Source organism: Juglans regia, chromosome 1 (assembly GCF_001411555.2).
Source record: "Juglans regia cultivar Chandler chromosome 1, Walnut 2.0, whole genome shotgun sequence".
NCBI classification, from domain to species: domain Eukaryota; kingdom Viridiplantae; phylum Streptophyta; class Magnoliopsida; order Fagales; family Juglandaceae; genus Juglans; species Juglans regia.
In genome coordinates this window covers 14485344-14557432 of record NC_049901.1, presented here as the reverse complement: position 1 = coordinate 14557432, position 72089 = coordinate 14485344, and the positions used below count along the sequence as shown (strand labels likewise).

The 72089-nt window shown below is 33.6% G+C and overlaps 3 protein-coding genes and 1 non-coding gene across 5 annotated transcripts; 2 read left to right on the top strand and 2 right to left on the bottom strand.

Annotated features, from left to right (window-relative positions):
- Positions 1-7417: 7417 nt before the first annotated feature.
- Positions 7418-8922, top strand: LOC109013247 (FCS-Like Zinc finger 6-like). The gene is made up of 2 exons (XM_035686994.1): positions 7418-7861; positions 8507-8922. The coding sequence occupies exons 1-2, from the start codon at positions 7518-7520 to the stop codon at positions 8664-8666; spliced, it is 504 nt and encodes a 167-aa protein (XP_035542887.1). The 5' UTR covers positions 7418-7517; the 3' UTR covers positions 8667-8922.
- An 8721-nt stretch (positions 8923-17643) lies between these two features.
- TRNAA-AGC lies at positions 17644-17716 on the bottom strand. The gene has a single exon. It is a non-coding gene; the product is annotated as a tRNA-Ala (tRNA).
- A 1239-nt stretch (positions 17717-18955) lies between these two features.
- LOC109013248 (inositol-3-phosphate synthase) lies at positions 18956-22329 on the bottom strand. 2 transcript variants are annotated; one of them, XM_018995277.2, is made up of 11 exons: positions 21995-22329; positions 21740-21808; positions 21420-21555; positions 21086-21333; positions 20765-20991; positions 20544-20659; positions 20205-20381; positions 19917-20105; positions 19716-19778; positions 19217-19349; positions 18956-19072 (listed from the first exon to the last, which is right to left on the bottom strand). In XM_018995277.2, exons 1-10 carry the CDS (start codon positions 22180-22182, stop codon positions 19230-19232), a joined length of 1533 nt encoding a protein of 510 aa, XP_018850822.1. In that variant the 5' UTR covers positions 22183-22329; the 3' UTR covers positions 18956-19072; positions 19217-19229. The 2 variants fall into 2 exon arrangements, with proteins under 2 accessions (XP_018850822.1, XP_018850821.1); XM_018995276.1 differs by having other exon boundaries at positions 18959-19349.
- A 24489-nt stretch (positions 22330-46818) lies between these two features.
- Positions 46819-47585, top strand: LOC109013292 (chaperone protein dnaJ 20, chloroplastic-like). The gene has a single exon (XM_018995331.2). The coding sequence runs from the start codon at positions 46904-46906 to the stop codon at positions 47420-47422; it is 519 nt and encodes a 172-aa protein (XP_018850876.1). The 5' UTR covers positions 46819-46903; the 3' UTR covers positions 47423-47585.
- The last annotated feature ends 24504 nt before the right edge of the window (positions 47586-72089 follow it).

Here is a 72089-nt window from a genome sequence, read left to right as displayed (position 1 = left end):
GCTATATATGGTTTCTCCCTCTACCAAAACCAATATTTTAAATTTAGATTTAAATTTAGAAGAATTATTGGCATATTATAAAGTTAAAATTAAGAACGAGAAGAAAAATGAAAGCTATAATATAATGTCCACTAACATATATATATATATTAAAAAAATCAGTTGAAGCATGGAAAATATGAGGTTGTATAACAGTGAAGTAGGAAAGACTACCAGAATCAGAATCAGAAGATATGATCTTAAATCTAAGAAAGCATTTGTGAAATGAAATTCATTATAATTTTAAAAAATTCAAAGCACCAATTATTTTTTAACAAAACTATGTGAAAGGCCTCGACATCACAGTGTGAATCACAGTTTTGATCTTGTACATAATAATATTTTTAGAAGGCAAATTAAAATCAACAAGATCCTATACATGGGTTTTGATAGAACTTTGAAATTAAAACCGACTAGATCCTATAACTGCAAATAACACAAGCGAAAGATCTTTTTTTATTTTGGTGTAGCTTTCCTAGAGAAAAGCAAAAAGGGTATACATATTGAGAGAGATAATTGGTGAAGCAGTCCATGCTTTGCCTCCCCAATGATGCGGCTGATGAGTGCCATCTACCTTTAGCTTGCTGCCCATAATCTGTAGTGGACTACTCAATGGCATGAGGGACTGTGTCCTTTATGCGACCATCATGGCCCCCCTCCGCTCGTCTCTCCATCCTTGCTTTTAAGGTGGTAGGAAACATCAATTATTGCTGCTCACTAAGATCAAATACCTTCTTGCTCTACAACCATACACCTGTCGAGCTTTTTGCGCCGAGTGTTGGGTACATTTTTATTGGGTATTTGATATTTCTCAGAGCAACTACAAAGGGGGATGCCGTTGCATTTGCATGCTTTCCCATGATCTCATCCTTTTACTCGCACTTTCTTTTTCAACTGTGCGCAGGTTATATGACATCAACATGATATGTTGTGGATCTGAACGTGGCCGACCTCAGGTCTTCTCAGATTTTAAAGAGGTAATTAAAATATTACAAGATATTTATATATATATATATAAATATATTCTGACATTTTTTTATATATTATGATCTAAAGTTTTTTTTATATGATTTTTTTAAAGAGAATGAAAGGGATTAAATTTATTTATTATTAATAAGATTACCTAATGAAAATGATAGCTAAGGCCAAACCTTTATCAAAGAAAAGAAAAACAAAACCCAAAAAGGCATAAACTAAACAATTGTAGGGCAGAATGGAGATGGGAACTTAAAAGCGGGAGAGGAAATATGGCACCTGCAAGTATGAATGGATCTTGATGTTGGTGGGTCCATTTCATGACGCTCCTACCTGCCCTGATTGGTTTGGTTTATCATATCAAACCCAATATATGATTTTTTTTCTTCATATACTATTATTTTGAATTATTATGAAACTATAGAAGATGGGTCCAAGAGACCCATTAATTGACAAAGTGCGCATAATTGTTGCTAAGACGTTTTTTTCCCCCTTTATTAATCAAGGTTGATTTAATGTAAAACTAGGGACGAAAAAAAAAAAGAAAGGGTGGCACCAACAAAATAAGGATGAGATTACAAATGGCGATTTTTGGAGTATTTCTAAGTATAAGTCGGTGGAAAGAACACACTCTTTATACTGTTGATATGATATGATTTAATTTGTAAGAGATTTTAATCATCAACTTTTTTCACAAATCAAATTTTATCACAGCAACAAATACATGAAACAATTAATAGAAATTTTCGTTCCCAATCCTCTAGTCCCTTAGGTTTAAAAGTAAGAATGGCTGTATGCTTTATGCTCGATTTCCTTTTACAATATTTGATGTCAAAGTTATTTTAATTAATGAAGTTTTAAGTGGGTTGTAATTAATTAGCACTTCTCTCAAATTGTATGTATTTGAGCTTCGTTTTCAAGCTATAGCCGAATAATAAAATTATCAAATTTTCTTCTTTGTTTCTTTTGCAATTGGATGTTAACATTATATCACATAATAGCACGTTGACCAGCAATCAAAAATTAAAAAAAAAAGTCGCAAAAAGTAGGGAGATATATATATATATATATATATAGTCTTTCATTTTCACACGTACGGTAACCTATGACCACTAATCCAGGAATCAAATCCTTCTCTCTGGCAAAAAAACAAACAAAAAAGAACAGGAACAAGATATCAATCATGTAGCTCATATTTATTTTTACAAAAATTATATTGAGGAAGCTTGCATGAGGGACATGAATTCCTTCACTTTCACGAGCTAATTATGGCCTCATTTGTTTTTAAAAAATATCTAATCTCATTTCATCTATTTTTTTTAATTATTATAATTTTTTTAATTTTTAATATAAAATAAAATAAATAATTTAATTTTTTCAATTTTTAAAATAAAAATAATATTAAAAAATATATTTTAACAATATTTTATTCAACTATTTAACTTTAATCTCAACTCATTTTATCTCATTATAAAAACAAACGAACTCTAGAGTTAGCATGAACAAATTAATTTTGTAACTAACTTTATTTATATCATAAGTTTATAGCAACGAAACTTGCGTCGCATTCATAATGCTATATCTAATATTATTCAGTAATTTTATAAAAAATTTATCAGGTTAGGAGTTCAAATATTATTTTTGTAAAAGAAAAATAATTAAAAATAATTAAAGGTTATATTTGTCAACCCAAAAAATAAAAATATCTTTCTTATTTGTTATCTACCAAAATAATTATATGGTAGATTTTTTTTGTAATGGTGGGGCAGTCCATTTTTTTTCCGCCCATTCCATAAAAGTGCCCCGAGAGTTTGGAACACAACATCATGAATAGAAGAGAGAGAGTGACATATACCTCTAATGATGTAATCTAATCCAATAGGCGTGGCGTGCCTGTCCGTCCAACCAGGCTGTCCTCTCAAAATTACAGTCCCCAATGTGTCTGTCTGTGCCTGTGTGTGTCGTCGTCGTGTCCACGTTCAACCCACCCTTTGAATCTTGATGCCTTCACCTTCCACTCTTCGACCCTCTTTGATCACGTACACCATCTTTCTACTTTCGCTCCATTTTTTTAACTTGCTTCCACCTATTCTTTTATTTGGAGGATGCATGTCATCACTCATTAATAAGACAAAGAGGTAAAAGTACAAACAAGTAAACGACACCTAAGATTCATAAAAATGAATATATAAAGGATTGAGGTAAGGGTGTAAATTCAAATCAAAAAATTGATTTAGATTAGATTAGACTGGATCGATTTTATTCATTTTGAATCGGTCCGATATGGAACCGATTTTTAAAATATAAAAATTGATCGGTTTCGGTTTTAAAATTTTACAGACAAGATCGGTTGATAAAAATTATATATAAAAAATAATATTTGTATTATTGTATATATAAATTTTATATAAAATATTATATATATATATATTAATATATATAAGTTTTATATATTATGTATAATTATAAATTTTATGTGAAATTTTTATATATAATTATATATATTCATATATAAAATAATTTCTTATCATAATTTATAAATTATTACATAAAATGTTAATAATAAATCACTAAAAGTTTATAACTAATATTAATAGTCTAATATAGACTAATGACTATAGTTATACTTATAATTAATACTACAAGTTTTTATTAAAATTTTATAACTGATACTAATATTAAATATATAGTTTATAATTAATATTAATATATAACTTATAACTATACTAATAGTCTAATATTAATACTATTATATAGTCTAATATATTAATAAAAGTATAAAACAATTTTTTTAAATCAATTTTTTTTATAAACAAATTTTAAATGACAAATTGTGAAACTTACATTTTAAAAAAATTGAAAAATCGGATAGGACCGGAAACCGGTAAAATCGGTTTAGGAGGGTAACCGGTGTGTAATCGGTTTTGAAAAATACAAAACCGTTACATACCTGTTCGGTCCTAAATTTTATTCAAAATCGGACTGAATCGGACCGGTTACACCCCTAGTTGGGGGTGGTAAAACTACAATTTTATTCATAAGCAAAAAAAAAAAAAAATTATAAACCATACGACATAGGCCAAGTGTACATTCTAGCCTATAATAATAAGAGAAATAATTATAGTTATAATTGTGTGTATACAAACATTACGCAATCATTTAAAAAAAGTGAATAAATAAAATATCTACATAAAAATAATAATTTTTTAATAGTAGATCATTTTTTCAAAACGATTGTATAACACTTGCGCACTCAACAACTGTATGTAGCATTACTCAAATAATAAACATATAAATATGAGTGAATGTTAGGATCAATGCCCAAATGTATAAGTATTATGCAAGCACTTTATAAACAAGTGGGTTTCATTATAAAAAGTGAATTGTTCACACTTTTTTAAGGTGTGTTCTATTTTTTTTATAAAAGGTTCTACGTAGACTTGTATATTTTAAACTTATAAAATTAATTTTTTTAATAATAGATCTTTTTTTCAAATCGACTGCATGATGCTTGTGCACTCAACAACTATATAGTATTACTCAAATAATAAACATATAAATATGAGTGATGTTAGGAACAATGCCTAAATGTATAAGTATTGTGCAAGTACTTTATAAAAAAAGTGGATTTCATTATAAAATGTGAATTGTTCACACTTTTTTAAAGTGAGATCTATTTTTTTATAAAAGTTTTTAAGTAGATTTGTATATTTTAAATTTATAAAATTAATTTTTTAATAGTAGATTTTTTTTTTAAATTGACTGTATAACACTTACACACTCAACAATTATATGTAACATTACTCGAATAATAAACATATAAATATGAGTGATATTAGAAACAATGTCCAAACGTATAAGTATTATGCAAGCACTTTATAAAAAAAGTGGATTTCATTATAAAAAGTGAATTGTTTACACTTTTTAAAGGTGAAATTTATATATTTATATTTTTATAAAAGGTTCTATGCAAACTTATACATTTTAAACTTATATATATCATTATTTTATAAATATTAGTTTCTAGATATTTTTTTTTAAAAGTCTGTTTTATCTTCCAACACACGCTAGACCATTCACCATATCGGTCGGCCTGTTGATTATTGGACATGATTCTCATCAACTTGCTTTGCTTAAAATTTCTCAAATAATGTTAATATGTATATAATTTGGACTTGGACTTCGAAAACCACCGCCTAATTGTGGGTTCAATTCTGTATATTAATAATGTTGATTTGATGTTATTAGCATTCATTTCTCAAATTTAGATGAATTATTAATCAATTAAAGAGACATGAACAAATATGACCTAAAATTGGTGAGGGTGGTGAATGAGTTTTCAATATAAACACCATGGAGTAATTATTTACTAATTTGCAAAATCAACAAAGCCAAATATCCAAGTCCTCGCCTATAAATTCATGACTATATAAGTAATCTCACTACAAGAAAAATGATCTTATGCGACCAATTATTTCTAGTGAAGTGATTATTTTTAATTAAAATGAATTTGTTTTCGTTGTAAATAGTCATTTTCAGCGCAAAATAATAGTCACAAATATCTATTTTTCTTGTAGTGTCTTATAAATCAGTTTTTGACATGTATTATCTATGAGTGACCTACTTGATTTATGCAACGAGACAGCTTATATATTAACTCATACCCTTTTGATAGCAATGCCCACAAATGAACTCATCTTCACCATTGAAACTTCAACATACCGATGGAACCCACATATAGGAATCCTTATATTGGTATGACTCAAAACAAACTCACATTGTTTTTCAAAAAAACAGTTCATTCGACTGTGTGTCCTACACGCATTCATAAGAGTTAAAATTCACCTCTTGCAACCAAACATATATCCAAAGAGATGTTTAGTGAAATCTTTGTGCAAAGTCTTGGAAGCTAGACTCATGTGTGCCTTACGAGAGCCTAGCAAAATCACCTTGAATCAGGTTTCTTACCCAATTTATTACTATTTATAAATTATTTATTAGAATAATGCAACTTTTCTTGACAAATGAGTCCCGACATGGGTCCTGAATTTTTTATTTTATTTTATTTAATAATTAAGAAAATATTTTTAAATGATATAGGAAATTGTTTATGTGTAAAGGTATAAATAAATAAATAAATAAAGACTAAATGAATTAAGGTTTCGTTTATTTTCGTAGATGAGATGGGATGAATTGAGATCAAAATTAAAAAGTTGAATAAAATATTGTTCGAATATATTTTTAATATTATTTTTATTTTAAAATTTAAAAAAGTTAAATTATTTATTTTATTTTATATTAAAAGTTAAAAAAATTTTAATGATTAAATAAGATAAGATAAAATTAAATTAAATATTTTTTAAAAATAAAAGAGAATAATGACTATCGAAATACATCCTCGAACTATATACTCAATAGATGTAGCACGATTCTATTTATTATTATTTACTATTGTCTGACTGTTATTTACAGATGTACTAAAGGACAATGCTACGTACTCCCACAAAGGGAGACCACCGAAACAGCACCGAAATAGGCAAAAGAAATTTTTATTTTTTTGTTTTTATTTTTTGAACATATTTTTAAATTCATTAAATATTTAAAATAAAATAAGAAATTAATTTTAAAATTCTAACTTAACAATTGAGTAAAAAAAAAAATCAATCGCTGGCACGCTGAAGATAGCAATGGTATCCAAGACAGTACTAGCTAGCATCCCAACGCAAGTAAGTACCTTTGCTTGCTTAAATGAAAGACACTTCCAGTTCCGGTACAGTACTTGATTGTGTGTACTCGATGTCTCCTCCTTGTACCTCAAAAAACAAACAACATTTTTATATCTTTTCTTCTAAATTCATTGAACTGGTACTGAACTTTACAAACATTTTAATTTATAATATTTTTTATTTTTCCTTTTTTAAAATTTAAATTATTCTTTTACTATTTACAAATTATATTATTATTTATAAAATTTTCGGATCATCTAACTCTAAAAAAAAAAAGAAAAAAAGAAATCGCTACAAGCTTGAAGTCAGATCACTAAAGAATACATGACAAATTAAGAAGGAAAGTCAACTGATTGAACCTCACTCAATAAAAAAAATAAAAAAATTATTCTCATGGTAATTTATAGAATATACGTGGTTAACATAATTTAATTTAAAAAATAAATAATGCGGATCGCGTGATATATTCACAGGATAATAACAAAATAACTCGAAAAATAAGATAAGTGAAGCCAGCGGAGAAAAAAGAAAGGAAAACAAAAAAACAAAAAAGAGAGAAGAAGACAAGGAGAGCATTAAAAAGGAAGGGAAACGTGACGTGGACTTCTTGTACTTGGTGCCTCCAAGCAACGGCCCAGATCCGCTCTTAGCTCCTCGCATCCCGTTTATCTTCACGCCCACCTTCCATTCTTACTCCCCCGCCCAAATCCCTCTCTCTCCCTCGCCTCCTCTCTGTGCTCTGTGTGCACTTCTTGTTTCTCCATAGCAGAGGAGACGATGTTGCTGGGGAAGCGTCCACGCCCTCCGATAAGGAGAACAACAAGCATGAACGGGATCAACGTGGATCCTAGCGTCTTTGAACCTCCAGAACCCTCTGATCTCGAAAACCCCATCGTTAATCCGCATGAAACAGCGGTGGGAAATGGGCCAGTGCCCCCCAACATGAACTTCGTTCCAAATGGAGGATACGACCAAGCTTTCTTGGCCATGGTGTCTCCCAGATCAACCCATATCAGAACCAACTCTGGTACTGATCCTTTCATGGAGACAGCCCACTTTCTGCACACCTGTGGCCTCTGTAAACGACGCCTGGCACCTGGCCGAGACATCTACATGTATAGGTACTACCTCTAACTCTCTCTGCATGTCTCTCACCGTTTCAGTACTTGATAAATGACTTAATCTTTTTCTTTAGCATTTTTGTTATTGGGTTCTGATCTGTAGTAGGTCTGAGTTTATTATTTTTCGTTTTCTGGTAGTTTTTTAACAAGAAACCTTCTGAGTTGTGGTTGGGATCTTATTGAAGAGTTTCTGTGTTTCGGGTCGTGATGTTTAATGTTCCCTTAACAAGCCCTCAGATCAATTCTCTGCGTTTGTTCAAGATTTTCATCTGATATGGGATACATGCAAATTAAGTATACAGCTCTGTAGGAGAATCTTGTGGAATTGGTTTGTGAAAATAATACCGTGAACTTGGGAAAACCCATTTGTTGTATTATACAATATATATTTTCGTATATATTAATTGCTCTAGAACCTTTATTATATATATACAAGATCCGAAACCAGCCAAAATAATTATGAACCCCGTACTACAATCACCTGTTGCTGTCATGTTTCTCGAATATTCAACTTTTGTTTTTCCTATGCGCTCCCTCTCTCTCCCTCTCTCTCTGAGGATGAGTTCTCAATTCTATGCCAGAGTTCATTATTACGTTTCGTGTTATAAGGTGCATTAAATTAATGGTGGACTGTCTGGGTTTCAGGGGGGATACAGCGTTTTGTAGTTTAGAGTGCAGGGAGCAACAGATGAATCAAGACGAGAGGAAAGAGAAGTACTGCACCGTGGCATCAAAGAAAGAAGGTCGCCACGCGTCGCCATCCACCAAGGCGTCGAGTAAAAGTGAGACTGTGGCTGCTGCATAGAAAAATGGCTTTGGAGAGACCGATCATGATGAGAAAGTTATACACAGAAAGAGAGAGGGAGAGGGATATTGGGATCTGGCCTCAATTTTCTCTTAATTAATTATCTTGGTCATGTTAACACGTTAATAATGCCAAAGGATAGTATCATGTTTAAGATTGTACAAAAAGGCTTTTAAGTGCTGCTCTGCTGTACGTACGTACGTGTTGTGTGGTGGATGCTAAATGGAAAGAAATTGGCGAGGCTTCGACGTACTGATGATCTGGTTCTTTCAAATGGTTCTGACTTCTGACATAGACGATTAAACTAACAATCTTTCTAATTCCTTCCATTTCCTTGGGATATGAATGATTGCGCATCTTATATATTTTGTATGTGGGAAGTCTAGGCACCACACCTAGCCAACCCCGGTCGAGCGATTAATACATTTCGTCCTTTGATCGAGTTCAACATGAATCATAATAATAAACGTCGAGTACTACAGACAATAATATTGTTCGAGTACTATAAAACAAAGTTCTATACAGATACTTCAATATATATATATATATATATGTATGTATATAAATCTATGGTATCCGGAGTACTTGGTACCCTATATACGTACCAGAGTGATCATGTCTTAAAGATATTCCAATTTGACTTTCTGATCAATTCTCAATTATTGTCTTGGATACCATTGCTATCTTCAACGTACGAACTCCCTTTTGTTCTTTCCCTTAACTCATGAGCAATGAAGAAAAAGAGGCTTCTTGGAGTTCTAAAATTATAAAATATTTATTCAGATTTTACTTACTAACTATATATTCAATCGATTCTTATTTATAATTATTCAGCTCCCGATGATCAATTTAATATTATCATATTGCAACGTCCGCTTGGAAGTTCCTAAACCTTGCCAAAATGTATGAAACAACCAAGGAAAAATTTTCAGATCACATCAATTCACCTGTATATATATATATATATATTATATATATATATATAAAACTTTATTTGCTGATTCCTGTCCCCTACAACTTTCTCCTTTCGACCTGAAAATGCCATTAACTTATTATATATGACTCTGAATTCTGAAATGGGGAATGGTCCCTTCTACTCCTCAGAACCCACACATTTTCATTCTTACGGCGGCGATGCAAGTCCCATAGAATTCAGTACCACCCAACATACATAATATATATATTTATATATATATATAGAAATAACTTAGTAGATGCTTTAAACTATAGAAGGTCCACATTTAATGACTGTACACCGTGCCCTTTAAAGCCGAGGACAAAAAACCGTGCTTGTAGGCCAAAATACAGAGGGGATCGGATCTGTTGGCCCCATTTTTAACACTTATTCTTTCACTAGATCTATAGTTTGCTATCTTAGAAACTTGTTCATAGTAATGCAAAATCTAGAGACAGCTGCTTGTGGTCTTAATAAAAATAAATACTCAATGACGGCCAATATCTCCATTTTTCCCACTTTTGTTTCGTTCTTATTTTTGGTTTTTAAGATTTTCCCTTCTTTCAACGTAGAGCAGGAATAAATTAAGAAGAGGTGGGGGGAATCTATGGCAAATGGCAGTATCAGGTTGGCATGGTGTTTCCAATTAAAATTGAAAGAGATTCATAATTTGGAGTTTTATGTTAATTGATTGATGGGATTATGATGAGTTGGTGTAGTAGTAGTAGCAGCAGCTGATGGGACCCTTGGCATGCACATATATAAAGTAACAATCCTTTTTGTCACCAAGGGACCGCCCATAATTTAGACCTCAGATCTACCTCTATTGGGAATTTTTGGAAAGAACTTTAATATAAGTAGATTGATGTAAGGTTTTGCGGGATTTAAGGAACTTTATTTTTAAGTCACATGTAAACATTAATATTAGGAAAACCACATAATTAAAGAGGATTAAAATTGGAACCTAACTGTCTCTTCTCATATGTAGTCTTGGATGATGCTAATTACCACAAAGGTCCAAAATAAAAACCCAATTTTGTTTTTTTTTTTTTTTAAATCAAAGTTTTTTTTTTTTTTTTTTGAAAAAAAGCAGTAGTACTGAAGATATATTCTGCATTTTAAAAGAAAAAAAGTGTGAAATCTAGCTACAATTCAGAGATGACATGATCAGTTATTTAATAAACCCATAAATTAGAAGCATTTTGATCCATAAAGTAAGCCGTTACCAGCTGATCAGCATGTCTTAATTATTTATGAAGATCATTGATTTTTTCGCTTTCTAACTGTATAAAATGCTTTAGATCGATAGTACTTTTACACATAAGCATATATATATATATATATATATTTATAGCCCAATAAAATAGCAAAGACATTTAGTGGATTAATGATGGTGGCCACTCTTCTTTGATGATAGAGATAATAACATTGCCGGGTATTTTGAGTGCAGAACAGCTCCAAGCCTCCATGATATGTGTGTGTGTGTGTATATATATATATATATATATATGTATGTATGCCAATGGTTAATAATTCATATCTACTGCAGTCCTAATTTGTTATTATTGCTTCAACATCAGGTGTCTGTGCTTATATATAAAACAAACAGAAGAAAACAGTGCAAAGTCATTTGAAGCTATAAAAAATATGATCAAGTCCAGTCCATTGGATTCAGTCAATTTCCCAAGATAGCTGTGAGGTCATTACTCGATTTCCGGAGATTAGAAACCAGTATCAGACCATTTCTATCTGCTATGTTTTTAAAATGCAACCGAATCTTTAACATCACAGCTGCAAAGATTTTTTCTGAATTTTCTGATGGAGTCAATGGCCCTCCACTTGGCCCACCAACTGGGCCAATAATCCGCTCTAATCTCTCTCTCTCTCTCTAGTTTACAGACAGATATGAATTAAGTATTAATCTATATATGGCAAAATAGGTGCCTAGATTGTTTGATCTTTTCCCAAGGGTGGGAGTCGAGCTTTTTTGTTTTATGGGTTGCTTTCCAAAGTATAAAGGCCTCAATGTTGGGGTTTGGGGGGTCAGCACCTTCCCGTGCTTCCTGCCGAGTAAAGGGCCACTTATGGATTATCTTCAATCAACATGTACTGCAAGTATCTTTTGAATATACATCTTGACTTACTTTCTCGCAACCATTCATGCCATTTTATTTTGTATGCAGCTCAGTGAGTGTCTATGCGTGTGTGTATATATATATATATATTTATCATGCACAAAAATCTTCGTCCGCTTAATCTGATCAAAAGCTAGAAGTCCTGTTGATCTAATAACTTCATTAATTATACACGATTGACTGGTTACAAAGACCAGCAAATTCTCTCCTTAAATGGGTGACTGACTTTTATTATGCCTCTTGTTTTCCTTTCGCAAACCTTTAATTGGAACCTTCGATCGTAAAAAACAAAAAAAGCCCACCATGGAAAAGATAATTATGCCTGGAATTAGTCTATTCTCTCTTTCACTGCACATGTTCGCATTGCATGGTCCTGATCTTGAGCCGGAATTTGTAACCCTGATTTGAGACCAAGAGTGCAGATGCCTACATGGCTACGTAGGCTTGATAATTTTACAAACAGTGATGTGATCGTAGTTGAAATCAATACAGGCTCCAATATTTTCTGGAATTTAGGGTATGTTTGGTCGAGTACTCTTACTACTATTCTTTACTTTATTATTACTTTTTACTTATTGTTTTACTACTCATTACTTTTCACCTATTTTTTACTACTATTCAATATTTTATTATTACTTTTTCATTATTTTTTTACTACTATTCACAAACATTCTCAACACTTCTCACTATCTAAACGTACTTAGACTTTGGGATTCATATGTGAAAGAGAGAGGAAGGAGTCAAGGACGGCCCGATATATAATTCTCCTAACTTATCTCAATTCATCTTATTAATTATTATAATTTTTTCAAATTCTCATATAAAATATAATAAATAATCCAACATTTTCAAATTTTAAAACAATAATAATATTAAAAAAATATTATTCTAATAATATTTTACTCAATTTTTAATTTTCATCTCACCTCAACTTACTAACTAAAACTCCCCTAAACATTCCATCTGTATGCAACAGCTCCTCTGAATCATAAATAACTCCCTATATATACATATATATATATATATATATATATATCAAGTTCATGGCCAAGAGATTATGATGATAGATTTGAGAAACTTTAATAAAATAGTTATTAAAACAAGTCTCCTCTATGGTCTCTAGGCAACTCTAAAGGTGGTGTTTGAGTTGAAACCGATAGTGTGTTCTGTGAAGGGTGTAGATTGTGAGTGTTATAGATGATATTGAAAATAAGTGAAGTCAATTGCGATATTTGGAGGAGGAAGTGGTTTTGGATATCACTTACGGGGAGAATGAGGAAGTGAAGAAGAAAGGGGAAATGAGTCTCATTGGGAAAATCTGTATGGATTGAGTAGTAGGAAAGGAGAATGTCACAAATACTATGGCAAAAATCTGATGGATCAGCAAGTGTGTTGAGTTTTAGGAAGTGATGAAGAATGCTTTTGTTATGACTTTTGCTACTCATGCTAATAAATAGAGAATTCTTGACGAACAACTGTGGCTTTTCGACAATGCTTTGTTCCCTCTATTGCCTTATGATGGTGTTATGCAGCGTGGTCAGATTAAGTTCGAATTTGAAGTTTTCTGGTTATAAAAACACAATTTACCATTGGGACAAATGATGAGGGATTGTGGAATGCAAATAGGGGCTTCGGTGAGAAGAGTGCTAAAGGTGGATGTGGCGGAGGATGGAGTAGGGTGGGGGAAGTATCTGAGGGTAAAGGTTGAATTACCTCTTCAGAATTCTATTGTTAGGGGTAGATTCATTAATTCGTATGGAAGGAAATTGTGGGTGCAATTTAAATATCAGAAGCTGCCAAAAATCTGCTTCAAATGTGGTTGGTTGGTGCATGAAGCTTTTGGTTGCACAAAAGATAGAATAGGAGTGGAGAAGAAGGAGGAGAACTCAGTCATGTGCAGTTTGGTGCATGGTTACGTGCTGAGAATGGTTTATGGCGTAAGTCATCTCCTACGTCTACTGTTGTGAGCTTTGGAGAGACGGAGGCATGCAATACATCATTCTGTCAAGTGGTGGAATCACAGTGGCCAGTTAAAGGTGGCGAAGATGAAAGCATTACAGAATACAAATGGTTGTGGTAGTTATGGCAATAGTGGAAATGTTGGGATTAATTTAGATTCGGTTGGAAAAGGTGGATCTGTTATGGAATTTGAAGGAGGGGATAGAGTGGAGGATTTAGTGCGAGATAACAGGGGGTGTTGTGAGAGAATTTCGGTGAATCCAGTTATGAAAGATTCTGCTACAGATGTTTTGAGTATAGTCGTTATAAATGGTGGGTGGGATAAGGGGGTGCTGGTGGACTCTATTGGCTTGAGCTTATAACTTAGTTTGCTATAAGACCTGTTATCCATGAAGGGTCCAGTGTGTAGCCTTATATGGTAACTGAGGTCTTAACGGCTAAGCAGTTGAATTTGGCTCCTAACTAGAAGAATGAGCAAGCAAATGTGTAGGCAATATCTCAGAAAACTCAGAAAGGAGAAGGTAAATGGAAGAGGAGGGCACAATCTCAAAGTAAGCATGTCTCTGATTTGGGTCCTTTATCTGGTCAAAAAAGGCTGATTGATGAGAAGGAAGAGCTATTATCTGATTTGGTGTGTTTTAAGAAATGAAAGAGTGAGGTCCATCAGAGTGGTGATGATCATAATAAGGTATTGGTGGTGGCTGGGTGACAGCCCCACAAAGCATTATAAAAATATTAAGCTAGAACTGTCAGGGCTTGGAAACTCTCGAATAGTTCAAAACCTTTGCTTCCAAGTAAAGGCCAAAGTGCCCGAGGTGGTTTTCATTATGAAAACTAAGGCTGCACGCATTTGAATGTTGAGCTGAGTTGAATTGAGTTGAGTTTTTTTATGAATAGTAGTAAGTTGAGACGGTTGAGTGAGTTTTGTGGGGTTCACTTAAGATGAGTTTAGATATATTTGGATGTTAAGATGAGTTTAGATATATTTATAGGAAGTTGTAAAACAAATGGGTCCCATCATTAAATTCAACTGTTCATCTAACATACCAAAAATAAAGTGTCGGTGTCAAATCTTACAAAGGGCAAAAAAATCTCTCCAAGCTGCACTTGCAGCTATCCACCTCAAGTCAAGTAAGGGCAAAATGGACAAAACATGACCTTTTTTTTTCCAACCTTCGATTTGCAAGGCATTATGATGCCACTGTAGAATCTCTGCCACAAGTCAGAACCGGTTACATCAATGTACAGTACAGACCCAATGAACTTATTTACAATGCAGTTCAAGTTGGTGTTTGAGTGATAGAAGATGCTTAAAAATAAACTGCACTGAACTTCAGTTGAGGAACCAAACAAGGCCTAAGTTGTCTTTTAATCTTGCTAAGTTGGTTGCTAGAAAAGCCAAATATGAAGGATGTATTGTGGTGGATGCTATTGGTAGGGGTGGAGGTTTAATGCTTATGTGGAAGCAGTATATCAAATTAGAACTGGTGAATTATTCTCAAAGACATGTTAATGCAGTTATAACTGATGAGCTATGTGGGACATGATGGCTTCTTACATGTTTCTATGGTCACCTAGAAGTAAGTTAGAGGAAGGTTGTTTGGGATATGTTACAATCCTTTAAGCCTATTGATAAGAGATGGTGTGTTATTGGGAATTTTAACGAGATATTGTCTAATGATGAGAAGATGGGGGGTAAAATGAAGAGTGAGGGCCAGATGGGTCTGTTTAGGCAGGTTTTGGAGAAGGGTAACTTGTTTGACTTGAGGTGGAGAGGGGAAAAATTTACCTGGAGTAATCGACATGAGGATGCTACTTTCACCAAAGAGAGATTAGACAGAGTTTTGACAGCATTTTTCCAAGGTGTTTCTTTCAACTTACCATTCGAGGGAGAACATTAATCAGTGTTTAAGTGGAGTGGAACCAAAGATTTCAGAGGATATGAGACTAAGTTTCGAAAGGGAATTTACAAAAGAAGATGTTGTGATAGCTTTGAAGCAGATGTCCCATTTTAAAGCTCTTGGACCTGATGGTTTTAGTGTTGGGTTATATCAAGATCATTGGGAGACTGTTGGCAAGTAATGTTTCTCAAGTAGTGTTGGATTTTATAAGAAGTGGGAGCATTCCTAGAGGTCTTAATCATACTCACATTACATTCGTACCTAATGTTAATTCTCCAACTTCTATGCATGAGTTTAGACTTATTAGCTTATGCAATGTGTTGTATAAGTTAATATCCAAAGTTTTGGCTAATAGAATGAAGGTGGTGTTGTCTAAGGTTATTTCTTGGAATCAAAGTGCTTTTATTCTTGGTAGGTTAATAACTAACAATTTTATGGTTGCCTATGAACTTTTACATACTATGCAATCGAGGCAAAAAAGTAGGGTGGGAAGTATGGCCATTAAATTGGATGTCTAAAGCATATGATAGGGTGAAATGGGATTACTTAATGGCAATGATGCTTATGTTGGGGTTTGGTGAAAGATGGACTAGTTTGATCATGGCTTGTGTCAGATTTGTTAATTATTCAGTTAAGGTAAATTAGATACCAGGGGAAACCATTTTTCCTTCAAGAGGCTTAAGACGAGGCGATCCATTATCAACATATTTATTTTTCCTTTGTGCTGAGGGGTTAACCTCTTTATTTCAACAAGCTGAGAGAAATGAGATCATTAAAGGAGTGGAAGTTTCGAGAGGCAGACAGAGAATAAATCATCTTTTATTTCTTGATAATTGTGTCATTTTCTGTATAGCTAAGTAAGAAAAGTGGTTCAATGTGGAACAAATTTTTTGGAAGTATGAATGTGTCTCTGGTCAGACTATGAATAAACAGAAAACTTTCATTCTATTTAGCTCAAATACAAACTCAACTGCTAGAGATTTAATTACTCAGTCCACTAATAGAGTGCTTTGTGGTATTTATCAAATGCACAAAAATCTTCATCCGCTTAATCTGATCAAAGCTAGAAGTCCTGTTGATCTAAAAACTTCATTAATTATACACGATTGACTTGTTACAATGACCAGCAAATTCTCTCCTTAACTGGTGACTGAATTTTATTATGCCTCTTGTTTTCCTTTCGCAAACCTTTAGGAAGCTTCGATCGTAGGGATAGTAAAAAACAAAAAAAGCCTACCGTGGAAAAGATAAATTATACTTGTAATTAGTCTATTCTCTCTTTCACTGCACATGTTCGCATTGCATGGTCCTGATCTTGAGCCGGAATTTGTAACCCTGATTTGAGACCAAGAGTGCAGATGCCTACATGGCTACGTAGGCTTGATAATTTTACAAACAGTGATGTGATCGTAGTGGCTAATATGTGAAATGAATTAGACTTTGAGATTTTAGAGAGAGAGAGAGAGAAAGGACGGGTTTGGATTCATTAATCTTTCAATTTATTTTAATTTATCTTATCTAATTATTATAATTTTTTTAAATTATCATACAAAATAAAATAAACAATTCAACTTTTTCAAATCTCAAAATAATAATAAGATTAAAAAATAATATTTTAACAATATTTTATTCAACTTTCATCTCAACTCAACTTACTATCCAAACCTCTCCTAAACATTCCATTTGTATGCAACGGCTCCTTTGAATCATAAGAGTAATGCTCGGCTGCCGCCCAGCCTGGACGTGCTGCTTAGAACAAATTCATCTTGTTCTTTTTTTTTTTTAATTTTTTATTCATATTTTTTTTATCATTTTTAAAAAATATATAAAAAATATCAATATACTAATAATTACTTTCTTAACTAATTAAAACAAAAAAACAAAATATAAGAAGTGTTCAAAGTAGCGTTTCTTGAATCATAAACAACTCCCTATATTTAGTTATTTTCTTCCGAGGCAAAACTCCCTTTCCACCGAAGTTTCTGTCAAGAAAATAACTAAAAACCAACGAAAAAGGGTTAGAAATGTGGAGATGCGGGGTATCGATCCCCGTACCTCTCGCATGCTAAGCGAGCGCTCTACCATCTGAGCTACATCCCCGGATGAGAGATGTTGTCCTCATATTTTTTTAATAACTCTTATACTCATATTAAATGTTAGGGTGATCTTTTCTAAAATCATTCGTCGATTTTTTTTTTTTTAAAAAAAAAAGAAGAAATCATAATTATGAGAAAATAAACAAACTAATATATATACATATATATATATATATATATATATATATCATAAAGTCACTAAACATGGAAGCATATTGCATGTGAAGGCTATACCAATTATGGGTTCCAAAGGGGGACATGTTGTCCTCCCATGGCAGGACGAGTTCTTGATAGATCACTGTAAAAGCCCCCTGTTTTGGGCAATCCGCCTTTAGTCATTCCAAACAGCTTCAAAGAAGATAATTCACTTGTTCCCTACTTTAAATTTTATGGCCTATTTTGTTCATTATATTTTGTCTGCACCTACTCACAATTTGGGAGAATCATGCTCTGTTGTTGGGTATCCTATCTTTACGAGTGAGTGAGACTCTACTAAAAATAACTAAAGATTAAAAAAATAATAATAATAATTTTTATTTATAGTCAAGCATGCTTTTTAATATATGATATGTAACTAACATTGAAGTGGTTAGTATATGAATCACTTCAAATTTGTCATATCAATAAGAATAATTTATTTAAAATGAAAAATAACTCAGCCACCCCATATGATAGGTCCAACAAATTGATGTAGGGCAAAGGCCCAGGCGAGAGATGGGAAAGAAAAATCCCAACAGGCCCACACAAAAACGTTTTGGAAAATCTCCGGTAAAAAGAAATACTCTGTTGGTAGCGAAAAGATATTTACAATCGTAAATTATATAATTATTTTAATAAAAATAATAAAATATAAAATTTATATAAAAATAATAATTTTTAATAATAAATCTCATTTTTCTTTTAAAATAATTATATAATATTTAGACAATCTTTATTTTTGTGGTAAAAGTTAAAACTGAAGTCACTCAATGCCGGAGAGGGTAAAAAACCATACTGCCCAACGATGAAAGTTGGAACATAAACCTCCAGTACTATTCCTGCATTCTCAGCTCTCAACCACCGGTTTGGCACTTTGGTTGGAATGTTCCAGTTAATTATAGAGATCTCCGGCCACAAATTATTCAGTATATTTGTGAACCTTATACTTTTATGCAGAGCCACAAAGTGAAACCATACTTCCTTTCGTTTATCGCCAACAAGTTGATTGCTTTAAGTTATATAACAAAGAAAACCGCACAAGACAACGTTGTAACTACTAGATCTTTTAAATATATATATATATATCTATTTCGAACACAAAATAGTTGCTCGCTCCAGAATGAGCTTTTAAAGCAACAGGGGCCACAGTTGAGAGAGCCTTCTGCAAAAGATAAAATTAGAAACTTCGAACATACAAATAATGCTACAACCAACATTTTCACACCAACATTAACACCACGCAGAGACAGATTCTAAGGAGGATGATTCGTGAAGTTTTAAGAACACATCTCCCCTCAATCCTTACATGTTGTTGTAATTCACTTGTACTCCAAAATCATGTTGTTCTCTGGAGCAAGTCCAACGCAAGCCCTCAGTATGTTCTCAAGCATAGCCCGCTGCTTTGACAGTGCATTCACCACTGGTGTGCCCGGTGGAACCTGTTATCACCAGCCCAACGTCATTAATAAGGCAAAATACTCCAATGACAAAAGCGATTAATTACTCGTTCCCACTTAATTTTGCAAATTAAAGTTAGTTTTACAATAAAAATAACTTTATTACATCAAGTATTTGTTTCATTTTTTCTGTTCTTTTATCAAGGCAAACGAGGAGGGGTCGGGACCTCAAGGACAACAGTTATATTCCTCGAATATACTGGTAATGACTAGGAAGAGGGACTGACAAATCGTCAAGAGATGGATAAGAAATATAAGGTGTTAAAAACTTGGGCTTAGAACTCTTATATAGTACAAGCATATGCAGAGCAAATAAAAACATTGAAATTGAACAGAATTTAGACGTACAAGAGGGGCCTTGGTGAGGTAACTGAGAATCGTGGCCACAGGGTGGAATGAGTGAAACTTTCCCTGCAATTAAAAAAAAAAAAAAAAAAAAAACAGTTTAGATTTCATTATCACATATCTGCGGGTGCATGTGTGTGGTAGCCAAGTTAGGGTGCTAATGACTGATGTTTGATTGAAATTAAAAAAAAAAAAACACCAGACCTCGTCTTCAGCTTTGAGCTGGATACGAGTACTGAGCTCAGCAAGAAGCACCAAATCTAGAATGATGGGAGCAGCCAACAGGGAGTCCTCGCACGTGTTGTGCAGAACTATGGTGTTTTTCCCACCCATGAATATTTCTGAGGTGTACTCATCCATGGCTCTCTTGCTATCCCCCACGTACGGTACATACTAAAACGAAATTCCCATACCACGCCAGAAGTGTTAGATCAAAGCAAAGGAAAGCTAGACAGACAGAAAGAACTAAAGTATAAACTGCAAGTAAATTACCTTAATCACCACGACATGGTCAGGATGCTCGCCAGGCTCATAGAGAATGGCGTTGCTGGAGACCATGTCATCAACGACGTTGCTCTTGGAGATCTCTTTGGAGCGGAAGGTTTGTGGGGCTGAGAGATTCATGCCGTCATTGTTTCCCAGATGGTTGTAGCTCACTATAGACGTTGGCTGCCACCATTTATGAGCACCACATGTAACAGTTTAGATTTGCACACAGCCAATTTTAGTTTTCTTAATCAAGAAATTCTAGAGGTTGCAATGCAAATTTGTAACACCTCGCCAAAAAGATTTACAGAGAGTAAGATAAAAAGAAGAGATTTGCTAATGTACCTTAATACCAGCCCCAACAAGGAAATCGACCAACACAGATTTCATCTTGGTCTGACCACTCTTGAAGTCATCTCCACCAATCAAACTGTTCCTCTTAATAGCCAAATCAATCAATCCTGAAAATATCATAAGCAAAGTCGCAACCTCAGTTACAATCAAACGCTTGACAACCATATATGGGCTAAATTAAGGGGAAAAAAGTTCTTTTTAAGCACTAGAACCTGGGACAAAAGTGTTCTGAGGGCTTCCATTGATGAAAGGAATATTTTCAAGAATACAGGCCAAAGCATACAAGGTGGAAGGAGATATCTCAGCTTCGTTCTTGTCCAAAGAAGCGAAAAGGTTGTCCACGGTGTCGTTTAGCCCCACAGTCACATTACTGTACCTCTCTGTGTTTGCGGTCCACAGCACGACTACCTTGTCCACCTTATTTGCCTCCTTGAACTCCCTAATCAGGACATAAAAGTAGCAATAAGCACCAAACTAACTTTTTACCCTCAATTGACGCTTCTCTAATGATTGAAAAATAGCACTTGAATTACCTGATATCTTTAATGATTTGTTGGACTTGTTCTTTCTTGGTCCCTTTGATCACGTTGTTGGCACGTGAACCTTGGTTTGCAGCAATAAAATCAGGGTCGTAGATTCCAGGGAGTGGGACCATGGATTCCATGTAGGGCCTCAATTGTTTCTGCAGATCAATGTCCAGGACCTTGCCCCTAGCCATAGCATCTGCTAGGTTCATGTCACTGATATCCCAACCCCCAAACACAATGTCATCCGGGTTCACCTGGTATTCAACATCGAATGGCAAGACTTAATAAAGCATGTGGGGCTTCTTATTTTACAGCATCCAAACAGAGAAGTTTTGGGTACCATTGGGAGCAGGCTCTTGAACGGAGCATAGATCTCCTCTCCATTGAAAGACCCAACTCGAATTGTTGACGCTTGGGTTAGGGAGCCAAAATAATTGGCTTGTTGCACTTTGTCCTTGGTTGCCCAGGAGATGCCTCTGAGAATATTCAATACCAGATCTGGAGTTAATTTAATACTATTCTACTAAAAACATGTCTGAATAAAAAATCGTTTTAAGAACATTATCATGTCAAAAACAAAATTTTAAGCACAAATAACAGGAATTCGAATTTAGTCTGCTGCAGTATGATACCCAGTAAGAGTAAGATTAAGAAACCCACTCTCGGTTGGCAATAACACCAGCAGTGAGGGTTGAACCGTTGTTTCCTCCCCATCCCACAAGCATAACCCTAACAAAAAGGATAGAACTTGTGAATTAAAATGAAGAGATGAATGAAAATCAAAGTTTTAAAAATGACCCAGGAAAAAAGGCAATAAATCTTATTCTTGAAATTAAAATGGCCTTTTTTTTTCTTTTTTTTTTTGTCCTTTTTTTTTCCTGGAGAACCAAAGGGGAGAGGATTTGGGTGACAAACCCTAGTTTAGGAACATGGGTCTCAGTCTTGAATTCATATTTGACAGTCTTAGGCTTGACAACCCACTGATAGGTGCCATTTCTGCTCTCATGAACAAGCTCAGTGGTCTCGTAGTTGTACACAGAATGAATCTCATTCTCTGTGTACTTGACGTTCGGACTCTCTACCTTAAAGCTCTCAATGAACATTTTCTCCCCAAGAAAAAATGGGATTGATAAAATTTAGAAGAAACGGACTAAATTAGATCCTATAAACAAGAAGCAGAAGCAGAAGAAGAAGAAGAATCGTATGCAATGTATTCCTCCTCTTCCCTCAACCTTAACGCCTCGTGCTCCTTCCCACCGCTCCACTGAATTGTATATATAGAGGAAAAATACGACTCTCTAGCTACACGTGGCTGAGTTTGAATGGGTAGGGGGCCCCCCGGTATAAGCATGGCCATGCATAGGAAACAAGTGGCATAGCAGTGCTAGACCGCACGTAGAGATGACACGTAGGGATATGTGGACGACTGTTACGCGTGGCGAAATCTGGCGACGACATTATCTGAGATCGGCGTGGGGTCCACGGTTTTGGAAGGTACTCGAAGGATAGGAGATTAGGAGCGGAGACGGTGACTGGTTAGCGGACCGGCTCGTAATGCTGGAAGCCTGGAACTCTAATGCGCACGCGCCGGGCCTCGCGTTCTGGAGAGCCCAAAAAGCTGTTATTAAGATGAGTTTTATTATATTCACATATTATATTATTTTTTTATTTTATTTTTTTCAATTAATTCATTTATTTTATCTATTATCTATATATCACATATTTGATATAAAAAATAAAAAATAAAAAAAATAAAAGATTATATGTGATATATACGGTAAGAATGATAAGTAGAGTTTTTGATACACTTTGTGCGCAAATAAATTTTATAAGACTAAACTCCTTGTTTTACGTTAATGTTAAATTTATTTTAAAATAAAAATAATTATATAATTTTACATATCATATCAAATCATATACATTAATTTATAAATTTATTTTTATAATATTTATTTATAACTAAATCATTTTTCTTATAAATTATTTGGAATTTTATTTGTTAAAAGAAATCTTAAAATTAATTTTATTAGAAATCAAATATTTTTATTAATATAAAAAGTATATTCTATGCATCAACTTATAAGATAAAAAATTATATACATATATAAGAATAATGTAAGATATAATTTTAGAGTGTATAGGTTGGCATATTTAAAAATAAATAAATTATTAAAAATAATTTTTTATTTAGATTCTAAATTTATTTTTTTTTTTAAATATGTTAAAGTTATCTATGTTAAAACTATGTAAATCATTTTGTAACGTTTGATGAGACAATGACAAGGACATGTACACTTACAATTTTTTAACATATATATATATATATATATATATATATATATACACATACACACACTAGCAGTTATATAACGTGCAAAACACGTTTGCTCATTTTTCTAATTGAAAATGATGTGTCCAAAAAAATAATATGATGTGTAAAAATAATATGTTTTTTTAAAGAAAATTAATTAGTTAATAATTTAATACACATGAGCAAGAAAATAAATTTTAACAAATATCATAATGATAACAAAACATTACAGTAATATGAAAATTAAAAGATCTTGGATATTTTAACACTAGTTTTTTTAGCAAAATATATGAATTGTGTAGAATTCAACCATAATACTCAATGACTCAAGGAGTACTGGAAAAATACAGAATCTTTTATTTCTATATTGCTCTCACACTTTTTTATCATTAAAGTAAGTCTCTTCTATTTTAAAAACTTCAAAAATATTATAATGGTAGAAAATCATTTTATATAAATAATTTTAGTTAATTAAAAATATTATGAGATTTAAATTATATTAAAAATTCTAATTATTTATATGATTTTACTCTCTTAAAAATATTTAACAAAACTCTATCATTTATTTAATGATAAAATATTAGTATTTTATAAATTAAAGTTAAATTTATATTTTAATTATCTATTTTAAGTTAATTTAACTTTGGATCAAATCTGGAGATTGAAAATGAAGGGTTGAGATTTAAAATCTCAAACCCAAACTTTTCCTCTCATTTTTCCCTCCTTCTCTCTCCTGCCTCCCTCCAGCTGCACGCCCCTCTCTCTCTCGATCTTTCTTCTCCTCAACTCCTCCCAGCTCCACCTATTGCCGCTATTGCGCCACCACCAAGCCCAGTCATCGGTAACCTTCTCCACGCCGATCTCGTCCCGACAGACCTTTCTCTCTCCTCCCGCAACAGGTCGAAGCCCGTAACCCTCTCTTCCTCTACACAGATGGGTTTCTTCCCATAGTGCCTCCATTAGCCACCCTTACGGTACCGCACCACCACCAGCAACCCACCAATCTCGTCCCTACAGACCTCTCTCTCCCCCCGCAATAGGGCGAAGCCCGTAGCCCTCTCTCTTCCTCTACACGCACGTGTTTCTCCCCGTGTGTGGTAATTTTGTGATTTGTGTGGTGAATTTGTGATTTGTGATTTGTGATTTGTGTGGTGATTTTGTGATGATTTGTGTAGTGATTTGTGTGGTAATTTTATTGTAAGAATATAAAGAGAGATGCAGATGTATGTAGCATTGTTTATTATTTTAATATTGTTAATTACTGTTCACATTTATAGACATTTTACACACAAATACACATCCACCTTTGACCGTTTTAACTGTTCGTACTGTCTCTGGTGAATTGCCTTTTGTTTTTTTGCCTATTTTGTTTTCTACTGAGAATTTACTGGAAACTCTGTTGACTTTTAAAAGCCCAACCCCAATACAACAAAGCTACTGAAAGAAAAACAGAACTGTTGGCTTTAAGGCCACAACCCCATCAGGTACTCAATGAGACTTTTGTCACCTAGAATCTCACTCTTTCTGTGTTCTTAAAGAATAAATTAAATAGATATACATATATATATATATATCTTACAAATTACATAATTCACCTAGCTAGCAAACAATACCAATGGATCAGTTGACAATTAGTGTATTTCTTTTCAATTTTTAGCTATAAATTATTACTTACAGCACTTATCAAGAGTCATCTTTATCAATTATAATTAAAACATAAGGTACATATATATCTCAGCGTACGTCTTGCAGTTGATATTCGACATATATGATCAATATCATTAATGCTCTATTTATTATATATATATATAGAGAATTGTATATGATAAGTCATGTAAATATATGTTTACATGAGTCTCATGATTTGATATTGTAAAATATATAAGAAATAACCGAAGGAAAGAACGCATGCAGGCTTGTTATATTAGCGTATATATGTAGTACGTACTGAGTCTTGTCTTGAGATCTATCTTGACAGTTGACTAGTAGCATTATGATGATGATCTGCAGATGATTGTGATTTCGTATGCTCCATGCAGCTAGTTAGCTAGTTACCCTTCATATGAATTATTGGCTGGACTATTGAAGGCTGAGCTGTCAGCTGAGTTGGCACATGAAACAGTAAAAAAAGAGCTGTATTTCCAAATTCTGTGTGGAGATTTGAAACACATCGGTACTGATGTGGAAGATATATATAAAGATATGCCACATCAACTAATAAATTGAGTTTTCGATCTTTCATTTTTTACTTTAATTGGAGTCAAATTGGAAACATACATGCATGCATGCTGCGGGGGACGTAGTAAAAATGGTGTACGTACAAACTCACTCTATTTTGTCAAAAATAAAATTCATGAATATATATATATATAGTACGTACGTTGTTGAACAGTAATTTAAATTATTATCCTCCTTTATTTTAAGGGGTCTTGTCCTTTTCGAGAAACTCCAAGTACGTCCCCTCTCCGGGGGACGGGGGATGATCATAGATGTCTATATTTCGTTTTTCATCCTCCTGTAAATTATCATAGTGGTATGTACTATCAGTACTGTACTATATATGGTAGGTCAGGGAATGCTGCATGTCTTGAACATGCATGCATGGATATAAATGGGCGAAAAAAGAATGCATAAAATAAAACTTAGTGCAAACGTCGTTACGCAGGACGGAGAGATAAAGATTAAAGGAAATGAATTTGGAAGATACCTCGATGTGTCCTATATCTCTTTATATATATAAAGTTTCTACAGGATAACAGTCGGAAATTCTTGTTTTAACATTTTCTTTTTAATTTTTTTTGTTGTTAAAGTTAACAGCAACAATCTCGCCTTTTGCTCCTCTCTCTCTCCAATTTTTTGTGTGTCCCGCCTTTTGTTCCGCTTTCTCTCTCTCTCCAACTTTTTGTACGTGTGTGCACATAATGGCCTTGCAGGGAAAGAATAAAAGATAATATAAAAAAATATAACTTTATAAAAAAAAAATAATTCCAAGATTTTTAATACCGTTTTGAAGATCGTTTGGTTAAAGCACTTCAATAAAATATTTTGATATCAATATTATTTTGACATAGCTTATATATAAATAAATAAATTATATATGTATAAATTATATTTCAAAATAACGTCAATGCAAGTCTTGAAAAATTAAAACACATATTTATAAAACTCAATAATACTTCTAAGTTCTCAATCTAATTATTAAAAAAAATAATTACTTATTTTCATCACGAAAATGGGAGTAGGGTTTAATTTTTAATTCTCGAGAAAATAGAATTAAAAAAAGTTAAGAAAATAGTCTTAAGATGTGAGAAATAGAGTGAAAATTATGAAAATACACTAAAAATACAAAATTTTGACTAGTACATCGAAAACTAGCCGGTATTGACCGAAATGCATCGAAATGATTGATATTTAATCCAGTATGAAACATCTATCTTTCTCGCACCGATTACTATTTTAGCACAATACATACCGGCCGGTTTGGCACGGTATTCAAAACCTTGATATTTGTTGTTAAAAGTTACGAGCTGCAACATGGATTGACCTGTATTTTCAAGAAGAAATTGTCAATTTAAAAATGATGAGTTGTCAGATTCTTAGAAGATGGTCTAAAATTAATACCTTGATAATATTTAGAAGTATCTTTAGAACTACGCATATGTGCCTTGTAATTGTACATCCGACTAATTTAAAAATTAATGTCTTTTCAAGCAAGTATGTCGTGATCTTTGTTTCGAGCCTTAAATTAAGGTCTCCTCTTTCAAATCTGAAATTTAAATTGTTTTTTGACCTCTTCAGCACAATATATCTTATATTATTTGGGTAGTGACTTAAAACCTGATATTATTTAATAATTAAATTTTTTCTTTTTTGGCAATATTTTCATAGTAAAAATTTTCATTTTTAATGTGGAGTAGTTAGGCCTGATTTGGATAGTGAGATAAGATGAGATGATCTGTAAATAGTAGTAAATTGATTTGCGAATTGTAATAAAATGGTTTGAGAGTTAAGATGTTTATAGAAATTTGAAAAATGAGAGAAAAAAATTGAATAAAAATATTATAGAGTTAAAATATTGTTAAAATATAATTTTTGTTTTGGTATTTAAAAAAACTTAATTAGTTTTTTGTGTTTTATTTGAAAGTTTGATAAAGTTGTAATGATTAAATAATGATTAGATGAAAAAATTAAAAATTTGAAATTAAAAACTGTTTACATTTAGATATTAAGATAAAACGAGATGAAATTATTTGAGTGTATAACTATCCAAATAATAAATTTCACAACTTAGTAATAATGAGTACCAGAATTTTATAAATAGAACCACAAAAGTGAAATATCCTCAACGACGTTAATATACAGTTATCCAGCAAAATATAATACAGAGTCAAAATATATAAGAAAAAGGAGAAATAAATCTTATTTGGTCCAAAACATGTCATTAAATACCATCATCTTGATAATGCAAACTCAATCATCTTGTTAAAGAACTGATTGTAGTAGTTAATTTGTTTGTTAAAATTCATTTGTAATATTCTATTAATTATATTACTTGTATAAAAGTTGAAGCAATGTCTTCTAAGCTATATATGTCATCAACTATTTTTACAAATTTTATAAAAAAATATATTATTTTTGTAAAACAATTGTTTAATTTAACTAGACAAACGTGTTTTGCACATTATTTTGACCTAGTATATATATATATATATATATATATATATAAATATGTATGTATGAACGTACTTACGTGTGTGTCCCTAACGAGATCCCTACATGCATGGACGTCCTAAATCTGATTTAGTACTATTTTATTCATTATTCGAGACCTGTAAGCCCCTCGAAATTAATGGGATTAGCCAAAAAGGCAAGCAAATTAACGATCATCATCATGTGTATAGTTGTCGCTTTTATTAGTGAATTAATGGCGAATGGCTAAAAAGGGATTTTCTTAAGCAAGTCATTAGTCATGAATAGAAAAGAAATGTATGAGCTTTTATAAGGGGCAGCGCAATTAAGTAGAGAAAATAACGTTATTCGATCATAAATATAAATATGCGCAGAAGTACCAAGTGCATTGAACAGTACTGAAAGTGTCAGAATCATGTGAAATCCAGAGGACGAGAGTCCCTCAAATGGAGAGCCAGCAACCACGAGATGGATTAGTGGTTACGTGAGCCCCATGGACGCATCATTGAGATTGAGTGGCCATCCTCCTCCGCTGGCCTATTACTACTGAAATGAAAAAGGTCCAAAACCCTTTAATTGCCCCAACCCAATCCCCATGCATGCAAATTGTAAATAGCAAATAAGTAGAAGGTCATTTTATGGAAGGGAAGTGTCCTATACATATATATATATATATATATATATATATATATATGTATAGTATGGGAGTCCCCACGCCATTTTCTTCCTCGCTTGCACTAAACCAAATCAACTTCTCCAGTATAGGGACCCTACGTACCTTTTGTTTGGTAGCTCAGAGATGGAGACGCGAGCTGATGACTGATGAGCAGATAACAAAATAAATTATATACATGCCTAGGAAGGAGAGGAGAGGAGAGGAGAGGAGAGGAGATCAAGATCATCATTCCTTAAATTATTTTATCTAAATAGTTTATAGTACAATTTGACGAAATTTACAGCAGATGCATCCTATTGTATAATCGTGTATGTATAGTAATTGAGGTTCATCGTATAGTAATCTATTTCTATTAAGTTTTTGAAAAAGTTGTGATTTTACATTATATCAGAATAAAAACTTTGAGTTCAAATTTGACTATACATTTTAATTTATTTAATTAAATATTTTACATGTTGAACAAAAAAGTAAATCTTTCAAAAAATTTTTAATTATAAGATACATTATAAGAAAATTTTTTATTTGCCGCTAGTTATTTTTTATAAAAATGATTATTTTATATTAAAATAAATCTATTTTCATTGTAAATAGTCATTTTTATCGTAAATAATTCGTCACAAATATTTATTTTTTTTGCAGTGATAGTGCGAGATTGAGATTTGATGTTTGAACTGATCATAAGTAATGCATGGTAATCTTTGATCACTTGTTAGGGCCAAATTAACTCATGCTTAATTTCCCCTTTCTTTACTGATCTCTAGCTCGTTCCATTCAAGCTAGCTAGCATAAGCACAGAAAGTAATTCACTATTTTGTTTCATCGAGGAAAAAATTCGAATGGTCCCTACGTACCTAGCTAGCTGCAGTCACTTTCATCTTGATCGGGGCCACCTCGATCGATCGTTAAATGGCACGTAGCGTTGAAAGCAGGGTCATGTCACATGAAAGCTGGTTCTTCCGCTTTTACCTAATTTCATGTGCAATGAATAATTTACATCTATATATATACATGTGTTTAATTTCGTTATTGATATTCTGGATATTCAATCAAAGTGTAGTCCCTCCTTTTTTCTTTTGATCTTTTGTTTCTTTTCTGGTCTTTAACCTGATGATATTGTCTGATCCCTATCTCCTTTTTCTCAGACAATAATGGCCCGATGGTTCAAGAAAACGCTAAAAGTCCTGTCTCTAGAGTTCTCTAGTTCTCCATATTTATACCATATTCTGAAATTATAAAAGAAAAGAAAACAATAAGTACACAAATTTAATGATTCCTTGTTTGTAGCAATGTAGAAAAAGGTCGAGTTACTGTGCATGAAGATCACATGGTCGGTCTGATAAAAAAAGAAAAACAAAAGAAACTTAGGAGTGACGGAAGGATATATATATATATAGTACATTCTCAATCCATAATGTCATACTATCGATAAGAGTTAATTATTAATTTGATTGCTAGCATGGCCAGTGTTCTATCTTTAATTAATTGGTTGAATTAATGATTCATGTGTATGCAATATTGTTTTTTTTTGGCAATGACTTGCTACTTATATATATATGGCTGGTTTTGATTTTCCAGAACTCGATCATGAATCATGGCAACAATAAAAGAAGAAAGAGAACTAAAATCGGTAGAAATATAAAAAGAATAATTATGAAATAGGTGACAATTATTCTTCAATTATCATGGATTGCATGTGAGTTCACACCCATTCGTCTAATATATATGTGCGGTTGAACAAGAAAGGAATCTTGATATTATTTAATTCATGTTTCCTTGAACTGTAATTAGTCTACTAATGAGTATGGTACTGGCCGGTGCCGATCACAAAACAAAACAAAAACAAATTAAATCATTGAAAAAGCAGGAATGGATACTTGAACATAATATAATGTATGGGCCCCAGTGTTATTTAATTAAGTCAAAAATTGAATTATTTTTTCAACAATTTAGGTTTTTGGGATAATCTTTACTTTAATGATGATCTTCTAATAAGACTGATTCAATTTAGCGCGTAATATATTGAATTGGCAATATTTTAGTTACAAAAATGATATATAAAAATAATTTCACAAATTGATATGATTTTATATGGTTTGTCAGATTATAAAATTATTTTTATTATAAAATATATATAACATACATCAGTTATATATAAGATTATTTTGATTATGGTCGACAGTACTAGGGTACTTATCAAATGTGCGCATCAAATGTGTATATTAGTACAAATGAATTTTTTTATTTTTTTAAGTAATTTTTAAACATTTTTAATTATTAAAAAAATAAAAAAATATATATAAATTTATTAATAATCACTTATTTAATTATTAAAAAAATAAAAATATATGAGTGAAGATATTTAATAAACATAATAGACATATTATCATTTTTCTTTTTCTTTTGAATAATTTCTTTACTGATAAAGCAGTACTATGACATGAAAACATCACTAGAGAGGGTTAGTACTGGGTTAGGGCTGAAGTTGGAGACGAGAAAATTCTAATCAATATTCAGAGAACATTATAACGAGCTATAGATTCCATGCAGGTCAGTCACGTCCGTAGTCGTTCTCTGTCTGCAGCTCATGACCTCAACCTGTCACTTAAACTTTGAGAAGGCGACATCTTTGATCAGCAATAAAACTTTTCAAAAAGTGCCCTGGAAGTTTATATTTGTGTGGTTGGACAAGGCAACTGAAAAGAAAAAGGTAGGGGATGGATGCTGCTAGCTAGCTTGTACCTGTTATGACATGCTTCAACAAACTTCCCCCCTTACTTTGGTTTGGTGAGGAAGAGTCCCGTGAATCTATCATGTCTTCTTTGTTTTAGACTACAGTGAGAATATTTAAAAAGTATTATAAATTTTCATGAATAATTATAAGTAGAAATTGAAATGAGTTTATAGATCTCGTTGAAAGTATTTTGAATTGTTTGGATATATTGAGTTGTTGACTTTTAAATAGATAATTAAAAAATATGTAGATTTCATAAATATTATAGTAATTTTATAATAGTGATTTTTTAATATTAATAAATATTATAGTGATTTTATTTTATTTTTATATATAATAATGATAAATATTATAATGATTTTATTTTTAATTTATAAATAATAGTGATAAATATTATAATAATTTTATTTTCATATATATAATAGTGATAAATATTATAGTGATTTTATTTTTTATTTATATATTATAGTGATTTTATTTTTTTATTTATATATAATAGTGATTTTATTTTTTATTTATATATTATAGTGATTTTATTTTTATTTATATATTATAGTGATTTTATTTTTTTATTTATATATAATAGTGATTTTATTTTTTATTTATATATTATAGTGATTTTATTTTTATTTATATATTATAGTGATTTTATTTTTTATTTATATATTATAGTGATTTTATTTTTTATTATATATTATAGTGATTTTATTTTTTATTTATATATAATAGTGATAAATATTATAGTGATTTTATTTTTTATTATATATTATAGTGATTTTATTTTTTTATTTATATATAATAGTGATAAATATTATAGTGATTTTATTTTTTATTATATATTATAGTGATTTTATTTTTTATTATATATTATAGTGATTTTATTTTTTATTTATATATAATAGTGATTTTATTTTTTATTTATATATAATAGTGATAAATATTATAGTGAGTTTATTTTTTATTTATATATTATAGTGATAAATATTATAGTGATTTTTGGAAAGACTTTGATACGAAGATGGTTCATTGCGTTTGGCATGTAGAATATTTCTAATAGTACGAGAATACTTGAAAAGTGTTGAGATATGTTGGCTACCCAAACGCAGCCTTAAAGTACTCATGCATGTTGTCATCAAACACATTTTGAGCCCGAGTACGTTGCTTCTTCCCTTTCATAAAACGTTGTTCTCGGCGAGTTTGCAAAGGTTTGAAAATTAATTTATAGGTTAAAAGAACACTTCATCTTATTTAATTTAGAGACATGTTTTAGTCATGTAGAGATCTTATAAAAATAAATACACAAATTGATGTAATTTAATATGATATATTATATTATAAATTTAAATAATTTTATTGTAAAATATATCTTCGGCAATCCAAAAAACAATAGTGATTTATTATTCAACTTTTTTCTTACGGTTTTATCCTACGTGGGTTTGTCTGTTTTGTTCTCTGTGATTTGTCTTAAAGTTTCTTCTTTTACCTTGGTTAAATAAGTGTCTATATCGGATGAATAGTATTTTTGGCTCACTATTTTTTCTCCAATTTTGCGTGTTTTCTCAAGAAACTCCCTTCCATTTTGTGCTTTTTATTCTTTTCACCGACTTTGTAAATTGTATTTTTACAGTACTCTTGCTATGACTTATCACTTTAGAGCCTTTGTACGTATAAAAATTGTTTATCTCTTTGCTCTCACTTTCTCTTTTTTTCAATGTCATTTACTTCCAACTTTCTCACACAAACTTTTGGATTCTTCAACGTTGAAAATTTTCTCCTTGCCAGTGATTCTCGACATCACATGGGTATGAATTTTCTTTGTCTCTCTTCTCAGTTGAAGCTGTTTGAATTTTTAGAAGCTATATAAATAACTCATATGTATATTCTGGATTACTCTTATACTGAGAGATCTTTACACCGAGGCACTGAGGCGGCATGAGGTTGCAGGCTGTGGAGGGTGGTGGCCCTTGGTGGTGGAAGTTGGACATAACAAAGAGGAGAGAGTGCGACCAAGTGACGGAGAGACAAAGATAGAGAGGGAGATAGAAATGAAGAGTTACGGAGATAGATGGAGGGAGGAAGACGGCGGCGGCTACTGTTGGTAGAAGATCGGCAAAACAAAGAGGAGAGAAGAGAGACTGTGACCAAGTAACGGAGAGAGAGAGAGAGAGAGATGTTGGAGAAAAATTGTTGTGGCTGTCGGTGCAGGACTAGTGGAGGAAGAGAGAAGAGTACTGAGGAAAATATCATAAGGGTAGTGCTATTATGCCACTTCAATTTGTCTACTTGGTGTGGTGCTAGTGCAAATTGTAATTTTTTTTTTTTTACTTTTTATGTCAAATAGTTTTTAAACATGTTTAAACATTTTTGTTTTAAATACCAATATACTAATAGTCGCTTCCTTAACTATTAAGTAAAAAAAAATTAAAAAATATATAAAATACATGAGTGGTCAAATTGAAGGGACAAACTCAAGGAACATAGTATCATTTTCCATATCAGAAAAGTGAAAGGGGAGGCACGACTGGCACGTGGTGGCACCCATGAAGAGTACTAATTGATAAAGAGAGTGTTTAATGCTGATTTGCGCTCTAAAAAAATGGTAAATTACATACATTTTTCTCATTTTGTATATAGTATGTCTATTTAGATTTTTCTCATTCGTGTTGTCAAAATAATTACTTACCAATTTGGTGAAAACCTTCACAATTGCTATTGTTGTTATTTTTTTAGAAAATAAAAGGAAAATATAATGACACTGTATTATAAATTTAAGAGTTCAAGATATTAAAATTCAATTCCCATGAATGGTCCTTTCATCTCAGTTGGTACCTTGAAAGAAAAAATTTTAGAATTCAAACACTTGGGTAGGGGTACAACACTACAAAAAACTGCTTATTTGTAGCCAGCTAGTTCCTGTAAAAATGATTATTTCCTGTTAAAATGAGTTTATTTTCGTCTCAAAAAGTTATTCTCATCACAAAATAATCCGTCACAAATGTTTTTTTTTCTTGTAATGTTGATTTCGATCTTGTGGTCACCAACACCCAGAATTATAATGAAGGTTGGTTCTGAATTTTAGGGCTTGTTTGGAAAAATTTTCCATCACAAAATTCTCATCTCATCTCATCTCATCTTCTTCCCAAACATCACTCAAACTAAACATTACAATTTTTTCAAACTTTCAAACAAAAAATAAAAAAATTCAACTTTTTCAAATCCCAAACAAAAATAATATTATAAAACTATATTCTAAAAATATTTTAAACTTTATAATATTTTTTATTCAACTTTTTTTCTCTATTTTCCCAAAACTCAAAAAATACTCAATTCAAATTATTTCACTACTATTTACAAACTATCTTATTACTATTCACAAAATCCTGATCTCATCTCATTTCCCAGCATGTCCTAAGAGCAGATGGGCCATGAGATCGATTTTCTGTCTATGTGGAATGGTTATGCAAACTTTTAAGAAAAATAAAATCCTCATGTTGGGGAATTATGTTTCATAGCTTGTATGTTCAATTTTCATATATTGATGACTTTCACAGTATTTTATACACAATTTATCTCTGTTTAGAATTTGAGAATATCTTGTATTTATAATAAAATACATAGTTTAAACAGATTATTAACTATATATTTAATCTATGGACTATATTATATAAGGAGTGTCAACACTTGAGAAAAAATAGGAAGAGAGCAAAGAACTATGAACATCAATATATCCAAAAGAACAATAGTTTAAACGCATTGATTACACCCTTAAACCGGTATTGCCGATTTTACCAATTTAGACCCCGTTTAAATTTAGAGATGAATTGAGATGGTTTTAGATGAATTGAATAAAATATTGTTAGAATATCATTTTTAATATTATTATTATTTTGGATTTGAAAAAGTTGAATTATTTATTATATTTTGTGTGGGAATTTGTAAAAATTATAATGATGAGATGAGTTGAGGTGGGTTTTGAATCCAAACAAGGCCTAAAGTAGACTTAATAATTAAAAAAAAAAAACTAATTCATGCTTGATCATCTATCACATCTCTAAAATATTGCCACAAATTTTAGAAAATGAATGGATTATCCATCTTGGTATATAAGTAAATCAACCCGAACAACAGCAAAAGAAATTATAGTGTTGTAATTATATAAACAGATAAAACATTGTCTTATATGGATTTGTCACTTCTGTTAACTTTATATTAGGTTTACTTTAACTTATGTAAATCTATGACTTGTTTTAACTTTGTGTTGATTTTTTTCCTCGTTTTCTCATTTTCTATCAATTTATCTTCTCATGCATGTTATGCCCTTACTAGTGTGTATATATATATATATATATGAAGCCTTATCAATTTTTAAGTTTGCTTTTAAAATAACATTTTGCTAGTTTCGAGTCACCTAATGCATTCATTATTTCATGTCCATAATTACTTTAGAATACTTTAAAGTTCATAAAATCTTAAAGGATAGAATACTTAATTTGTCTCTTATGTTATATATGATCTATAACATGATCATCTCTTTAATGTCTTTCATTTATGATGAGGAAGGCTCTAGATTCCTTAATTTCGAAATTTTTCAATGTAATTTAATTAGCTTGTAAATGCACACAATTAGTATTGAAGAATATCACTACAACAAATACTAGTTTTTCCCGGGAGGGTGTGTGGTCGGAAAATGTATGACTTCCGTGAGAACATGTCTTTACTCACCAATTTCAGTGTTGGGAGTCTCGTGTCATAAAATTGGTGAAATAAAGTCTCTTTTTCCACTAAAATCCTAAGTCTTAAGAAAAAATTAGTTTTTTTCGGCGAGTTAAAGGGCAGAGAAAGTCTTCCGAGTTCTTCACAATAAGCCATGATTTTGGATTTCCTTGTGAGAAGATGAGTAAGGAAGAAATCAAATGGCACCGATTTACTATGAAAGACCCACATCTAGTTTACGGATATAATCAACAGGGGAGAGAGGAGATTTGGCAAAGTGGTTTACACAAAGTCGGCGTTGGAAGCTCCAGCTGAGTCTTCTGGAGTTGAACGTGGTGGACGCTGGCCATGGGAGTGATTTCAGATCGTGGAAACCGACTCTCTGCTCGTTACGTAAGTATCTCCACTAAGCCATAATTTTCTCAACCCACAAGCATCAATCAAAGGATTGATTTTATGAAATGGGCGAAATTAATAGAGGTTTTGGAAAAATTTAAGAGAAATAGTTTGATCAAAACATAATTTTTACCACGAAAATCGTATTTCACAAAGAGAATTTTGTTCTCTATTCCCACCATCACCTTCGTCCTAATTCATTGCTCATTTTACACTGAACGTGCAGTATGTGGAGATTATTTGTTGCGGCGACTTTTGTTTGTCATAAAAGGGTTGTTTTCCCACCGAATCTCAATCCTCAATTGTGATGTCTCTGCAACAACCTTAATCATTTTCCACGTGCAGACTTTGTGTGATCAACCAAGTATTTTCCACCATTATTTGCCTTGGCAAAAAAGTTCATGGGAAAAGGCCAGATTTGTTGTAGTGTGTTTCGAGTAAAAGTAATTAAAAGCATGTCATGTTCCATTGTTTTGCATGAAAGGTTGTTGTTATTACATATATCCTTGTAGATCAACAAAATTCAGGCCAGACCACCCAATAATTACAAAAAAGAGATTGGTTTGTTTTAAAGATTGTGGTCCTAAGAGAGAGATGTATTGCATGCATGTAATTTGTACCTTACTATTGGGGGGGATTCTCATTCTCCCATATATGCACATGGAGCAGTACTCTTATACATTGTCATTTTTCTTTCAAATTTTAATGGTCAAGGAGGCTGTCCATAATTTGATAGAAAAAGAAAGAGAGACCAATTCCAATTTTGCCTTTTCAACAGTGACAAATCATTCTCTGATCACATCTAGATCAACATCAGGTTAATTAATATGAATGCGACTAAAATGAGTGACAGCAAGCCAGTTTTTCTCATTGCTTACTTTTGTTAGGTACAGCATCTAATTTGTAGCTATTCTACAAAATGACAAATTATCGATCATGGAGACCTACAAAATATTAATTATTTTTAAATATTTTATTTATCATCGGATCATCATGTAGTTAGTAGTAGTCGTACTCAGATCAGAGTCAGGAAAATAAATTAAAACAAAAGCAAAAGCAAAAGATCACGAAAAGGAATTAAGGCGTTGTGAATCGTGATAAAGCTAGCCCTTAAAGTGTATAATTCTCTCGAACCCAATCCCATTATCCAAATCTACTTTGGCAATTATGTATTATTATGGGCCTATTGGTGTTGGTTTAATAGCATTCTTCTCAAAGCCCATATCATATGTATTTTCCAAGGCTTCTTTCTATTGTTTCATTGGCATCAAGGCCCACTGCCCACTGCCCACATATTCTTTCGTAGGCGTAGTTATTTGCTTGAAAATATAAAGGGTTCATAGCGTGATTGTAATCTATATTGATTGTGACAATAGATTTAGGTTGTGTTTGAAAACATAATTATTCTTAGATCTTTTTAAATTATTTTACTATTATTTATAAACAGTTAGTCACTATTAACAAACTATTCATTATTATTTATAAACTATTTCATTACTATTTATCAATGATCTGAGATACTCTTAACATCTAAACAAAACTAGTTGGTTTGTTGATAATATTGCCGATGGACACACACATACATATAATCTATTTGCAAATAAGTTAGTGTGGAGGACGCATATATATTCGACGCCAATGACATGACATGATTTAAGTTTTTTAAAAAAATTAAAAATCTAAATATTACAAATCAAATTTTATTATATAAATATTGTAAACGACGTGTCTTCTATAGTATCGGATTTGACTGATTCACATTTTTGTTCTTTTGTTAATGGTTTGCATTTTTTTTTTTTGAGTTGGGAGAGGGGAGTTTCGAACACCAAACCTCTATTTTGGAGATTGGAGTTATGCCATTAGACCTAGAGGTTGCTGGGGTTTTGCGTGTTTTTAAGTACTCATCACACAATTAAGTCGGAACTGAAAAACATTCCATTAGCCAACACAACGTGTTGGGATTACATGATATATGTAGTGTTAGGAATGCTGATCAAAGTTTTAAATTTTATACTGTATCGGCCTGTATTTATCGGATCGGGGTAGTGATCGGTACAAGAAAGATATGTGTTTCGTACTAGGTCAAATACTGGCCGTACTGGTGTGTTTCGGACAATACTAGCCAGTTTTTGGTGTACTGGTTGGTTTTGGTGTACCGGCCGATTTTTTTTTTTTTTGTAATTAATGTAAAAATTCGAACTTTTTTATAATTTTCATTCCAATTCTCACATCTGAATACTATTTTCTTAATTTCTTTTAATTTCATTTTCTCGAGAATTGAAAATCAAATTCTTACTATTCCTTTTGTGATGAAGATGAGTAATTATTTTTTAAAATAGTTAGATTGAGAACTTAGAAGTATTATTGAGTTTTATAAATATGTATTTTAACTTTTTAAAAATTACATTGATATTATTTTAAAATATAATTTATATATATTAATTTATTATATATAGACTATTTTAAAATAGAATCTAAAACGATATCAATATTAAAATATTTTATTATAATATTTTAACTGAAACGACCATCGAAATGGTATTTAAAACTTTGATACTAATAGCTGGGTCAGTTTGCGGCGAAGTCGAAATTCTGTCATATGTAGGGTTAGGAATGATGCTAGCTAGGCCCGCTTTGCTTTGCCGTACGTGAATTTTCTTCAAGGCCGGAATGGCTTCCAGCGTGATCATTGGACTATGTTGTGGGTCAGTTTTACAATTTTTTTACCCATAAAACAAAAACAAAAACAATATTACTACGTACGGGTTTATGGACCAAATGACGATCGAGAAAAGATCATATCATATATGTATATCAAAAACGCTGGATGCAAATGCGGGATGCAAACGCCACTGACGTGAAAAAAGGAAACGATGTCGTTTATTACATTTTATTAAGTTTGCCCCATTTCCCTCCCTTCTCTCCAATTTCGACAGTCTTTGGTCTTCTGTGTTTCTTCTTTCTCGTAAAAGTTTATGTGTTTTGAAAATACAGTAATGGCCTCCATTCTCACCCATCATCCTCCACATTTTTCTCGTCTTGTCTCTCACTATCTCACAAAATCCTGTCATTGCATTCTCTTAGCAATGAATAAACCGGATCGAACTTGGAGAAATTGACCCAAAATCCCGTCCCACACTATAGTTGGAGGCAAAAATGGAAACTTTCTAGATTCAGTTCAGTCCTCCGATTTATCTTCTCTCTGCCGCCTAATTCTCTATATTTTCGATTCCCACATATGAACAATAATAAGAAATTTCAAAACCCCAAACCCAAGAATCGAAGAACACTAATGTATTTGAGGAAAAAAGAATAATGATAATAACAGCAACAAAGAGCTTGTGATCTAAATAAACAAAAAATATTTAGAGAAACTCTGTGGCCTTTGTGCAGAAGAAATGGGTGGCAGTTGTAAAAGACTACCCACAGATCACAATTACAAATGGAGCCGTTTGCCTTTTTTTTTTCTCGCCTTCTTCTCCTTTTTGCCTTTTGTCGTCTCTTTCGTATTTCTCCCTTTTTTTTTTTAAATATCTACTGACTACACAGCCGACTGCACGAGATGACTGTCTATAGAACTATTGCATATATAATATATATATAGATTGCCTTATAAATTAATCTTATTTAGTTGATTCTAATTCTGTCATTATATGGAATCTCCTTTACAATAAATTCGATGTTATTTGGGATATCAATGGGGGCTAATAATTAATTAATTAAAAGAAGTTTATTAAATATAGATTGGTTCATAGTCAAGATTACAATACGAATAGAAAAATGTACAAAAATAAAGACAAAAAAGGACCATTGCCGGCAGAGATGGATCACACGTGCAATATTTAAAATTCGATCTGGTTCGACTTATTTGGACATATATAAAGTTTAGAGAATGCGACAATAAAGTAAAATAAATTGAGTTTGGTCGGTCTGTATTAGCAATGACGTCTAATTAACACCAGCTCTTAATTAATTCCAGTGCATGCATGCGTAAATGTGATTCATGACCTCGATCATGGCGGCCGCCTGTTTCAAATTACAAATGTATAGATTAACGTCCCTGTAAAGACGTGGGAAATCATGGGGAAAACGTTAATCGGGACTTATTTGAGACGTTCATTTTCAAAAGCTAATTCTGATTTTATCATTATGTTTGTGGGTGGCAATTAAATTGATCATGTATGCTTTCTGAAAAGCTTAAATACTTGGAAACCAACGTCAGCAGCTTCCATTATAAACATGTGTTTTCGATACTTTATAAGCTAACTGGTAGGTTATATATATTAAAGTATTTTAATTTTTAGCTGCTTACTATTACTTTTGGTAATGCTATGATCATGCTTGGATAAGATCATCTTTGATCTTTCTCTTATTTGAAATAAAATTGTTGATACATTACATTTTTCTAGATGCATGTCAAAGGCCAACAATATAATCACATGATCTATGACGGGATTTTGATGGTGATACGGTAATTGGAGCGCTCATCTATCTATATATATAATATATAGCTTATTATAGTCAATAATTGCAGAGAATTAATGTAAAATGAAAAAAATTAATAATTTACATAAGTCGACGCTAAAATCTACGTTCACAGATCTTGGCTTTGGAGGAGAATTCACTATAAATAAATATATATATATATATATATAAATATATAAATCAATGGAGGTGGTGGAGGAGAGGTTGAATGCCAATGCCCCTTAGTTGCTCAATAGCCCGAGTGAAATCCCCCTCAAATATCGGCCTCGTAACCCCTATTAGGATAAATGATCAAACAAAAGGAGGGCATGCATCCACGACACTGCAGCAACTATAGAGAACCAGGCACTCGCAATACACAACATGAATACACAACAACAGACACATAGCATCTAGAAAAGAACAGTAGAGAAAATAGTTATTCTTCCTACAGTTTATGTAACAAACAAATATTCTTTTATTCCTTTCTCACTATGTATAAATACTCACCATTGATCAATGAATGATTTCAAGGAAGAATATTTATAAACATCACTCTATCTAACATGGTATTGGAGCATACCAACTGAATGCCACTATGATCCATGGCTTCCTCATCTTCCTCCAACCCTCCTTCTTCCTTCAACCTATTCTCCTTCTCTCATATTGTCACCACCAAATTAACCATCGAAAATTACCTTATATGGAAGGTGTAGATATCAGCTTATCTAACAGGGCAAGACTTCTTTGGTTATGTCGATTGCTCTATCTCTCGTCTCTCTGAATTTTTAACAGACCATTCAGACAACATACCCAAAATCAACCCACCCTTCCTTTCATGGCAATGCACGGACCAATTGGTTTTGAGAATTCTATTTTCCTCTTTATTCGAGTCCATTATAGGACATGTACTCTCCTCCACAACAGCTCGAGAGCTCTAGATTTCACTAGCCTCAATATTTGCCTCTCATTCTCAAGATAAGGAGTTCCAGTTCAGATTTTAGCTCACAAAACTTACTAGAGGAGATCAAACCATATCTGAATGTTTTAGGAAGGTACGTCTACTTGTTGACACTTTGGCTGCAACCGGTAATCCTCTTTCTGATAGAGAGGTTGTTACCTACTTGCTCAATGGTCTAGGACCCTTATATGAATCCTTTGTTACTTCGGTTACTACTAGGGCTGAGCCCCTCTCCTCTAATAAGTTGTATAAACTCTTACTTATACATGAAGCTTGTGCTTCTCATCTTACAAGGAGTGTTATCTCCTCTGTTGAGCCCTTTGTCAATTACAGTGCTTCTGGTGGATGTGACCAACGTGGCCATGGGTCTTCCCGTCGTGGACGTCAAGGTAGAGGTAGAGGACGCTACTCATTCAACTCTTGTGGGGGACGATTATCTCCTTCTAGCAATCCAACGCTACACTACACAGCTCAACGACCCACATGTCAGATTTGCAACAAAGCAGGGCACATTGCCCTCCAATGCAGACACATGTTTGACCATTCTTATCAATTTGATGCCCCAAGGTCCTTCTCGGCAAATTATACAGCTCCTGATTCACTCTCTGATGCTTCATGGTATCCAGATTCAGCAGAGACAAACCATAGTACTAATGATCTAAGTAACTTGAATATTTCTTCTGAACAATACAATGGTTGTGACACAATACGAGTTTGAGATGGCACTAGACTACCTTTCCAACATTTCGGTGATTCTTGTTTCTTTCCCAGTTCTTCTTCTTCTTCTTCTTCTTCCTCTTTTTCTCTTTGCAACTTACTTCATGTTCCATTTATTACAAAAAAATTAGTCTTTGTTTGTCAATTTTGCATCGATAATTTTTGCTTTTTTGAATTTCACTCTTCTCACTTTTCTGTGAAGGACAAACAAACTGGGAAACTCCTCCCCACAAGACCCACGCATTATGGCCTCTATGTCCTCCCTTCAAAATTGTTTCCAGCTTCATCTCCCTCTACTCATGTTGGTGAAAGAACCACTTTGGCTCAATGGCACCAAAGGCTAGGGCCTCCATCTCTCACTCTTGTCTCACGAGTTTTGCACTCCAAGTCATGGTATTTTTCCACTCAAGCTTAAATTTGATGTCATACATATTTTCTCTACTTTTCTACCTTATCTTGAATGATTATTCAACACTAAACTCATTACTCTTCAAACTGATGGTGGCGGGGATTTTAAACCACTCACTCAAATGTGTCAAAAATTGGATATAACTCACCGTCTCTTATGTCCTCACACGCAATATCAACAAAATGACCTTGAAAGAAAACATAGGCATATAGTTGGGCTTGCCCTTTTGGCCCATTCTTGTCTATCTTTCTCTTATTGGGTTGATGCTTTTGAGACTGCAGTTTATTTAATTAATATTTTTCCATCATCTGTTCTTAAAAATAAATCTCCCCATTTTCTTGTTTTTAATTCGAAACCTGATTATAAATTTATAAAAGTGTTTGGATGCAAATGTTGACCTAATCTTAGACCATACTTCACCAATAAACTTAATTTCCGATCGGTTCCTTTCTTGTTCTTGGGCTACAGTTCATCTCATAAGGGCTATAAATGTTTAGATCTCACAAGAAACAGGCTATACATTTCAAGAGATGTTGTGTTTAATGAAGCCTCATTTCCTCTCTCAAGGTCTCGGCCCAGCCCAACCCATCTCCACTCCCCTCCAACGCAGGTATGGCCCCTTTACCAATTCTGTCCCCTTCAATTCTTGGACTTGGCCCAAGCCCAATATCAGATAGCCTTTTCCCCACTCTTCCGTCTTTGTTTACCTCTCAATCCCCTGCTTCCTCTGCAACTTGTCCACCCGCTTCATCCACTCCTATTTCCAACTCAACTCTACAAGCCTTAGTCCCACCATGGTCTCCCATTATCACCTGTGTCCAAACAAATTCATCTAGACCCCAAATCTTCATGGATGGCACCATTCCATATCCTGCTCGTTTTTGTTTCACCACCTCTGCTACTATTCCAAATGAACCTTCCAGCTACTCAACAACATCAAAATTTCCCGAATGGCATGAAGCAATGTCTCAGGAATATGATACTCTTCAACAAAATCACACTTGGAGTTTAGTACCTTCGACTCCTATGACTAACATTCTTGGTTGCAGGTGGGTGCTTCGAACCAAAACCAATGCCGACGGAACATAGGAAAGTTCGTCTAGTAGCTAAAGGGTATCATCAACAACATGGGTTGGATTATAATGAGACCTTTAGTCCTGTGGTCAAGCCATCTACTATACAACTAATTCTATACATTGCTATCACCCGTGCTTGGCCCTTGCGCCAACTTGATATCCAAAATACTTTTTTGCATGGATCACCACTGACTGATGATGTGTATATGTAATAGCTTCAGGGATTTATTGATCCTAACAATCCGACATATGTGTGTAAATTGCATAAAGCCATATATGAGCTCAAACAAGCACCAAGAGCATGGTTTGCTTAACTCAGCTCTCGGCTACTTAGATATGGATTCCATGCATCGAAAGCAAATCCCTCTCTCTTTATCTTACATTATTGTGATGTCCATATGTATTTCGTAGTCTATGTCGATGACATAGTCATCACCTCTTCTAAACCTTTTGCAATTGACTTACTCATACATGATTCAGGCTGTGCTTTTCTAGTCAAAGATTTGGGATACTTGTCTTACTTCCGAGGTTTAGAAGTCGACTACACAGCTGAGCGTGTTCAAATCTGTTGACGCAAGTATATTAATACTCTACTTCTTTGAAGCAATATGCGTTATGCAAAACCCATCTCATCCCTTATGACAGCCTCTCTCAAGTTATCAAAGTTTGACTCTCCAGATTTTGATGATCCTACCTTGTATAGAAGCACTGTAGGAGGTCTTCAATATCTCTTTCTAACTAGACCTGACAATCTCATTTGCAGTGAACAAAGTCTACCAATTCATGCACTCTCCAAAAACATCCCATTGGAGTGTTATCAAGAGAATCCTCGGGTATCTCAAAGCCATACCATTAACTATGGCTTACTCTTAAAAAAAAAAAAAAAATCAGTTTTTACTCTCCAAGCATACTCAGATGCAATTGGGGAGGCTGCCCAGACGATCGCAGATCAATTGGGGGGTTTTTGCATCTACTTAGGCCATCATCTCATCTCTTAGAGCTCGAAGAAATAAAGAATAGTAGCTCGTTCATAAACTGAAGCAGAGTACAAGTCACTTGCATCCTCAGCTACTGAAATAATCTGGCTTCAAACTGTTCTTTGTGAGTTAGGTGTTCCCCTTACTAAGGCTCCAATCTTGTGGTGTGATAATATTAGAGCTACATACCTGTCAGTCAACCTAGTCTATCACTCAAAGACAAAGCATATGGATATAGACTATCACTTCGTGCGAGATCGAGTTGCTGCACATACCTTAAAAGTTTTGTTCTGCAGTTCTAAGGACCAAATAGCAGATGTGCTTACAAAGCCACTAGTTGCAGATATATTCAACAATTTTCGATCGAGTCTCAATGTAGTTGATACCCCATCGGACTCGAGGGGGCATATTAGGATAAATGATCCTATAGTGCATTTTGACAAACAGGAGGGCATCCGCAACACAGAATTAGCAACAAGGCACTCACAATACACAACAACATACACACATTCCTTCTAGAAAAGAACAATAGAGAAAACAATTATTCTTCCTACAGTTTATGTAACAAACAAATATTATTTTATTCCTTTCTCACTATGTAATTAATATGTAGAAATACTCAACATTGATCAATGAATGATTTTAAGGAAGAATATTTATAAACACCCCGCCCCCCCCCCCCCCCCCCCCCCCCCCCCCCCCCATGGTTGCCTCTTGCTATCCCTTTCATGTCATCTTTTGATCATGATCAACATTTTGTCACTTTTTGAATTTATATAAGCCCTTCATCTTGTTCTATCAACCCACAGCTACTTTGCAGTCTCTTTTTCTTTACTTTTTACTTTAGTATGATCACCCACTTTTCTAATTATAGTTTTTAATCCCAACAAAAACAATTTCTAACGGCCTCCATTAATTTTTTCTCTTCAAGGATCGATGGTGCCTAACAAGTTAAAAACATTAACATCCGTAGATTAAACTTTTATGGAGGGATAATTTATTTAAAAAAAAAAAGGGAATCAGCCACATTAAAATCATCTTCTGGGAAGAACCGATTAATATCTATAAAATTCATGTTCAGCAACAATAGGACAAGAGTAAGAAATGCATGTTGTGGTGATCACTAGAAAAAGTGTGGGCGGGTTGCATCTAATTAAATAAGATATATATAATATCATGCGGACTATATATAATATATAATGATTTACTCGACAGTACTTAATTAATTAATTACCTATTAATCGGATCGCTGTTAATACAAGTACTTATTTTCAGACAATTTGGTTTACTCGACATATTATGAGACATACGATCTTATAGAGGCATAATATTCATAGAATATTGCAGCATATATAAGTACTTCGCAGAATTTATTATTTGACGTGGAAAATAAAATCAAACTGGCAATGCAAACGAAATATGGTCGTTGAAATTAGCAGACAGCAGCAACAGCGAGGAAGGGGGCCTAATTGATAAAGACAAGGACGACGACTTCATGACAAAATAACGTTCTTCCATCATCAGTCCATGGTTTAAGCATATAATATTAATATAACTTAGGGTATACAGTACTAATACAACTATATATATATGTATATATTTTGGTATAGGCCAACTCATTCATACTAGCTAGGCTGCTGCTTCTTCTTCTTCTTCTTCTTCTTCTTCTTCTTCTCAACAGACAAGAGGAGACGCAAGTCTGCTATGGAGATTTCCTTGAGAATGAATCCAAAGATTGCAACAATATTGGTTCCAAAGCCACAGTACAAAACAAGGTCTGGGAGAAAGGCTTATGATCATGACTTCAAAACTATATCGTGTAGAGCGAATGAGTTAGCCATGAAGAAAAAGAACATGACTAACTTTTATGAAGTTCTTTGTCTTGGTTCTGTGAATGTTGGGCACGACGAGATAAAGAAAGCCTACAGAAATTTGGCTCTTCAATGCCACCCAGATGTGTGTCCTCCCTCTGCAAAAGAAGAGTCGACAAGACGTTTTGTTGAGCTTCAGAAGGCTTACGAGACACTTTCTAATCCAATTTCACGCAAGATGTACGATTACCAATTGGGTTTGGTCAAATCGATGGGGACTGGAGATGAGGGAGGAGTTTATAGAGAAGAAAGCAAGTCCAGATTTTCCAAGGAAGTATGGGAAATCCAGCTCTCTGGTCTAAAGAAGAGGTCTCAGGTCCGGATGGAGAGGAAGAAATACGCATACATGTAGAGATCAGGGTACTACGTAGTACTGATCATACATTTTTTTTTCTATAATTTATTTTATCTACGGATTGACAATACTACTGCATTAATATTCATCATAGTTTATAATTAGATCGTGGAAAAATAAATTATGTAGCTTCATTTTTAAATCGATCCTCGACTATATATATATATATGTGTGTGTGTGTGTGTGTGTGTGTGTGCAGTGATGATTCTATAGCATGAGTTTTTTTCTTTGATTCTAAATGAGTTTGATATATATATATATATATATATATATATATATATATATTCAAACATCTTTATATAATTTGTTTACCAAAATTGAGCTTATTCAGAGCTCCCTGCTTCCTCCCCTAGCTTTTCCTTGATTAATGGTATGATACTACTAACCCCAATGCCCTTATGCATATTGGAATATAGTTAGACAGGAACTGAGAATCTCCATTATACCTTATAATCCAATTGAATTCCGAGCTAGGGAGATCATTGTACGAAGTGGGAACTAGGGCCAGGCTAGCAGGGTCATGTGTGGTGGCTAAAGTCAGTCAAAATTAATACACAATTAATCATAAAGTAACTTTAGACTACTTGTGCATGTTGGTGATCATAACTATATATATATATATAGGATGCTGCTAGCTGGTCGTCTTTACCGTTAGACGTATATATAGCTGGTTGAAACTTTTTTTATTTTTTATTTTTTTGTGATTTTCTTTTAAATATTTTTTTAACATCTTTAATCATTAAAAAAAATAAAAAAAGATACACAACTTTATTAATAGTCATTTTCTTAATCATTAATTAAAAAAAATTAAAATGCATAAACTGTAAGATTGATGGGACAAACTCATGGGTCATTTAGGTTTACTTGTTACAGGTTACTTCTCCTTTGCCGTCATTCAGTATGATCACCAACTAGAACCCTAGATTTATTTTATTGCATGATTATGATTTCTGAGTTGGGGTTGTGTTTTATGATTTCTAAGGTGATTTCAGGTGGGTTTTTATTTGTAGGCTATTATTGTACGATTTTATGATTTCTTACCTAAGATGTGCCCACTTGATAGATCATAGATGGATGGATAGAGGGGGAGGGAACATTGTGGTTATCTCTTATGATCGGCATGCATGTACTGCTTCTACTACTTGGACCTTCTTCCCACCATTTTCTGGAAGATAAATTGCCTCTAGACATCAACGGAAAATTCCTGGGTTTAAGAAAGGGGTCCAACTAATGAATGTTAGAAAAGTCATATTCAAATCTCTATTACATCCGCAAACCTAACATATTTGGTATTACAAATAGTGAGGTTTCAGTGCTTAAAAAAAAAAAGAGTAATTAAAGAAATTAAGGTTGGGCAGAAGTGTATATGAATCACATTTACAACTCACCCAAGCAGAAAAAAGAAAGGGAGTTTTGTTCGTCAAATGAATGGAAGTCATTATGGCACATGACCCTCAAATTCTTAGGTGAAAAAAATAATCTCAAAGATAGCACAAAAAACTATATATGTGATTCTTTGACACAACTATGAACGTGAGTGTCAGTTTTCCTGAGCCTTGATTTTGATGCAAAGTTTTGGTTCAATGAATATATACATACATATATATATATATATATATATATATTATATATGGAAGTTTTGGTGTCCTTCTTGATTAGGATGCAGCAATATACTTGATTAGGTCTGCACATTGGCCTGCCGAAACACTTTTTGGGCCCAATCCGACTTGGCCCACAACTATGTGTAGGGAAAATTACCCGACCCGACCCGATCCATAATGATTCGGGTCGAGAAAATATCGGTTTTTTTTTTTTTGGAGAGCCTCTCGAATTGCTTAGTTCTTGCAACGGATCGTGCACAGTTATCAGCTCTTTCACGTTGGGCCTGAACGGCATCAGATTACATAAACAAATCTCCAAGGAAACAGAAAAGATCAAGGCATGCGATCGAGAAAATCAACAATACCTTCATCTGGGTCCTCCGGTTCTGGAACCAAAACTTCATTTGGTGAGGAGCCAAGCCTAGCTCTCGACTTAACTACAACCTCTGCTTCTCATTTGGGTGAGGGCACTCCTTGAACATTCTTTATGCCACGAAAGGAATGAAAACAAGAAACCAACTTAGATTGAAAGAAGGAGACGAGAGGTTCTGGAGGAGGAGTAGTAGAACAGACATGCTGAGAGAGAGACAGAGAGAGAGGCTAGGTCTTTTTTGCCCGTAGAAGAGCGCGGGTTTATTGGGTGATGGAGTATTTCGCCCGCTAAACAGAATGTTGCAACCCGCTTCTATTTTAACCAGACGGTATCGGGTTGGGAGGGTCGGGTCAATCGGGTGGGTCGGGTTTTGGGTTTTCCTGCACAACCCTATACTTGATGATCCTGAAGTCCCACAAAAGTTTAGATGTCTAGTTGGTGAAAGTTTACAAATCAATTGAAATAATACCATGGTCTAACATTTTGCATACCAAAATAATCATGAGAAAAGTATCCATTGGAACTTAGAGTACACACATTTTGCATACCGAAAGAATGCACCTTCAGTTTACTAATAATGTTTTAAAGCTTTAAAATCTTCAAAAATATGACAAAAAGTATCTTCATGTTTAATCATGGCCAATCTCATATATTCCATGTCATATGGCTTTAGACAACAAGTTTTATTTTTTGGTTAATGTTATTCAAACATCTCCGTTTTACTATTTATTTCATCTTCATGTCAATAAGATGACGTAGAAGAAAACAAACTAACATTCACTAAATGTTTTAATTCCCCACTTCAAGTCAATATGCATTGCCAGTAACACATGAATGTTAGAACTTTTCTTTATTACAAATTTGTTAACTTTGGCAAATGGAGAGAAATTGTTTAACATTATATTGATTTTTTTCAGCATGGACATTTTCATTATTTTTGCTGTCATTTATGATTCACATTTAGATCACCTATGGCATCGAGTCAATCATCATCGTATGTAGTTAATATATTTCAAATGAAATCACCAACTTGTTGGTGTGGCTTGAAAGCACCATTAAAAACCTCACAAACTAGCAAATATCCAGGGAGGAAAATTTATGCTTGCTCGAAGTATAAGACGGTAACCCAAATTTTTATTTTGTAAATAAATTTTATTGCTTTTCAGCTTGTCATAATCATTAATGTTTGCAGTTCTTGAATTTTATGCAGGGAGAAGCAAGTTGTCAATTCTTCATATGTGCAGATATACTTCAACTAGTAGAGAAGAAATTTCTAGTAAGAGAGAATGCACTCCAAAAGAGAGAGAATGATTTATTGTTGCACAAATATGAGGTTCAGAGAAAAAAAAAAAGATAAACTAATACAGAGAAATAATGATCTACACAAGCAAGAGGATGAAGTTCAAAGGTGGATCGTACAGAATAGATATACACGTATATTTTTGTGTCTATACTGGATGTGTTCTATTCTAATAGTTTTTTATTGGTTCGGATGATAGATGTATTGTGTTACTATTAATTGTAAATGGATCTTGTAAATGTGGTAAGATTTGAGTATGGTAATAGATGTTAACGTTGTTTTTTATTTGTGAGAATGGCAGTGTACTTGTACTACTTATTAATGGGAACAGTGGAGAGTTGTTTGGTACCGGACGTGCGCTTGGTTTAGTTTTTGTGAGAATCATATTAATGGGAATAGTGGAGATTTGTTGCATGTAAATGGAACTTGATCGACAAGTTTGGATGAACATCAATGTCAGCACTCACATGCACATTTTGGTATTATTATTATTATTATTAATTAACACCTTAATTAATTTGATATCGTGTTCATAAGATGCTTTAAGAGTCTAGACCAGAACATGGTCTTTTTCTTCCAAGTTAGACGTCAACTTTCACTTGTGGTTGATTAGAAGGGTGTGGATATGGTCTATAATAGAAAAGAAGTCAAATAAGAAGCAACTGGGCAGGCAAATGCCGCTGCCCTTTTCTGACCAACTTGGATATCTCACACACCAACTTGCATCTATTTGTTTATGGAGTCTAATCCAGTAGATTTCTCTCCGAATTTATCTTTCCCCCTTCCGTTAACCAAGTAGAAATATTTCCGGAATTAAATGGGGAAGGGCAGCAGCCTATTAACAATAGTTTCCTGTACGTGTATACAAATAAAAGCCAAGTAATAAATAGCCATAAATCTATACAGTCTTTACAACCACAACCTTCAAAAGAAAGCCTTCAGATTTTCACAAAATACTTCAAAAAAGTCGTAAAAAATAAAATAATGATTTTCATACCAAGTAGAACAGCCACAAATCTAAACATTCTTTACAACCACAACCTCCAAAAGAAAGCTTCCAGAATTTCACAAAATATTTCAAGAAAGCCATCAAAAATAGAAAAATGATTTTCATACAAATAGAATAGCCACAAATTTGTACATTCTTTACAACCACAACCTCCAAAAGAAAGCCTCTAGATTTTCACAAAATACTTCAAGAAAGCCATAAAAAATAGAAAAATGATTTTCATACAAGTAGAATAGCCACAAATATGTACATTCTTTACAACCACAACCTCCAAAAGAAAGCCTCCAGATATTCAAAAAATACTCCAAGAAAGTCATCAAAAATAGAATAATGACTTTCAACCTTACATCTCATCATTGTCATAAAAAATATTTGATGACAGTACTACATTGGGTTCCAACAATAATTTCTTCAACGTTAGCACCAACTTGGGGGTTTGGGACTTCACCAACTTGTTTGTCATCAAATATTTTCCTTCAAATCTAATTTTCAAAATAAAAATACACATATATTAGAAAGGAAACAAACAGTACTAGTCAAACATATATACAATTAATAGAAAGAAAAACTTAGTACTTGTTTCTTTTTTCTCTTGGTTGCAGCCTTCTCCATAGGTGAAATCTCTCTTTGTTGGGGGTCTCCCTTTCTCTCGAACAGTGTGGAGGCGTAATATTTTCTTACCCTTATCTACGTCATCGCTATCTTTGACCTTGATTGAACTGGACTCAAGTGGTAATCCTTTAAAATTATACTCAAACTCATCCAAAATCCTCATGAATACATTGAAATGATCATCACTTGGAGATACACGAGTCGCTAATTTCAGACATCTTTTAACCATGATCTCGTACCTTCTTGCGTCCGCATAATCCCGTAAGTCATCATAGCTACTTTTGACAAGTGTGTATCTCCACTTTAAGTCTTTCCTCCACCAATCCAAGACGTATCTCTCTGGCAATACATGAATCTTCTTCATTTGACAATCTTTAAATACATGCCTATAGATAATGCCCCTATCTCAAACAGTGCACACGTGCATTTGACATCACATTCCTCCTCGTTATTGTAAACTACGTAATGGACGGTTTTGACATGGTCAGTCGTGGAAATTTAATCCAAGACATCGAAGGTGGAAATACAACCATGTTTGCTAACAAGTATGGAATTACAATAAATCATCCCCCATATCTCTTTTTGGATCTCTTTAAACTTCACATTTGTATACACCACTTGAAACTGCTTCTCAATGTGGAATGAAGATACACATGGGATGGTTTAGTTGCACATACTGAAATTAGTTGTCGTCTCTACTTCCACCTTCTTCTTTAAAGTATTGTCAAATTGATCGACCAATTCCTTTAACCTCGTACTAGATTGCACAAATCCGTCGAAAAAAGCATTCATGCTTTCAGATCATATGTAGTGCTCATACCAGCCCAAAATACACTCTTCAAGTAGACTGGTATCCATAATGATATCTTGGTGCACAACCTTTACAGTCATGCATTATCACCAAGCTCATACTTTTGAATTAGTTCCCCCCACTTGTCCTCAAATTCTACGCAGGTATGTGAATCTTATAAGGCACTCTAATTGGTAGTCTTAAACCCTGCGTTGAATTAGGAGTGAGATCCTAATTTCTCGAGCATTTTCCGTATGATATGCCATATACAATATCTATGGCGAGTTTCTGGGAATACAATCACAATAGCACTCTTCATTGCTCCGTCTTGGTCTGTTATGATTGCTTTTGGAGTCCAATCTTTCGTGCAGTCCAACCATGCTCAGAACAACCACACAAAAGTACTTGTATCATCTCTTGAAATCAAGCCAGCCCCTAACAGTATAGACTGCCCATGATGGTTTTCTCCAACAAAGGGAGCAAAAGACATACCGTACCTATTTGTTAGGTATGTCGTATTGAAGATGATTACATCTCCGAAATACTTGTATGTCGCTCAACTTTGTGCGTCAGCTCAGAATACATTTCTGAGTCATAACTCACCATCCACATTCATCACAGAAGCAAAGCCATCATTCATCTTCTCATCCTCTTAAAGTAATCACTAAGTGCTTCGTCACCTCTTTTACTTAGCCTCAAGTGTCTAACTGTGTCAATAAAATTTCAACAATCTTTCTCTTAAAATTCAAGATTCTCAACCCCCCCTCCCCGACATCAACAAGTGCTCCAAAATTTTTGTTCATTCGAATACCTGCTCTGTCATTCAAATCAAGCATTCTTTGACTGTATTAATCTAAACACTTACGACTTCTAAGGAATCTAGACTATTGTGGGCTGTAGTACTATGATTGTGAGTATTCTCAGCAGTGGTCAAAACCCATACATCCTTTTTGTCCAAGTGAACATTTACCTTCGTCTTATAGTTTGTTTTAATTGTTGGTCATGGTTTTGAGATATTACTGTGGCTCGAATGGTACCTGCCGCCACGTGCACACCCAATTGTCACATACTTTGCTTTTCCAAATGCCTTTCTTTTTGTCCTTTGTGTGATAAAACCAAAATCCTATTGCTTGGCATATCGCTTATAATATGTTAGAAGCTCTTTATCAGCGACGAACTCCATACCAGGTTTTGGCTCCTCAACTCATTCATCATCATCTAATACTTCATTAGTCCCCTCATCCTCTGCCTCTTTAGTTATGTCCGACAAGGTTTTTGAAAATGGAAATGTATGTTTCATATTAGAATTTATATTATATATATTGGATGTTTACTAATTAGGTTAAAAGTCTAATACCGTTAGTCAGGTGAAAGCTTTGATCAGTCATGTGTGATGTACCTCTAAAATTCTTTTCACTTTTAGCACCCAATGACTATGGCACAATTGATGATTTACTTGCTAGTTAGGAAGTCTCTTCAGATCGTGTTGACTCCTCCGGATCACTTGACGAAGGGTATGGAGTAGTTGGTCCAAAAGGTGGCATCGATGGAGGTTGTAATGAGGCACGATGTTCAAACAAATTCAATGCATATAAGAAAAAAAAAACTTAAAAAATTTAAAAGGAATATACCTGGAAGGTATGCTGAACTCGTGTTGACTCTTTCTAATTACTCGACGGAAGGTAGGGCGTCGTTGGTCCAAAAGATAGCATCGACAAAGGCTGTAATTAGGCATGATGTTAAAACATCCCAAATGCATATAAGAAAAAAAAAACTAAAAAAGTTTAAAAAGAATATACCTGGAAGGTATGTTGAACTTGTGTGGACTCCTCCAGATTACTCAACGGAGGGTACGACATTGTTGATCCAAAATGTAGAATCGACGGAGGCTGTAATTAGGCATGGTGTTAAAACATTCTAAATGCAAATAAGAAAAAAACTAAAAAACTTTAAAAGGAATATACCTAGAAGGTATGTTGAACTTGTGTAGACTCCTCTAGATTAATCGACGGAGGGTAGGGCATCGTTGGTCCAAAAGGTAGCATCGACAGAGGCTGTAGTTAAGAACGGTGTTAAAACATCCCAAATGCATATAAGAAGAAAAAAACTAAAAAAGTTTAAAAAGAACCTACTTGGCTACATGAAGCGTATGTATATGGACTTGGATATGCACTTTGAGGCATGATAAATGGTGGGTAGTACGGGTTTTCTGAATCATAATAGCCCTATAATACATAAATAAAAAAAATTAACGGGTAGTACGGGTTTCCTGAATCATAATATCCCTATAATACACAAATAAAAAACACATTAACTAAATGACAATATCGTACACAACGACATTTCCAAATGATGAATATGTTTCATACCTGAGTCAGTGAAACCGATGTAGAAGGTGTAGGTGCCGTTTCATCTTCCTCTTTGTCCATCCTGCTCTTTCAACTGAGTTTTTAGGACAAAGTTACTGAACAAAAAAGCATAGATGATTCGAAAATTGAGTACGCTAAAAGCATGGTGGTTAAACATAAATCTTCAACTTAAATCCAAAAAATAAATACTTCAAGTTAAAAGCATGGTGGTTAAATAATCCTTAAAAGGGAAGTTGGGAATCGAGAGAGACATTACAGAATGATTAGTTTTGCATAAGAAATTAATGTGACGGTGCTTTTTCAAGCTGCATGCAATTGAGACAATCCACTACCGAAGTTCTGCATCTACATGAGAAGGATGTAATAAATAGATTATATTTAAATCCTTGTCCAATGTAGTTCCCACTCTTAGAGCAACAAAAATCCAAGAATGCATTTCAAAAAATCAAAATTTAGATGCAAAGTGAAGATATGGAAATTAAATTGTTACCCACCTCAAAAAAAAAAAAAAAAACATGGTTACCCAACTCAAACTAATATTACATACGGCTCTGATCATTCAATTTTGGACTTGAATCCAAAACAAAACCTCTTACACAGCACATAAAAAAAAAAAAAATTATTATGCGTTAACACCCTAAGTCTCAAGTTTCCAAACAAATTAAGAAATGAAACCTATCAAATATATAGACAAAAGAGTGAAAATTAATGTAATGAGCTTGCAATAGCCAATTCCAATACTTACATTTTACATGATGATTATATAAAAAAGGGAAAACAAAAACACTAAAAAAGATATTCACCGAGTAATAAGGCAAAGAAGTCACAATTAGTAAAATTCAATAGGAAGTAGAAAAATTTAATGTTTTTGATATCCCTATAATATCGGACACAAATAAAAAACACATTAACTAAATAAGAATATCGGACACAACGACATTTCCAAATGATGAATATGTTTCATACCTGAGTCGGTGAAATCAATGTAGAAAGCGTAGGTGTCGTTTCATCTTCCTCTTTGTCCATCCTGCTCTTTCAACTGAGTTTTTAGGACAAAGTTACTAAACAAAAAGGCATAAATGATTCGAAAATTGAGTATGCTAAAAGCATGGTGGTTAAACATAAATCTTCAACTTAAATCCAAAAAATAAATACTTCAAGTTAAAAGCATGGTGGTTAAATAATCCTTAAAAGGGAAGTTGGGAATCGAGAGAGACATTACAGAATGATTAGTTTTGCATAAGAAATTAATGTGACGGTGCTTTTTCAAGCTGGATGCAATTGAGACAATCCATTACCCTAGTTCTGCATCTACCTGAGAAGGATGTAATAAATAGATTATATTTAAATCATTGTCCGATGTAGTTCCCACTCTTACAGCAACAAAAATCCAAGAATGCATTTCAAAAAATCAAAATTTAGATGCAAAGTGAAGATATGGAAATTAAATTGTTACCCACCTCAAAAAAAAAAAAAAAAAACATGGTTACCCAACTCAAACTAATATTACATACGGCTCTGATCATTCAATTTTGGACTTGAATCCAAAACAAAACCTCTTACACAACACAAAAAAAAAAAATTATTATGCGTTAACACCCTAAGTCTCAAGTTTCCAAACAAATTAAGAAATGAAACCTATCAAATATATAGACAAAAGAGTGAAAATTAATGTAATGAACTTGCAATAGCCAATTCCAATACTTACATTTTACATGATGATTATATAAAAAAGGGAAAACAAAAACACTAAAAAAGATATTCACCGAGTAATAAGGCAAAGAAGTCACAATTAGTAAAATTCAATAGGAAGTAGAAAAATTTAATGTTTTTGATATCCCTATAATATCGGACACAAATAAAAAATACATTAACTAAATAAGAATATCGGACACAACGACATTTCCAAATGATGAATATGTTTCATATCTGAGTCGGTGAAATCGATGTAGAAGGCGTATGTGCCGTTTCATCTTCTTCTTTGTCCATCCTGCTCTTTCAACTGAGTTTTTAGGACAAAGTTACTAAACAAAAATGCATAAATGATTCGAAAATTGAGTACGCTAAAAGCATGGTGGTTAAACATAAATCTTCAACTTAAATCCAAAAAATAAATACTTCAAGCTAAAAGCATGGTGGTTAAATAATCCTTAAAAGGGAAGTTGGGAATCGAGAGAAACATTACAGAATGATTAGTTTTGCATAAGAAATTAATGTGACGGTGCTTTTTCAAGCTGCATGCAATTGAGACAATCCACTACCCTAGTTCTGCATCTACTTGAGAAGGATGTAATAAATAGATTATATTTAAATCCTTGTCCAATGTAGTTCCCACTCTTAGAGCAACAAAAATCCAAGAATGCATTTCAAAAAATCAAAATTTAGATGCAAAGTGAAGATATGGAAATTAAATTGTTACCCACCTCAAAAAAAAAAAAAAAAATCATGGTTACCCAACTCAAACTAATATTACATACAACTTTGATCATTCAATTTTGGACTTGAATCCAAAACAAAACCTCTTACATAGCACATAAAAAAAAAAACTATTATGCGTTAACACCCTAAGTCTCAAGTTTCCAAACAAATTAAGAAATGAAACCTATCAAATATATAGACAAAAGAGTGAAAATTAATGTAATGAACTTGCAATAGCCAATTCCAATATTTACATTTTACATGATGATTATACAAAAGAGGGAAAACAAAAACACTAAAAAAATATTCACCGAGTAATAAGGCAAAGAAGTCACAGTTAATAAAATTCCATAGGAAGTAGAAAAAAAAAAAAAAGCAAAAAAAAAAAAAAAGAAAAAGAAAAAGAACCAAACTTTATCTACTATGATTTTCATTGCTTCGATTTTCTTTACAAGTTCGAGTTAGGGCAATAAGTCTCTCAAATGAGAACCCCACGTAGAATCGAACAACAAGCACTAATCTGGTGGCTTATAACCATCATCTGTCTTCAATCATTCGTCACCAAGAAACTTACGCGATCTTATAAGAAAAATTGAAAAAACAAAGATTCATGAATAAAAAAGAAAACATAAGTTTAGCTAATGGGTCTGAAACCAAGCAATGTACTGAAGCAATTGGAACAAGAGTAGCTTGACGAGAGAAAACCTATGTGGATGCAATGTTTTTGGTATTGAATGTGAACGCGAACTAAATGCGGTGGGTCGGTCATGGCTAGATTCTCGTCAGTCGGTCATTCTCTTCAATGGTCCCAGACAGTGGCGGACGTGAAGGCTGGCGGAGGAAGAACGTGGGGAGGGGGGAAAAAATTCGAAATCCACCCAAATCTGATTTGCGTATTTAGGGTCTCTCTAAAATACATGCGTTTTAAAAAAAAAAATCACATCACCAGTTTCATATGGTGTATGTGTTAAGGAAGCAGATGAATAGAACCCAAATTGTAATGTTAAAAAATAGGTACACGTACCCGACCTTCAATCGGAATTTAGATGAGATAAAAAGGCCGTCATTGAGACAAATGATGCAATAGTTTATTAAATAAATTATGTGCATAAATGCTAATAAAAAAATAGTATGGGGACTCGAATTTAATTGTCATATCTAGACGTATAGATTTAGAGCACTGACATTGGCTTAACCAAATGCTAGTGAAAGTCATATTTTGAAGAATGTCCACTAAATTTCTGTTATATTGGATTAGCTAAACACAATTCATTTGGAAGATGAGCTATAGTAACTTCATCCCTAGTGTCATATATGAAGGGAACTGTAGCATCTTCATTCTAATATTTTATTATTTTCTGTGTTTCTCTTTTCCTTCCCTCTAGTGTAACTTCATACCTAGAATTACGATGAATTTTTCTATTATTAATTATACTTTTATAAAATAATATTAATCATCTTTGTTTTAATAAGAAATTATTTTTTGCATCTATCTATAATCATGCAAAAATTATAAGAATATGAGAAAATATAAATAAACTTTTTATTAATTATTTATAAAGTACAAAATAAAGCAATAATCTTATCTTATAAGAAATTATAATATAAGTACTATTCATTGATATAATTTAATTAAAGAAATACTAATAGTGAAAAATAATAATATTTTATTATTTTAGAGAGTGTGATGGCTAATTCAATGTAGACTTCATGTTTTGAATGATTAGTTAAAAATAAAAAAGTTTCATATTACTTAAATTTTGAAGATTGGAATGAGTAATCCAATGCCAATGTTCTTAAACTTTATTGAACTAAAATCTCAGCTTTTTATTTTTAAGACCTTAATTTTACTAATAACCCTTGTTATTTGTGGAAAAAAAAACTATTTTTAAAAAAATTGGGGGTTACAATTCGAACCCCGGCCCAAATTAAACCAAGCTTTTGAAAACCATAACTTCTAAACTATATATATTAATTTAAAACAGGCTTAGAATAAAACGGAGCAACCCATTAGTGGAAAAGTTATGGAGAAAGAAAATTGATCAGAGATTAGTATATAATTAACGAAAGTTATAAGGTAGTCCAGCTCAATTCATTGCGAAGATACACCCACCATAGGCTTAGGCAACTGAAAAGGTGAGTGACCGCAAAGATTGTCTGAGAGCAACATATCATGTAGCTAAAGTACTGTTTGCTAAGGCATTTATTTATATATATATATATATAGACAATGTTGAGTGGAAAAGGGGTATGAATTTGCATATATAATGTCATCCCAAGATTCAAAATATTTCCCAAAAGGCCGAGTTGCAATATTGTTAATCCAACTCTCTATATATAAGAAGAGAATATGATTCAACAATAAAATTCTACAAAACATATTGTTGGCACAAGATTTAACCTATTTTCAACGCCGATAGTTGAACAAATTAATGTGTTCGTGCCATTTTCCAATGAAGGAATATATCCTTCTATTTTCATCTTTTATTGAAGCTGCTAGCTAGACCAATTATAAATAAATAAATCAGAGATTTAAAAGTGGGTTGATTTGGCCCGAAGTGTACATTCCTGCCATCTATAGGCCGAGTACTACAATAATGTGATTTATAAATTTAATTTGGACCATTGCTCGCTAGCTTTTGGTCTTTGAGATAGATAGATACATGGACCTGGCATTTGGGTTCAATTAATAGGGCTCCCAATCAACTGAAGATGAGACGTTTTTGTCATTGCGCAGTACTAAATCTTAGGCTCGTGCACTTTTCCCTTTCTTGTTAACTATATCCATGTTGAGAGTTTCTTGTACCTATAGATATAGGTTGTATTTAGATAGTGAGGTATTTTTAGGTATTATGTGAATAGTAGTAAAATAATAATGATAGAATATTGAATAGTAGTAAAAAATAAGTGAAAAAAAATAAAAAAATAATAAATAATAGTGATATATTTTGAGAATACCTGATATTCTCAGTACCCAAACTAGGCCTATTGAATGGCATCATGCTATCCCAATAAATATAATAAATACAAAAACTAAGAGTAGGGTTTACCTTCATTTTTTAATCTTTGTATTCATTCCACGTTGAATCGTTTTAGTTAAATTGTACCCAAGCCCGTCTCCACTTTTTTATGTGAAAGAGGTGATAATTGCTTTATGAAAGTCCACAACAAATATAGCAATTTGCCACAAGTTCTTTTTCCAAGACTTGCCATGGTGGAAAATAATCGACGTTATAGCCACGCAACACTTTTGCCAAAAATAGTTAGTGTTAATTTGCAATGGAAGCACTTGCGGCAAATGAAAAATTGTGGAAAAAAATACATGTTGCGACAAGAATGGTTTTTCTGATGAGTTTAAATCATCCCAAATATAATTTTTTCGACAGTTTATGAGTCGCAGCAAAATTGTTGACAAGAATGACAACCTTGTGACCAAAAACTGTGAATATAATCAGTGATTATCACTATGCAGCAAAAAAACTCACCGCATCAGTAACACTTTAATATTTATGTCGATTTTAATCTTATCACAATTAATGGTGTACAAATAGAAATTTTGAAACCCTAATTTTCTCACTTCACTTCTCTCCTGCTGCACCTCTCTGTTTTTGCTTCACCTCCTCTTCTCCTTCCTCCTCTTGACTCTCTCTAAAGACATTGAAGACGACGACGACGACGACGAAGTCCTCAACTTACTTGAAGAACTTGACAATCATTCTGACGAGGAATCCCTCAAAGATGCCAATTTTGAGAACTTCAACAATGTTGACAATCCTATAGATAAAGATCATGGGTTTAGGGAGCTAGAAGCAGATGACTTAGACATCTTCATTCTGAAAGAGGGTGATTTCATCAAGTTTGTGGAGGACAATCGGTTTGTGATGGTGGGCGGTGACGGTGGCTAAGCATAAGGGTGAGGACGTGGCCTTTGGCAAAGGTGGGCACGATGGTGGAAAGCGATTTGTGTCATCCACCTGAGATACACTGTCATGATTTGTCTCACAGCAATTCTTCGAGAACCCTTGAACATCGTCCCGACAGTGTATTTTAAATAATCTCTTCTTTTTCTTTTTCTTCTATGTTTTTACTTTTTACGGTCATAGAAACTCATCATCAATCTCATAGAGCTTCCCATATATTGATAATGTTGGATTTTAAATAAAATCCGAAAACATCAAGATCTCTTGTCAAACCCATGTAGAAATATAATAAAGAGTGCATACTTGTAGCCATTGGATAGAAGAGCGCAGTAGTATGATCTTCCATGCCTAATATTCATTTTTTTTTTAAAAAAACTCACAATAATGGGATGTGTAGAGTAGAAAGTGAACTTGAAGTGGGAACCATGACCTTATATAACACCCAAAATTTCATTTTTGCCCATCATAAAATAATGGAATTACATAGGTCCTTAATGAGTCTCTACACATGAATTAGGCCCATACCACTTTATGCTCATGACCTGACCAAAATCATGGGTTTCAAGAGATGTGTTGGCCCGATTATGTCACTTTATTGATCACATTTATTGGGCCTTACAAATATTATTCAAACTTTATATTAGGCAATTGAACAACGTGAAATTCCTAATCTATGTAGGTCCATTAATTTAAATAATGCTAACAATCTCTCATTTGGACCACATAGATATCTAAAAAATAAGCATTGTAAACTTTATGAGCTCAAACTATAATTGCTAGATTTTATAGATATCATCTCAAAACAATCCGGTTCATTGAATAATATTATTATAGGATTATGGCAATCATTGTCACATTTATTATGACAGGACCCATCCATGGTCACAAACATCAACATCATCAATAACATAGATCAAGTACGGATGTGTAGCATAGAAATTTCATGTAATGTGATCCTTTATCATGCCTATTTCCAACTAGTCCCTTCATCATTCTTTCAAGCCTTACGTATTACCACAATTTGAAAGAAATGCAATCTTAGAATCATCAATAAACCAAAACACGATCATAATAAGTGTTAAATAAATCAAGCACCTAATAGACAAACTCTCACTTAATAAAATATGTTACTAGAACTGACCACTCCCATACGAGCTACATATTCCTTAAACATTTTAGGTGGTAAGCCCTTAATGAGCGGATCCGCAACTATGAGATTTGTACTAATGTACTCAATTGACACATGATGATTCTGAACCTTTCTTTCACGATAAGAAACTTTATGTCAATGTGTTTAGATTTTGACGAACTCCTGTCATTCTTAGAATATAACTCAGCAGCCGTATTATCATAATAAATCTTTAGTGGACTCTCAATATAATCCATGGCTTGAAGACCAATGATAAAATTTCGCAATCATATTGCTTGATTGGATGCCTTATAGCAAGCAATAAACTTTGCTTCCATGGTAGAAGTAGCTATATGAGTATGTTTGACACTTTTCCATGACACAACTCCTCCAGCCAACATGAAAATATACCTTGAAGTGGATCTCCTACTATTGAGGTAACCAGCAAAATCAGAGTCTGAGACTCCAACGATCTCAAGATGTTCTAACCTTCCATATGTGAGCATATAATCTTTTGTTCTTTGCAGCTTTCCAGTGATCCATGTCTGGATTACTCAAATATCTGCCAAGCATTCCAACTGCATACGTAATATCTGGGTGAGTGCAAACTTGAGCATACATGAGGCTCCCTACAGCTAATGCATAAGGGATATCCTCCATTTGTTTCTTTTCAACATTATTTTTTGGGCAATGGAGCAAACTTAATTTGTCACCTTTTGCAATGGGCGCATTCCCAAATGCACAATTCTACATGCCAAACCTACTAAGTATTTTCTCGACATACGCCTTCTGTGATAGGCCAACTTTACCACATGATCTATAACGATAAATCTGAATGCCTAACACAAAAGATGTCTCACCAAGATCTTTCATTTCAAAGTGTTTCGAAAGAAATTTATTGGTTTCATGTAACAGGCCTATGTCACTACTTGCCAGTAGTTTGTCATCGACATATAGCACCAAAATTATAAATTTGCTCTCACTAATCTTATGATAAATACATTGATCCATATTATTTTCCTTAAAACCAAAAGAGGAAACTACTCGATCAAACTTTCGATACCATTGGTGAGATGCCGGCCATAAACCATAGATGAATTTCTTTAATTTGCAAACCAAATGACTCGATTCTTTGGTCTCAAAGCCCTTTGGTTGCATTATATATTGTCTCTTCAATGTCACCTTTAAGAAAAGTAGTCTGTACATCCATATGATGAAACTCTAAATCATAATGAGCTACAAATGCCATAATGATTCTAGAAAAGTCTTACGATAAAACTAGAGAGAGTCTCTTTATAGTCAATGCCTTCCTTTTGAGTAAAGCATTTTGCAACTAGACATGCTTTATACCTTTTGACATTGCCTTTAGAAGTCTTGCTTGGTTTTGAAGATCCATTTATAACCAATTGATTTAATATCGTTAGACAATTTGACAAGATCCCAAACGTTATTGTTCTTCATAGACTTTAGCTCATCTAGCATTGCATCTATCCACCTTTGGGACTTAGCACTTTGTTTGGCTTGATTCTAAGAGATTGGATCATCTTCCAATCCTATATCAAACTCATGCTCTTGGAGATAAACAATGTAATCATTTGAAATTGCTAATCTCTTTTCCCTATTTGATCACCTTAATGACACTTCTTGTTGAGGCTGCTCAGGTTCTTTTGTATTAGTTAGAGGCAACTCAGAAATGATTTGATGATCCACATCCACATCCTATACTAAGACAAGTATGACCATCTTATCGCTCTCAGTATTTGTCAGGGGTATTGCAATATGTTCCTCTTCAAATGCAATATTTGTGAGTTGTGAATTCCCACTATCCTGAATATCCTCAATGAATTTGGCATTACTTGTCTCAATAATGGTATTACTTGAAGGGCAATAAACCTTGAAACCCCTCGATCTCTTAGAATATCCAATAAAGAAGCAGCTGACTGTTCTTGAGTCCAGTTTCTTTTCATTTGGCTTATAGGGCCTAGCCTTAGCTGGACAACCCCAGACATGTAAATGCCTAATACTAGACCTCTTTCTAATCCATAACTCATAAGGGGTTTTAGCTATTGCTTTACTAGGTACTCGATTAAGAATGTAAACTGCAGTCTTTAAGGCCTTTCCCCATAGTGATTTTGGTAAAGAAGAATGAGATATCATACTTCTTTTTTTTTAGAATAAGGATCACATTTCATTCATAATAGTGAACAAACAAATATGACTTAAAAAAGTCAGATACAAACGTTAATAGCTCCCCAGCACACTTTCGTGGCTGACATGGTCTAGTTCAAACGATAAATCTCTAAAGACCTAAGTCTAAGGGATTCATCGTGCACATCTCTGTCCCCGACAGAGTAACAGTAACCAGGTGACAAAACCCATACCCCGACCACGAAGAGTAGGGTGCACCAAACCCCATACATCGCCTAAACGGAGAGGGGAGAACACGCCGATTGGACCAAGGTTCGACGGGACAAATTTTTTTATTTATTTATTTATTATCAATAAAAGAAGAACAAGACACGAAATAAAATACAATGAAAAAACTACTGCAACCACGGACACAGACATTGCTCCAAGCGGCTGCTGTGGCGTGTGTAGCGCCACCCTGGGAGAAAAACGTCGACCGATCTTGGATGATCCAGACTCACAGAACCCAGTGGCGCCGCGCGTGACGACGGCGGAAGGCCTCCCGGCAACGCGAGAGAGCCACTCGCCAAACGTCTCCGATAACTTCTGGCTGTGCGTGCAAGCAACTCGCTGCTCCGTTTGGCGCCGCCTTCGGTAGTCTTGAAGATCGGTGACTGGGCAACGCCATGGAGAGGCGCGTGCTAATCTATGTTTGCCGGAGGATCTAGATCCGCATTTCTCCCTTATTTAGCCTACAAAACACAACAAAACAAAACAAAATGGAGCACTACACCGAGGGTATGAAGGGTGGGGAGAAAGAGAAAGAGGAGGAGGAGCCGAAGCTCCCACCCCCTCGAGTCAGATCTGGAAACAGGAGTTTTGCGAAAGAGAGTTTTGCGAGAGAGAGTTCGGCAGATCTCTGATAATATTTAAACTTGTACTATAGTATTGATTATTGAAAATTACAAATTTTACTATATAGTATATTACATGTTATTAACTCATTATAATTATACTATATTAGTGCCTAAGTTACTCCTATTAATAACTAAAGTATAATAACTAGTATTATACATTAGTATAATAATATTACATATTATTATGAACTTATAGACTAGTGTTTGTACATTAATATTACATTAGATTATACATTAGGAACTTATAATAAATTAGGCTATTTATGGTTTTGAACACAATTGCTCATCAGTTTAGGTAAGGAAATAAAGTAGCAGATTTTCTGGCAAGGTAGGGAAAGGAGGGGAAGAATTGTACATACGTGGGTACCGATGATTTGCCCCTCCTTGTGAGAGGTTTGCTTAGATTGAATTATCTTGGTTTGCCTAATTTTAGATATTAAAATTTTGTTTTTGGGTTGTCTTTGGTTGAATGTTATGGTTTATTAGCTATATTGTTTGTGAGAGTTTTCCTTCGCCGCAAGTGAGGGTTTGATTCAATAAAGTTTGGAGGTGGCGTCCTCCTTTTATTAAAAAAAAAAAAAAACTTATAATACATTATTTTTTATACATTATAGTATTACAAGTAATTACAATAGTAACTATAATATATTGGTGTTTATACATTATTCTTTATACATTAATGATTAATATTTCAAGTTATTACATTAGTTTATAATACATTAGTAGATGTCTATTATATTATACGTAGATTATTTTGGAACAATAATTAACTCATATTATTATTTAATTTAATTATCTATCTATATAAGTAATATACTAATAGTTATATATAAAAATATATATAAATACATGTTTTTTTATTTATTTGTAAAATACGCAAATATTGGAGCCGGAGCAGAGCTGGAGTGGAGTCAAGGTTGGAGTTGAATTTTTGAATTTTTGTTCAGCCATACTTTTACATATTTTTCATTGAGTACATAAAAAAAATGACATTCCCATAATTGACAAGGTAATATTAATTCCATGGTCGAATCGGATCTGTCCCCGCAATTGACAATTAGGCCGTAAAATAATTAAGGTTTTTTCTTAGGGACGTAAATCTTTTTAATTGTTGTTGCTCCTTTGAACTTTTTTAATGGACTGTGACTTAATTATAAAAGTAAATGAGTTTGGGTTAGATTTTTTTTTTTTTTTAAAGCAAGCTTGCATATTATAAATAAAAAGAAACTATTACAAACTACTAAGGAGGGTCTTTTCTACTGTCAATATACAAAATAGCAGAATGAATAATATCTAATGGAATGCTACCAAACAAAGAGTTTGTAGCTGTCCATTGTTCAACCGAGCGCGCAAATCGATTTTGGAATCGATCAATCTTGTGAAAGCTCCAGCCTGTGTGTGATTTCATGGAGTTTGCGATATCTTCCGAGATAGGTGCTATTTGTCATATTTGTTCTTCCTTATAAATAGAAGAAATCACCAACTGAGAGTCTCCAACTAGAGAGATAAAAGGATGGTTGAGATGTTCTGCCATTTTAAGAGCTAACTTTGCCCAAGTGCCTTTGCCATTACCGGGGCCGTAGAAAAATTTGTCTCAATCCATATTTCAATGACTTCTCCTATTGAGTTTTTGCTTACAGCTGAAGCCAAAGAGAAAGAATTCTTGACTGCTGCATCAAAGGAAATACATATTTGATTCATAAGAGGTTTTTGACATTCTTTCCCCACTTTGGATTCAAGTTCTTCTTCCCATGCATGAAGATTTTTTTGATAAGACAGATTCAGCTGCTGTGAAAGATTGTAGAGAGAGAGTTCTTTGTGATTATGAACTTGGTCATTTCGTAGCCTCCAGATAAAGTCTAGAATTAGACCCGCAAAGATTTTGAAAGGGTGTTCTTCCTGGAAAGTAAGATCGAGTTTTTTCTGAGGGTATAAAATAATCTGAAACCAATTCTTCTTTGAATTTACCGCCAGGAAAAATAGGTTTAAAGGCCATCTGCTACAACTCTAATTCTAGTTATGGGACATTCAATGAATAGGTGCAGGAGAGTCTCTTCTTTTTCATCACAGAGCGGGCTTTTTATGGAATGAATGCTAAGAATGAATCTTTTAAGGTGCTCTCTTGTCGACAAAATATCCCAAAATATTTTCCATAAGAGAAGCTTGTGTCTGTCATGGATCCTGAGTTCCCAAATTTTCCACCATGGTATATCCGAGATTGCTTCTCTGGAGTAGTTTGCGATAGTTAATGCTAGATGGTGGACACTTTTAACTGAGAAGATCTCATTTTGGGTTTTAGTCCAAATAGCACAATCCGCAGCTTGGTTGGATATGGGTAGAGGAATTTTAAGAATTGCCTTTATGCTTTCTTGTTGGAACAGAGAAGTTAACAATGGGAGATTCCAGGATTTATCGTTCTAAATAATCAAGTCTAAGACCTTGAGGGTAGTCGATAAATCAGTGGTGTGGATCTAGCCAAGCTCTCACAGACAAACCATTTGCAATTTTGAAACAAGTACCTTTTTCCAGAAGTGGTCTTGTCTTTAGAATTCCTTTCCAGAAACTCGAGCCAGTTACCTTTTTGGTTGCTAATTCGAAAATGTTTGATTTCAAATATTTCTTGGATAGAAGCTTGTGCCAGATATTGTTGCTTGGTTGGCTCATTTTTCATCTTGTCTTCACTATCAAGGCCACATTCATATTTTCCATCTGTCTTAATCCTAATCCACCATCTTTTTTCGGTTGGTAAATAGATTTCCATGATTTTAGGCAAAACTTGTGCTTTTGTTTATTTGATTTTCTCCACCAAAAATTTTTGAAGCTAGTGTTTAGCTTCTTGCAAATTGATTTTGGTAGCATATGAGTTGACATTTGATATGTTGGGATGACACTTGCTACTGATCTGATGAGCATCGTTCTACTAGCTTGCGAGAGCATTTTTTATTTCCAACCATCCAGCCTTTTTTTTATTTTCTCCATCAAATCTTTGTAGTCCTCTTTCTTGGATCGACCAAAAGTTGTTAGCATACCCAAATATTTTATTTTTGAAGACGACTCTTTGTATGGCATATTTTCTGAGATTACTCTTCTTGTTGCTTGACTAGTATTTTGAGTAATGTAGATAGAGGATTTGCTTTGATTGATGCGCTGGCCAGACCAAGCTTGATATTTCTCTAGAATATTATTGATCGCCTGAATCGACCTTCCTTTTGATTTTGCAAACATAATTAAATCATTTGCGAAAAGAAGGTGAGATATTGTGGGACTATCTCTGCTGATTTTAATACCTTCCAATTTTTTTAGTTCTTCTGATCTTGCCAATAGCCTTGAAAGTACCTCCGTATATAGGATGAACAGAAAGGGCAAGATGGGATCGCCGTGCCAAAGACCCATTTGTGCCTTGAAGAGACCTTTCGGATATTCATTGATGAGGATAGAGAATGAAGTCGTAGAAATGCATTCTTTAATAATATTTATCCATGTAGAGTTGAAGCCCAAAGCTCTCATAACAACATAAAAAAAATCCCATTCAATAAAGTCGAAAACCTTTTCCATGTTTAGCTTTGTATCTATTTGACCTTTCTTCCCCTTGTGATGTTTTAGGTGATGAAACATCTCATGGGCTATTATAGAATTTTCCTTGATATTGCGACCGGGAACAAAGGCCGTTTGGAAAGGTGAAATTATAGATGGAAGGGATTTTTTCAGCCGGTTTGCCAAAATTTTTGTGATGATTTTATAAATGACATTTGTCAGATTTATTGGCCGGAAATGCTAAGGGGAAACGAGATTTACTATTTTTGGGATGAGGGCTATATGAGTGTGGTTTATTTGTTTCAGAAGTTTCCCTCTTCTAAAGAAATTTTGAATCACCTCAACCACATCTTTTTTTATAATATGCTAGTAATGTTTATAGAAGAGAGCAGTCATCTCGTCTGGTCCTGGTGCTTTATGATTTGGAATTTGTTTGAGTGCACCAAGAATTTCCCCTTCCGAAGGTATAGCTATTAGGAGATTATTTTCATCCTCTGAAATCTGTCTTTCGAAAAGGTTTTCTAGGTGCTTCGGGAAGATAAGAGGTGTAGAGGTATAAATGGATTTAAAATAATCTATGAAAATAGATTCAATGATATCTTGATCCATTGTCAAATTAGCTGGGCTTAGCTTGATTGAGTCGATCTCATTTCTTTTTTGGCGAATAGTAGTTGACAAATGATAAAACTTTGTGTTTAGGTCAGTTGTAGTGAGCCAGGTGATTTTTTATTTTTGTCGCCAAAGAGTTTCTTCATTTTTGAGTTCTTGAAGCTTGTGGTGGAGAAACTTCTCCCTCTGTAGGCTCCACTGATTCGGCGGATTACTCTGAAGATTGCTTATCTCTGACTCGAGGTGTTGGATGTTGGTCTGAATATTCCTGAATGCTTTTTTTGTTTCCTTGATTTTATTACACAGAATAACAGCAGGGTTCCCGTAGAAATGATGGTTCCATATCTCTTGAATTATAATATTTTTGAGTGGCTCTCGAGTCTAGAATTCCTCAAATTTGAAGGGAGATAGATTCTTCCTTATCTTCATAGTATTAAGCAAGAGGGGATTATGATCAGAGGTTGAATAAACAATATGTTGAACAGTGGCATCTGGAAAGAGTAGGCGCCAATTTGCATTGGCTATACCACGGTCCAAACGTTCTCTCATTGCCTTTCCCATTTGGTTATTTGTCCAGGTGAAAATAAGTCTAAAGAACCCAATATCAATGAGGCAATGAGAATCCATTAAACTTTGTAAGCCGCCTATGGATAAGGACGTTACTGGTCTGCCACCATATTTATCCTGTTGGCCTAACAAATCGCTAAAATCACCTATGCAGAGCCATGTAACATTAAATAAGCCGTGAGTTGAATCCAAATGAGTCCAGAATTTTGCTTTTTGTTGCTATTTTGCTGGGGCATAAACAAAAGTTACTAACCAAGGATTATTGAGATGATCAGAATAAACTAAAACAGAAATAGCATTAGCATTAATATGAACCGGTTCAATATTTACACCCGATCTCCATAATAACAAAAGGCCTCTTTTTTTTCCCAAGGATGGGATGTGTACAAAAAGTTGGAAACCCAATCTATTTACAATAGTATAGGTGCTATCATCAGACACCATGGTTTCCGACAAAAAGATAATATCCAGATTAAAATTATTTATAAAAGCCCTTAAACTTCTGATTGCCTTAAGGCGGGCTAGACCCCTGCAATTCAAAATCAGGAACTTCATGGAAGAACTGGAAGCATGGTAGAGCCCGCCTCGTCAGCTTTCTTGGATTTTTCGAGAAATGATGCCTCGGATGAAGCTCTGGTGTATGGCTTTGATCTTGCAACTTCCTTTGACTTTTTAACCTTACCAAATGATGCTCCTCTTGATTTGATAGACAGTAACAAACCAGCTGCTTCTTTTTCCTCATCTCCAGCATTTCTGAAAATGCTGCCTGTCTGTGGGTTATCAACCTCAAGTATCTTTTGGACTTTTGTTCTTGGTGGGTTAGAGCCTTGGTCAGATAAAGGTGCCCCCCTTTTGATAGGGATTTGTGAAGTTGAGTTTTCCTGAGTACTTGCTTGAGAAACCACTTGTAGCGAGGACTCAACAGAATATATATTGGGCCTTGAATCTCCCGAGTGAGCACTTAGGACAACTAGGTGATAAGTGATAGAAGGCACAAAATTTAATTGTTTTGGTTTTGGATCCAACTGGCTAAAGGCATTGAAAGGGGGACCTGACTTCCATCTGGCCCATACCTTCTTGTGGGATTTACGAGTTCACTTCCGTCTCTCGTGGGTTCTGTAGAGAATGACTAACCAGACTCTGCTTTGAGTTATTGGCCACCAACGAGATACCAGTCAAACTAGTTCGCATAAATATTTCAACTTTTGTCTTCAACCAGCTGGAAACCCATTCTTCGGTGCATGTAGATGGAGAGAGGATAAAGTTCGTCGAGTTCGTCCCCATGAGGTTACTGTAGAGGACCTGTTGAGAGATTGATTGAGAACCCTGTGCCTCTTGAGTGATTGATGGATCGAAGTTTGGTGGAGGAGAGTTAACACCTGGAGTGAA

What these genes read in the sequence shown, in the direction of transcription:
- LOC109013247 (XM_035686994.1), top strand. Translation starts at nt 7,518, where the DNA reads ATGTTGCTGGGGAAGCGTCCACGCCCTCCGATAAGGAGAACAACAAGC. An exon ending in CGAGACATCTACATGTATAG is followed by an intron (nt 7,862 to 8,506) that starts GTACTACCTCTA and finishes TCTGGGTTTCAG; the next exon opens with GGGGGATACAGCGTTTTGTA.
- LOC109013248 (XM_018995277.2), bottom strand. Translation starts at nt 22,182, where the DNA reads ATGTTCATTGAGAGCTTTAAGGTAGAGAGTCCGAACGTCAAGTACACA. An exon ending in CAAATCATTAAAGATATCAG is followed by an intron (nt 20,992 to 21,085) that starts GTAATTCAAGTG and finishes TGTCCTGATTAG; the next exon opens with GGAGTTCAAGGAGGCAAATA. An exon ending in TTGTTGGGGCTGGTATTAAG is followed by an intron (nt 20,382 to 20,543) that starts GTACATTAGCAA and finishes AAATGGTGGCAG; the next exon opens with CCAACGTCTATAGTGAGCTA.
- LOC109013292 (XM_018995331.2), top strand. Translation starts at nt 46,904, where the DNA reads ATGGAGATTTCCTTGAGAATGAATCCAAAGATTGCAACAATATTGGTT.